We start from the raw sequence: 70529 nt of genomic DNA, 5'->3' as shown, positions 1-70529 counted from the left end.
TGCAAGAAATCCACGTACATCGTCATTGACCTTTCGTTGACCTTAACAAGTATTTTAGAATGAGAAGTTTGTGTTACAGTGCTTTACTCACGACTACAACTGAAGGCAACAATTTCCCACGCTTCGAACATCCTCCTCCCTTTATGTAAATATTCAACTTCCATGGGCACCATAGCCTCACCTCATAAATGGAATTTTCCAGAAGGTCCCAGTTCCTCCAGCTGTTCTAAAAAGTTTAATGCAATGGTGCCCTTTACGACTACAACAAATATCTTTTCAGCCCAGTAATACGGTTTAGTTAAACAAACCTTGTTTAATGAGCGTACTAGTGAGGCAACAGAATGCAATTAGTAAGACTAGCAAACGAAAAAGAGGGGGGGGGGAAGATAACTTGGAACCTGTCGCATTGTTTTGTAATCCACCGCGCGGTAGCGCAGCTTTTTTCAAACTATTTGTTTCAGCCCCGCTCTTCTTCCTCGTGTCTGCTTCCCCTCCTCCCTGTGCAATCTTACTTCTGCCCAGTAGCGCTTCTCTTCGCGCCGCCAGTGTTTTTTTTTTTTTTTCTTCTTCTCTTTTCTTTTTTGTTGTCCTTCAATTTGCGCGAGTAGCAATGTCAGGCGTTGAGGACGGCAGCAAAATGGCCAACAATCAGACCAATACTCAGGATCAGGAGGAGAAGAAGCCGCTCGACGGTGCGGGGCAGCATATCAACCTCAAAGTTAAAGGACAGGTCGGTTTCGGTTGGTAGTGACGAGAAAGATGGTATTCAAAACGTGTGTAAAGTTTTTGTGTGAGAGGACTGGGGTTAGTGGTTGAGCTTTGGTGACGCCGAGTTTAATTTGGGAGTGGTTTGGGCATTTTCGTCGATAAGGTGTTAGGGTTTGTTGCATTCTTTTCTCTGTAAAGACGTAGGGTTTTAATGAATTTGCATGGATTTTCATGGAGACGCGTTTGCTTGTACTTCATGGAGGTAGCGGTAGGATCTGAAATGTTGCTTTATTTTATTTTTTTCCCCTGGTGTTTCTTTGACGTTTTAGTTCTCGGCAGTGCGTCTTTCTATGTGGTTTTCCGAGGACAATGCTCGTAAATGTGCAGCCATGCTATTTGTTATGACTGTAGATCTTTCTCTCCTCTTTGGTTTTAGTTCTTGGGAAAGCGTTTTAAAAGAAGTGAATGAATAGAAAGGGTTACACCCTAGAGGGTCGGTTTCCAGTAGTTTAAATGCAACCGGACTCAATACTCGGGGTTTTAGTAAGGGCTGTGTTGCCCACTTGATTTTAAGTATCTGGCCTTGTTTGTTGTTAGAATACCGCTGTACTTTGGGTATCTCTTTAGTCGAAAAAGTTTCTGCTCAGTTTACGCAGGTTGTGTTCCGTTCATATTTTTCGTCGTGGTGTGTCGACGTAAGCACGAGATGACGATTGGCAGCATTCTAATTTATAGATCAACACCGTATTAATTTGGCAGCGTTGGTTGTCATGATGTAGGATGGAGGAGAGGTGTTCTTCCGGATTAAGAGCACTGCAACGCTTCGGAAGCTGATGAACGCGTACTGTGATCGCCAATCTGTGGATCCCTCATCTATTGCGTTTCTTTTCGATGGCAGACGCCTTCGAGCTGATCAGACCCCTGCGGAGGTATGCATTTCAAGTTACTGTATATTTATCTTGTTCTCAGTAGTAGAATTTTAGCATCCCGTGGCTTTGTTTTTCTGTCGAGATGGACGGTTCACTTGATTCAACTTTCTCGATTTACTCACTTACCTGTCTAATTTTGTTTCCAAATGTTTTGTGTTTTAACATAAGAATTTTCCACGTTGATGTGACAGCTTGAAATGGAAGATGGAGATGAGATCGATGCCATGCTTCATCAAACTGGTGGAAATGCTTGCTGACTTGAATGCCGATGCAGGAGTTCGAACATCGTGTACAATATAGGGGAGTGATTTTTCATCAATTCATAAATGTTTTTCCAACGTAAAGCACAGCTGTCACTCCTAATGGTCTTGTCTCACGAATTACCTCATGGGTGTTGTTTACCGATCAGTTTTACTCCTGCTACTGGAGTGAAAAAACGTTGGTTCGTCGAAACGTAGAACCGTCTTGTCATTGTTTGGAGTATGTTGAGCGATAGATGCGGGGCAGAGATCTTCTTCACTGGCCATCTGGTTAGTTTGTGCGAGTTTCGCTCATTAGTAAATCCGCAACACTGCACTCTACATGTTAGCTCTAGCAGGTGTGCTAGACTTCGTTTACCTTGATCTAGAACAAAACTTTGATGGTAATTCTATATGTTCTCGCTTGTCTTGCATTAGCGTTCATGTTGTCTACATTCCAGATGTTCCTGTCTCGTGGTGGATGATCTTGTTGAGGCTGTTGTCGATAATAAATAACGTCGCCATGCTTCCAGTTATCTTAATTAGACTTTTATATGAAGCCCTGCAGTGGGCCGTATATTTCAACGTGACATTGTAGTGGGTATGTTCATGCAGAGTGTGTGCAGAGTAAGAAGTATGGAATGATGAGACATAGGGCAGAGTATGTTGAAAGTTATCTGAGAATGCCACTATCTCATCAAAGCGGTCACTGTCCAAATCTTCTCCTGTCGTCGCGTCATTTGCCTGTACTCTTGCTGTCACTTTTCTCAGTGCTCCATATTTTGGTTCGTCTAGTGTCCCGTTCATTACCCTCCATCTTATCACAAATGTCTGCTAGTGAGACGAGGATATTCTTGTATAACCATCAAGGTCTTGCTTGGAACTTTGATGGTTTAGAAGACTCATCACCAAAAAGGAACCCACCATGTCATGCGAACCCTGTTCCACACTATCCTTCATGTCTTGTAAGATTCATGTGCCGTACTTTGTCCCAAGGCCATGTATGATATGTTTTGCCTCATGTAGCATGGCAGTAATATATCTGCATGCTGGTAGAGTTCATAATCTCTTGAAGTTGAGCTTCTATCTAGTCATTATTTACTTCCATTCAAGACCACGTGTTTTTTTAAATTGAATTTACATCCAGAATTAACACTCTTTTTCTTGCAGAAATATGGTATTGAAAGGAATCAACTTCAAATTAGAAATAATTGGACTTAATACTTAATATCAATTCTATTAGAGTGCAAAGCAATAGTGCACATTTTAATTAATGATGAATTAGGATTGGCTTACTAAATAAACTCTCGATGTTAATTTGAGACAATATACATATATTTATAATTTATTCTTTTTGAGATGTAGCAAGAAGAGTGTATAATTTTGTTAACCAAAGAAATTGTTGCTCTTGATCCTTTACACTGAATTCTACAGAATCAAAGTTTAAATTAATTTATTGCAACCAGTAAACAGAATAATGTATAAGATTTTTACCATTTATAGCATATAAAAAATATAAATTTGATTGTGTAAAAAAATATTGAATATGTCATAATTATCTTGTTAAAAGGTTCTTGTAAGATTCTTTTTTATTTTTGTATTGAAAGTTATCAAATGGCACTAATTTATTATACAAGCTTTATGTTTTTAGTATTACTTCTAATATATTACTCTACATCTACAATAATTTTACAATATTTTTAAAAATATCCATTTCTTTAATCTTAAAATATAAATAAAAAAAATTACACATCTAAATATTTTTCAATAATTTTAAAAGATAGCTATAAAATCCTTACATAAGCAAAGTTACCTTATGAACTTACAAATATGTAGAAACTATCCACAAATGCGTCCCAATACCAATCATATAATTGTTTAACTTCTTACACATGATCATAGTGATTCACAAGAGTAAAACAATAGAGCTATTTATTTTGAAATACTTTTTACAAAAGTTGCAATCTTTGAATTTCTTTTATTTTGCTCCTTCTTTTTGATCCAAGAATACTTAAAAAGTTTACAAATATTCTATATATATATATATATATATATATAGGATATTCCTAATACCAACTCACGTTTTGCTACCACCACAATTTGCCATTCACCATATGTCATTATAGGTTTTGCTATTTCCACCACAATCTTATACTTATTATATTTTAAATTATTTTTTTATTATAATTAAATATATCTTTTATATAATTTGAAAAGAAAAAAAAATAGTGTCAATTTTTGTTATTGCCACCACAACTTTTTACTTGGTTTTTAAGTTTTTTCTTTTTTCTTTTTTTTTTTCTTTTCTTCTTCTTCCAATCAAAAATCATGTTCAATCAAATGGTTTAAAAGATATTGAATAAAGAAAATTTTATTAGTTCAAAAGGTATTGAACAAAGGTAGCATGTAGTGAATAGGGGATTATAATAGCAGTAGAAAAAAATTGTGGTGGTATTAGCACTACCAAATAAATGAATTAAAAAAAATATATCTATATCTATATATATATATATATATATATATTAGAAATATCAATAATTTTTAAAATTAAACTTATATATATATATATATATATAGAAACTTGTTAAAGTTATACTCCAATTTTGTTAAAGCTACACCTCCTTGTTCATGTTATGATTAATTCAGACTTTTGTTACACTATCACATGCAATGTACTCATGACTAATGAACTAGATCATTATCCTCACGAGTGCAGAAGACAACCTTGTCCAGACTGCCCAAGACTCTCCTCTGCGCAAGACTCTCCTCATGAGTGTAGAGGGTAGTTCCATCTTTTACTTCTATATCCGACCTCATTCCTTTTAAAGTTGGTTGGTTCAGCTACCATGATGCTATTTGCATCATACATATCTAATGGGTCAAAGATGGGCCTTAAATCCAAATTCCATTTTGATGCTTGAGAATGTCAAAAACCTCTTAATTGCTCACTTCTTATCTACAATGATGCCCTTAGATTTGTAAATACTTTGCAAATGGCTCTATCACAATTAGAGCTTCCTTTGAAAAGCATTGTCCTTTCTTAAAATTTAAAGTATTTTATTTTGATGAAAAGAATTTATTTGTATAAATATAGGTAGTATTTTTTTCCAACTTCTTCACAATTGGCCATACTTATGGACTAGGCATCACGAGGACTTTCATTCCAAACAACCCAACAAATACAATTAATTACTTAGATGGCATTTGTGTAGGGACCAAAACATATATAAAATAAGCTTAGTTTGAGAAATATTTTCTTGAACTTAAATAAAGAGTTTGTTGATTGTGAAAAAAATAAATTAAATCTCACCCAATTCAGATCCTCTAAACTTTTTGTAAGTTCAAATGGCTTTTCTATGGAATTTTTACATGGTTTATGCTAGCAATGTTGTATTGTCATTGTATGGCTGAATTAATATATCAAATTCATTGTCATGTTGCATATTTTGTAGATTTTTTAGAGGCTAAATGTTTTTGTTTTGTTTTGTCTTATTTTTTTGATATTTGTAAAAAATAATAATTTGCAAGAGAATTATGTAAATGCCTAATAAAGCAATCAAAGTCTAAAAGGAAGGAATTTGAGATTGTACTCTTATTTGGTTGGCACTAGTCTTAATGCATTGCAGGCCATGGATATAATTACAATGGAAGATAATTGACTACCATGGTGCTATAATACTATAGCTGACCATAGAGTTTTATTGCTAATTTTTCTATATTTCTTCCTAGTTTGTCTTTTATAAATAAGTAACCATGTCCTACTATGCATAACAATAGTTTTTAAGCTTAATTAGAAAAATGATTGCATGAACTGCTATACTTCTTTAAACAAAAAAAAAAAAAAAAAATACATAGTTATTTGTACTTACTGTCTAGTGCTAGATCTCCAACTTTGGCAAGCATCAAGACATTGCTACACCTCATGTGATACAATTCCTCTATAAGAACTTATGATTAAGTTATTTCAATCTTTTTTCAACCTCTTAATAGAGATACCATGTGCTTGTTTACATGCACTTGATTTGAATGTATAACAACTTTTTAAAGGCTTTGAAAAGTTAGGGTTATTTTTTATTAACTTTGGAATTTAAGAAATTCAAAGAGTTGATACTTTGGATAATTATGTAAAATTTATACATGATCTATGGATGAAATTTTGTGATTAAGTGGTTATTATTATGCATAATTTTTATTACAAATTATGGGCTTGATTTAATAGTTTGTTCAAAGTTTATTGAAGCTCAAACATATTGAGATCTTGGAAATTGGAATTTAGAGGATTAGTGAGGATTTCTAAGATAACTATCAATTTGTTACTTGGATTAAATAAAATTTTGAGCACAAATAATAAATTTGACTTTTAATTATTGTAAAAAGTTTGAAATCTATTGAATAATAAAATTTAAAGATTTTGGCTATAGAATATTAGCATCAAGGTTAAAAAAAGAGGCTAACCAAACTCAAGCGGATTTTAGGAATTATTTTCTATTTAATAAGTTTTATCTTCTTCAAATATTTTATGTTTGTTTTTTTACTTAATTATAAAAAAATATGCAAATTTTGAGTTGAAATCAATAATTCAATCATTAGTTTTAGAATTTGATTAGAATTTAATTAGAATTTGGTTAGAATTTTATTAAGATTTTATTAGGGCTTAATCTAGAATTTGATTAGAATTCATTAGGATTTCATTAGATTTTGATTTAAGATTTGATTAGGATTCATTAAGGTTTTACTAATATTTGACTTAAATTTGCTTAAGATTTATTAGAGTTTAATAATGGTTTGATCAAGGATTTGATTAGGATTCTTTAGGATTTTATTATACTTCTTATAGGATTTAGAATTTGATTATAATTTAATTAGGTTTAATCAAGGTTTAATTAAGGTTTATTTATAATTTACTTAAATTTTTATTTTTAGTATTTCATTAAAATTATTATTATTTCTAAAAAATATTAGTTTTATATTTTTTTAGGATTTTTTTTAAAATTATTTTTGAAATTAATTTATCACTTCTTTATGTTTCTTTTGCAACTTCTTTTAATTTTTTTTAGATTGACTAAAATTTGGTTAAAGTTATTAAAGTTTTTTTAGAATTTATTTAAATTTTTATTAGTTTTAATAGGATTTTGTTGTTATATTTCTACTTATCTTCTACAACCATGTGCTTAATGCATTTTTAAGCAAGAATACACATAACACAACAATGGAATCCCTCTTATATTAATAAAGAATGATGATCCACATCATCTATATTAAGCCATATTCATAAGATTGAATTAATCATTATATGAATTCTTATATATATATATATATATATATATATATATGAGAATGTTCAATAGACCTATGATTTTATGAAATCAATCCATCTTTAATGAAGAATATGGTAATCATGATGAATGTGGTTGCTTTTCATTGGTTGCAAATTCAAAAGTGGAAAAATGAATCTAGAGATTTTTTTTATTTTTATTATGGTTAAATGTTAAAGATATAAATTTCAAAGAAAAAAAATCTCAATACACTCTTAAGTCACTCAAAAAGACTAGAAAATCAGTGAACAATGATAAAGAAAGATGTAGCAATGTTCTACAAAACTTCCACCACATGTTGACTTTGTAAGACATACATCTTAACTTGCAAGGCAAGTTTTCAATATGAGCGCCACATAGTTAGTTTGTTTTACAAGCTATCAACATGTGTGATATGTGATTTACTTGTTGACCAAGTTTCTAGCCTATTAATCAACTACAAACATATTTAAAATCAAAACCATGTCTATGAAGTTTCTAGGAAGCTTTTCTAGAAGATATTTTGAAATTAATCTACTTTTACTTACTTCTACCTAATCATATAGATAATTATTGGAATAAATATGAATATCAATGATATTATTCTTCTTTTTAGAAAAAAGTTCTATAAGAGAATCCATCATCTTTCTTGGAACTTGTTATTTTTCATCTTAGTTTTTATGGATGTTATCAACGAAAAGTTTCAACCCTCTTTGCAGCATTTGCAAGATTATTTTTTTGCTCCCATATGCATTTACTAATATCATATTTGTACCAATAAACAAAATATTCTAACCTATTTTAGTGTTGCCTTGAATCTAAGACTTTTTTCACATCAAAATTTTGATTATTTTTCACTTCTATAAAAGAAGGTGGTATTTGTCTTCTTCTCGAGATATTTACTATCTTATATGGCTCAAGAAGAGACATATAGAATATGGAATGAATCTTTGCAGACTCCAATAGATGTAATCAATAACCAACATGATTGATTTTTTCACAAGTAGGAAAAGGTCCAAGCCTACAATAGTTTAATTTATCACAAAGGCGAGGAGTCTTGATATTGTAATAAAATAACTATATCTTATCATCCATATTAAATTGTGGTTGTTCCTTGCAATATGCATCTATATTGGTCTTTCGTCATTCTTAAGCTTCTTTTAATTATACCTTCATTGTTATATGTAGTTTTAACAAATAATTTGTCAAATCTTTTTTCATAAAATTATTAATTTTTTAAAAGTTAAAATTATTTAATTATAGATGATAATTATAATTAAAAAAGATATTTTTTGAATAAAAAAATATATAAAATTATTATATACAAACTTTATCAATGGCAAAAAAATTATCCAATCATCTTAATAATAGTTGATGGTATATCTCAAATACTTCTCTTGAACTTAATTCACTCGTTTCATTTGCCCTTCAATTTGAAGATAAAAGGCCAAAGGAAATTTTATATCCACCTTTAAAATCTTGAAAATGATTTTTTTAAAACTTGATACAAATTATATCCCTCTATTTGATATAATATCCTTTGACAATCTATGATAGCAATAGATGTTGGCAAAGAAAAGCTTAGCTATTTCTTTAATTAAAATAGATTTTGTATATGATACAAAATGTGTAATTTTGGTGAAGAAATTTATATTGAAGAAAAGAAGTCTAAAAGCTACAAACACTTAGCATCATGAAGATTTGCACACAAAGAGAAGTGTGGAGTAAGATGTCTCTTACTTCCAACACCCTTTACTTATAGGTAGAGTTTACATCCAAAGTACATGGACTTTATATAGTGACATCTTCATCCTTCCAACTAAACCTAAATTCATCTTATCTTAGTTGCCGCATTAAAATCCTAGCGACCACTATAGTAACTTCTTTTAATTCTTTGCTACCTTTTGACTATTAGTAATTTATTATGATTAATCTTCATGTGGTGATAACTAAGTAGGAGCTTGCTGATCTTCAACACTTTTACTTTGTTAATTTTCAAAAGGCTTTCAATCCTAATTTCTTTATCAACTCGTAATGTTTATCCTTTACTAATGCCTTTGTAAGCACATCAGCAACTATGTCATTTGTAGTACAATACTTCATATCTATTATTCCATCTTTAATCTTCTCTCATATGAAATGATGTTGAATATCAATGTGCTTGGTCCTTCAATGGTATTTTGGATTCTTGAAAAATATAGGACATCCTTGATTATCATACATAATTAGAGTTGCTTTTAATTGTACTAGTCCAATGTCTTCTAAGAGTTACCTTACCTAACATGCCTCCATTGCACAATGACTTGCAACCATGTACCATACCTCCATCATTGATCTTGCAATCATAGGTTATCTTGTGTAATTCCATGAAATAGCTCCCAGTCCAATGAAGAAGACATATCCCATTGTGGATCTTCTATCATTTGTATCTCTTTTTAATACTAAATACCTATTTATAACTAATATTAGATCATTTTACTGGAAGAGGTGTCAACTCCCATGTACCATTGTCTATAAGAGATTGGTACTTTTCTTCTATAGCCTTCTCCTTTTTGATTGCATCTTGGGATTTTAATGCATCATTAAAGATAATGCATCAACAAGAAGAGTAATATTTGCATGTTCTTCACTTACTTAAGGAAAGATGTGATCCTTCCACCATTCACCATGTTGCCTTCTTTCTCTCAAAGAAAAATTATAGGAGCCTTTATCTTTTCATCAATTATTGGCTTTTCATCTTCATCATCTTTATTATCTTTATTTTCTTGTTTCTTTGCTGAATTCAAAGATGTATCTACAAATATACTATTATTTCTATTTGAACACATCTCTAAGTGCTCACAAGCACTCTTGTGCTATAAAAATTCAACATCACAATTATTGATGACATTTTTGGTTTTCAAGCATATTAGCTTATATGCCTTAGTAAATTCACAATAATCAAGAAACACATACTTTGTACCTTTTGCATCAAGTTTGGGCCTCATACAATCTAATATTTTTACATATGCAATACAACCAAAGGTCCTCATATAAGAAATGCAAGATTATCTCCCATTCCAAGGTTCTTGTCATGTCATTGATGCAAGAGTATTTGTTAGACAACTATTTCTTGTATACATTGCATTCACCATAGCTTATGCCCAAAACTCATAACCAAGGTTTTGAGCATGAAGCATACTCTTTGTTAGCTCTACAATGGTTCAATTTGCCTTTTCAGCAACACTATTTTGTTTTAGAATATATGGAGTTGTGGTTTGTCTAGCAATTCTTTCATTCTTCAAATAAACATTAAATTTCTTAGACATATACTCACCTCCATTGTTTGTACGCATCATCTTAATCTTGCATTCACTTTGTTTCTCAACAAATACTTTAAACTCTTCAAACTTCCAAAAGTATTCACCCTTTACTTTAAGAATATAGATCCAAATCTTTCTAGAATAATTATCAATGAAAGTGACAAAATACCTTGATCCTCTAATACTTATATTCTTCATAGGTCCACATACATTAGAATGGATAATCTTCAGCAACTTAGTAGCACATATTGCTATATTAGTTGGAAATAAGGTCCTTTGTTGTTTGCCTTATATGTATCCTTCACATATATGTTGTTTTGTATTTTGGCTTGTATTGTCAAGATCTAAGCTACTTACCATAGACTTGATCTCTTTCATATTCTTCACATTCAAATGGCTAAAGTAATGATGCCATATATTCAATTTGTCTTGATTTGATATAAACTCAGCAAATGCAGCTACCTCTACTCCATTCACCTTCTTACAAATGAGATCATATAAGTTTTCATCTCTAAAGCCTTTGAAGACCTTGTCTCTACTCAATGTTCTTACAAAACATCCATTCATGTCAAATTAAACTTTAAAACCTTCCATTAAAAGTTTACTCATCGAAAGTAGGTTTTGCTTCATCTTAGGCACATGAAGGACGTTTTTGAATCTGATCCTATTAATTTGTCCATTCACAACCACTTCCACCATAATAGAATCAATTCTAATAGCTTCACATGTGCCACTATCTGCCAACACAACATTTTATGCTAGAATAGCTTCATAAGTATCAAATAAACACTTATAAGGTGTCATATACTTAGAATAATCTAAATCCACAATCTATCTTGACATGGCAGCCATAGAGGTCCTATTTGTTGCCATGAATGCATAATCATGTCCTCCAAACTCATCTTGCACACTATTTTTATTTTCCTTCTCCATTTTTTTGCCTTTGTAGCAATTTCGAGCAAAATGGCCTACTTTGTCACAAATGAAGCAAGATTTGATATTACCTTATTGATTTGAATAGTTGCTCTTGCCTTGATGTGAGTAGAATATTGAATCTTCACTTTGGGACTCCTTTTCTTTCTTCTTAGTTACTTCATAGGTAAGTCTTGCTCTCACTTAGTCCATTGAAAGCTCTTTTAGCTTAATAGACTTCAATGCCACAATAAGGTAGTTGTAGGATTTAAGAAGGCTCATCAGCAAGATCATGACAATATCACTTTCTTCTAAAGACTTGTCAACAATTGCTAGTTGGTTTATAAGAGCCTTTATCTTATTGACATGAGCCATGACGTCTTCATCTTCTTCCATCTTGCAAGTGAAGAACTTAATTTTTGTATAGATGATATTGGATAATTTCTTACTCTCATAGATATTACAAAGAGTCTTCCATGCTTCCACTAGTCTTTTATAAGAGATGATGTAGAAGAAGTTGGCTTCATCGACATTGGTTGCAATCAATCCAAAAGCCTTCTTTTCACGACGTTTGAACTCTTTATTCTCCTTCATATCAGCATCTATGCTTGGAGTCTCTTCACTTTCATCTATAATATTCCAAAGATCCAAAGATATCAACAAAAGCTCCATTTTTATCTTCCAATAATAGAAATTTTTACCTCTAAACTTCTCAATTACTTTCAATCCTTCACCCTTACTTGAAGCCATGTCTAAGGGAGAAATGTATCAAAAAAGATTAAAAGAAGAAGTCCTAATGCTCTTAAAACAAAAAAGAAAGTATTGTTGCCTTAGAATCACAAAATCCTTCTTTGTGAACAAATTAGTCTTCTTACTTTCAAAAACACTTTCAACTTCACTTCTAAGAATTTTCACAAGTCTAATGACCTATCTAAATATCTCAAATCTGATTTGTCACTCAAATATCACACTTATGCTTACAAAATACTTCTATACACCATGAGAGGTTTCTTAAGCATAATTAGTATCTTTACGACATGAAACTAGAAAGTTAGACCACAAAGGATCTATCTCAATAAAAGTAAAATATAAGTATTCTATAAAAAAATTTTAAGGTGAAAAACCAAATATCAACACCAAAAATGCTCTTGACCACAAGTAGGAGTAAATTAAGATCTAGATCTAGATCTGAATCTGAAAGTTAGGTACTTCTAAATCCTAACATCAGCAGCAACAACTTGATCTACTCCACACATCAACAATCACTTCAAAGAACTTCAAAAAATTCAAGAAAATGTGTGTGGACCCATAACCTATTGAAGAAAAGAAGTCTAAAAGCTACAAACACTTAGCATCAGCAAGATTTATGCACGAAGAGAAGTATGAAGTAAGATGTCTCTTATTTCCAATTCTTTTTATTTATAGATAGAATTTACATCCAAAGTATATGGACTTCATCTAGAGACATCTTCATCCTTCCAACTAAACCTACATTCATCTTATCTTAGCCACCACCTTAAAACCCTAGCCACTACTATAGTAACTTCTTTTAATTCTTTATTGCCTTTCGACTATCAGCAACTTATTATGATTAATCTTCATGTGGTGGTAATTAAGTAAGAGCTTGGTGATCTTCAACAATCTACAATCACAAATATAGATCTTCAACAATATATAATCACTAATATTGAACTTAGAAGATCTATAATCAAATCTATAGAAATAAACGACCATGGTTGTTCTATTATAGACAATGATTTGAAAAGTTTATAGGATTGATGACAAGGAGTTTTTGAACTTGAAAAAATATCATATGATTATAAAAAAACTTTCATAATCTTTCACATTTGCAGCCACTAAAAATCTTTAGATATAAGCTTTAGAGTCTTATTGTACCTAAAATGTCTTGTTGCTAAAAAGTCGTGACGTGCTTAAAAAATATATAAATATGTTTTTTTTTAGAATATATATGTGACCTTTGGAATAGAAGAGATTATTTTTAAACTTAAATTTAAAAGTAACATGATACTTAAAGGAAATATTCTTCATATCATAAATAAAAAAATCAAAGAACATATTCAATTGAATTTGCTTGACAAAGATTGAATCAACAATTAATGTTGATTTTATTGCTTAAAGATAAAATTAGTCAAGCTTCAAGACAATCATTTTTTATTGATCAAAGTTACATCTCCTTCTTTTGAAACAAGATACAAATGTCTAGAAATTTTTTTTGTCAAACCTTGTTATTTTGTAGGTAAAGATGTCATCTTAAAATCAAATCTTCATAATGACATTTTTTAACAAGCTTGACAATATTTCAATATCTATGCTAACATGAAGTACTTCAAATTCTTGTGATATATATGTAGTAACTAGATTGGAAGGGCCTTTTAAATAATGATGTCATTCTTCAAAAGAATTCATAATTACAAGTAATTTTTTATTATAGATTTTATAGTTGATATTTACTACTAAAATTTTTTTAAAATAAAAAGCTATTAGATGGAATTTGTTATCTACTCTTATTTCTGAAAATATTATATCCAAAACAAAGTCTAATGCATTTGTTTCCATGAAAAATTCCTTAAAGAAGTTGGCATGATATAAGATTGATGCAAAAATAAATTATTTTTTATAAATATCAAATGATACTTTGACTTCTTTATTCCACTTAAGTTTGTCTTTACGAGTCAAATGTATAAGTGGAGCTACAACTTAAAAAAAGTTCTTGATGAAGATTTAGTAGTAATTAACAAAGTCCAAAAAGCATTGCATATCTCTTATTGTTCTTAGAATCTTCCAATCTATGATAGACTTGATCTTCTTTGGATCCATCATAAGTCCTTTATTATAAATAATGTATCCTAAAAAATCAACTTCAATAATATGGAATATACACTCTTTCGTCTTAACATATAATCTTGCATCTATAAGTTTTTGTGACACATAAAAAATATGAAGTTTTTATTTTTTATATTTTTAGAATAGATTAGAATATCATCTAAATAACAAATAACAAAATCATCAAGAAACTCACAAAAAACGTCATTCATGAGATATTGAAAAGCAGGTCGTGCATTTGTGAGTCCATACTTAGTTCAAAAAGCAGTCTTTTATTCATCTCCTTCTTTAATGCGGACTAAGTTGTATGCTCTTTGTTGAATCATTTATGTATAGATCTTTGTTTGATTGAATTAGTCTAAAAATCTTAAAATCAAAGATAAGAGATACTTATTCTTGATGGTGATCTTATTAAGTCTTCAATAGTCTATGTACATCTACAAAGATCCATTTTTTTTCTTCACAAATAAGTTAGGAGTTTATATTAGAGATTTTGAATGACTATGAAGTTTTTAGCCAAATTCTTGTCAATGTATTCTTTTAATGCACCCAATTCATTTTACAATCAATTATAGATTGGTCTAAATGGTAGTTGAGCTCTTTTTTGGAAATCAATTGAACAATCATAAGATTGATGTTGTAGAAGAATATCTACATTTTTTTTTCAAAAACATCCTAGAAATCTTAATACTGACTACAAATACTACTTAATATCTTTCTACCATCAGAAATGGATGTAGCATATATAACAAACAATAATCCTTCTTTTGTGGCATGTATAAAAGTTCTTACACATATCAATAAAAATTTGGAAGTACTAAACTTATGTATTTCTACTCAATAAATAGAATTTTGGATTAAACTATGAAAAATATTATCCATTTGAAGATTATATTTTTTTAACCACAATAATCTTAAAATAATCAAATTAAAGACAGATTTTATAATATTAAATATTACTATGTTATTCTAATCTTTAATTGCTACATCTAAAAGAACAATCTTTTGGATAATACCTCCAAAAGATAACAAACAATCATCTATCATTTCTATATGTATGGGTTTAATTTTCTTGACTAACAGTATTTTTTATTTTTTGACAAAATCTTCATTTATAAAATAAGTTGAGGCTCCTGAAACAAATAATGCAAAGACTTTATGATTTTTAGATCTTAAACATACATCTACTATAAAGCAAGATGAGGGATTTGAAGAAAAAATAAGACCTTTACTAGGTGTTATACATGATTCGAACCGCATGGTCCTTATTGTAGTTGAAAAAAATTTGTTTTCCAACACATTATCTTCTTTGGCAACCATGCTCTTCATTTTGTGATTATATTGCTTCTTTGAATAATATTGAACAATATACTAAGCTTCTCTATAATATAAGCATAAATCCTTTTAATGGTGTTGAGTCTTTTTTTTTCTTAGTAAGAGGTTTTAAATATACAATATTAATTTTTATTGATTTTGGCCTTAATAAATAGATTTTTGAAAGCTTAGGAGCTGCTATCATTACTTGATTTATTCTTCTTTAGATAAATAGTCGATTATTATATGTAATGGCTTGAATGATAAATTGTTCTAAAGAATCTGCTTTTAGCATTGTTAATAATAAATTTTTGACATCATCCTTCAATCCATATCAAAATTAATTATTAAGGGCTTTAACATTTCAATCCACATCACAAGCAAGATTTTAGAATTTAGTAATATATATGGTAGTTGATCGTGATTCTTGTCATAAAGATAAGAGCTTAGTCTATGTTAATCTTTTTCAATCATTTTTTTCAAATGTGGTTATAAATACTTATAAGAATAAATTCAAATCACAAAAGAATTGTGAATCATTTTCCATTAAAAGTGCAAAACAAGAGAGAGCACTTTTAGAAAAAAGTGCACTATTGAATGCAATTTGAATAAATCCATTGAAATATTGAAAAAGATGTAATCTTAAATAGAGCTTAACTTATTGAAAAAATTCTCAAAACTTTCATCTTGTTCCATCAAACTTCTCGGGCATATCAATCCTTGCTTCTTTTGTGCTTTTAGAAGCAAGATTTTCTAAATTTAATTGTAAGGCTGATCTACTTTCTTTCGTCAATTGTACAAGTATTTAGCATAGAATCTAAATTTTTTCCATAGGCATTATCTTAATACACTTATATGTCACTCAAAAATACAAAAAAAAATCATTCAAAGATAATTATATATTAAATTAGAATGGCAATTTTTAAAGACAAGAAGATTAGAAAGTCTTAAAACAAGACTAATAACTAGAGAAGCATTGATAAGAGTAAAGAAGGATTCATTCTTGCCTCCATATATACTATCTAACTAAGAGCTATGTAGCAATATTCTACAAAACCTCCAACACATGTTGACTTTGCAAGACACGTATCTTAACTTGCAAGGCAAGTTTTCAATATGCACGCCACATAGTTAGCTTCTTCTACAAGCTACTAATACCTGTAACATGTGGTTAACTTGTTGACTAAGTTTCTAACCTATCAATCAACTATAAACATGTATAAAGTCAAAACTACATCTATGAAGCTTCTAGGAAGCTTTTCTAGAAGATATTATGAAATTAATCTATTTTTATCTACTTCTACCTATTCATATAGGTATGTATGTTAGTGATATTAAAATATATGGATAAATTTAGTAAAAACTTAAGTCTATTATATATATTAAGTAGATGATAGATTATTATAGTATTAATAATATATATATATATATATATATATATCTTATTAAATTTTTATCTTAAAAAATCTATAAACATTCATAAATATTCAAAAAAAAACTTTTAGCATCATTAAAATCATAAAAATTCAAGTTAAAAGTTTAAATGTCTTTTTGAAGATAATTGCTTTACTATCTAAATATTGCAATTGATTTTTTTTTTGTTTTCTTAGTAATATAATTTTTTTTGAAAAGACATATAGAAGACTTTTCTTCAATCAAATATGATTGATGATTTTATTAATTACTTCAATAGCAAACATGTTTAAAATTAAATGATGATTATTCAATATATCTATATATATATATATATATATATATATATAAAAGATTATTCAATATATATATTTAATACTACAATCTATATATTAATATTTTTTGTATTTTGAAAGTGCTAAATATTATATATTAAAATTATAATAAAAAATTATTAAAAATTTGATATTCTATTTTTAAATTTCTAAATTTTTTTTTGACATGACTTCTCAAATTTTTGTGAAGTAACCTCTTGATGTGGATCACTAAAAAATATCCCCCAAACTAAGAAATTGAAGACAAAGAAGAAAAGAAAAAAAAATGAAATTCATTGTAGTTTAAAGCAAATCAAAGCAAGCTTTTTTTTTCAAGCTCATAAAATAGGAAACTTTTTCCATGTGGAGGGAACTTTTTTCAAGCTCATTTCCCCTCAACAGCACCCTACGCACAAACCCCGAGGTCTGCTACCAGAGCTGCTGGCCTCCACCCGATCGAGAACCAATTGAACGGCGAAGATGCACCATACAACAGCCAATAGGAATCCACTCCCTCCCACCGCCCCCAAGGACGATGCAGTGGGAGGAGGGCAGCAGCAGCGAGTGGCGGTGAAGGAGGGCCCAATGGCGGAGCTGGTTTGATGATCCATCGCCACCAGTGGGGGTCTGTTTGTTAGTTTCTCATGAGAAGACTGACTCTGAGCCGCAATCCCGACGAGCGCCACAGTTGTGGGTCAGTGTCGTTCTAGTGTCCAAGTGAGTGAGTGAGTGAGTGAGGAGGAGGAGGGTGGGATTGATCTCGACGTGAACCGCAGGTTGTTGTCGTCGTCATCGTCGAAGGATCAGGTAGTTGCATTGCCAGGCAAGAGAGAGCGATAGTTAGCCATGGCTATGGCCACCGCTGTGCCGTGGACAGGTAGAGTAGTAGTGGTAGTTCCCAGTGGGTTGATTCCTTGTGGGAATCGTGGTGACTCTTCGATCGGTCCGAGATTGGGAGCCATTCCAGAGACCGGCGCTTCCTGTGCTCTGCCTGCGCTCCGGCTGCAGTGTTGTCGCTGGAGCAGTGACCTGGTGGCCGCGATGAGCAGCTCGCAGAACGGGAGTTTTTCTTTCAGGAGGATTCGGGGGGCGATGGTTGTGGCTAAGGCCGTGATAGGACAGGCGGAGGAGGAGGAGCAGCAGGCAGCTGGTGTTGATGTGAAGGTTTTTCTGGAGGATTTGAAATCAGTTGGACGGGTGAGAAGTTTTCTAGCCAATGGTTGTGATGCTGTCGAAGAGGTTAAGGAGCTGGCAATGTTGTCGATGTGATGTTGTTATTGTCGTTTTTCACGGTGTTGGCAAGAGGCGCTTATGCGGTTTAATTGATATTGTCTTGTGCTGCGCACCGGAGAGATTCTTGTGAAATGTTCTCGCGAATGCTTTGACCGTTTTACAGCGGTATTCATTGAGCTCTGTGTCCGCAAAAAATTAACTGATTGACTCTTCGGTTGTTCAAGTTTGTTCCCTCAGGGTACATTCTTCACGCAGCCGTCTCCTGAGTGACTTTATAGTAATGGCACAGTTGTTGAACACACCCATTCTTAGTCATGTGGGAGGTAGGTTTGAAGTTGGGAAATTTGTTTGATAATGCAAGTTGGGGAAACAATGGTGCGTTCATTGCAGTCAATTTGCCGTCGGATCGATTTTTAGCGGTAGACAGGTGCAGGAATGCTAGGTCGTGAAATGCAGAGAGTAAAAGCAAAGCAGCTCTGCATAAGTTGGGAGATTAGTAAGAATCTCACGGTTGTCTTGCTCACTTTCCGCTGCGTTGCATTGGATTGCTTGGTTCGGAGTTGGATTGTGCACATTCGGATTCGGATTGTGGAAGAATTACGCAAGTGGCGAGTGATCATACTGTGTTGTTCGTCTTTACTAGCTTTCGCTTGTGTTAGTATTCGATTCGGAATGTACATTGTCCGAAATGTACTTCAGGGATGTACCGCTAATGTGATAGAGAAATACGGGATTTTCCTCGCAAGATTGAGCCTGGATTTGGCACGATGGGCTAATCTGTCCGTGTTCGTATTCTGTTCGATGTAGTGGCGAGGAACTCGCATTCATCTGCAGTGGGATTGTTGTGAGCTTCACCAATTTTTCGGTCGTGTCTGGGTTTGAGATGGCTGAAAAAGTTTCTTTTTGCAATCTACTGTTCTGGCAGTCGTTGCTTCGTGATGCCAGTTGACGCTCCTAGATTCGAATATGATCAATTGATCCTGCTATCTGAAACGCACACCACTTTTGCATCTGTTGATTTAATTTTCTTTATCTTTAGTGCACTCCAGAATGTCCCAGTTAGGGAAACTGAAGCGAGAGCAAATGCACTTGCTGCCTGGATGTATGCAGCAGTGGGAGGGGCACTGCCATACAATACTGTGTTGGTGGTTACTACAGGTTTAAAATATGTCCTGAATAAACTCAGCCTCTACAGAATTGATGGAAGTGCTTCGGGCTTAGGTGTCAATTGTCCTATTTGGGCCTATTACGCGCAGTGATCAAGGTAACACCTCTGCGAAGAGAATGTGAAGTATGATTGAACTTTCCTGTAATCCTCAAACGTCTTACAACATATGTGTGCGCTTGTACCCACAGGTTCGGTTGATCGTGAACACCGGAGTGGCCGTGTTGGAATCCGTCACCAATCTAGAGAAGCTCTTCTATCACACACTTCCTGGGCGTGGAGAGTATGCTAATCTGATGCTGAGGGAAGACAACGTGGATTTTCATCTGCTGATCGACCAAGTTGTCTCTGCCAAGCTAGAGACTGGGAAGTCGTCCCGAGGGGACATCCCAACGTACATGATACGATTTATTGACACAAACGAGGCTGTTGCAGCAAGCTTGCTTGTAATGTGGAAACCCGGCACGAATGGCGACTATGATGATGGTCAGGTAGATGGGTATCAAAATTTGTTGAAGAAGTATGGTTCTGAGATCACGTTTACTCCAAATCAATCGCAATAGGATGCACCCCAGAATTGGAAAGATATGACCTGGGTATCTGCACCCATGTGCACACAATATGGGTATGGACATGAGTCATTCCTACAAGCAAAACACCGTTTTTACTTACAGCTGGCATCAGATGTTTGCTATCTGATCAACTCAATCGACTTGTATATTGCGCCGAGGGCGTGTTTAAAGTGCCCAAATCGTGCTATTGGAACCTGGTCGCCGCAGATTCTCTTCTTCATCGCCGTCAGTCTTGTGTCTACAACTGATGCTGCCGTCTATTCGAAGAACGATAATCATGACTGGTTAGTTATTAAATTGCTATTAAAAATATCTTATCATTGTTGAAAGATCTCTGACTGTGAGTTGTGATTTAAATATGGAAGGTATCACTTCAACTCATGGCCTTCGGTACAAGTGTTCAACATAACTTCACTTCGTACTTGCCAATTAACGCCGAATGTCAGAAGACATTGCAAATTTGGTGTATTTTACTGATCCAATTCTTCATTCTTGTGCTTAAGATTCAAGTAACAATGTTGTCATTATCCTTTGTTAATGCGTATTAATGAAGTAACTAAGAGAAGCTTTTCAACTAATGTTAATGTTAAAGCTTCTCTTAGTTACTTCATTAATTAATCCTTTGTTAATGCGTATATATTGTGATTCAGGCTGGTTGACATTCTATTATTAAAAGGCCATGAAAAAATAAAAATAAAAAAAATCAATTAATGAAGTAACTAAGAGAAGCTTTTCAACTACATGGTATATCTTAAAACACCTAAAGATCCTATTTATATTTACAAATTTTTTTTCATTTTTTATAAAAAAATATAAGCAATTTAAACTATTTCTATTTTCATCTATTTAATTCTACTTACTTAAGGGGTCTTTGTACTTAGAAGATAATATGAGAGACCACAATTTTTAAATGTTTTTTTTAGAAGTCTCAAGATTTCAACCAATCAAAAGATATAAATGTTGTATTTTTTTTTTATCTTGTTTCATCAATATAAAGACTTCTTTAAGTAGTCTGGATAATCAAAACAGTAGAATAATTAGTTAGTTTGAAACTTAGAAGATAATGTGAGAAGTCACAACTTTTAAATCCTTTGATTGATTGAAGTTGAAAAATTCTAGAATACAATACTATTTATTCCATATAGAAAAAAAGTGAGGTTACTATTACTTGATTGGTTGAAATTGAAAAACAATATAATACTTCTCATAACTGTTAAAATTAAGATATAAAATGACATATTTAAACTTTTAATAGAATAATTATTTCATCCATTTCATATCTCCTTTTTACTTTATACTATATCTAAAGAATGATTTTCTGCATCAAGAGAGGAACATTGATAAAACTTTTGAACCAAGACCTTTAGATATAGTATATAGACCATAATTACCTATAATTTTAATTTTTATACATCACATTATGATAGTCATATTTAATATTTTTTTATTTTAAAAGAAAGAGATGAGAAATAAATAGAAAAAATAGAGATAAATATGACCTTTATTAAACATATATATATGTATATATACATACATATATATATATATATATATATACATATAATTCATATTCAAAGTTTAATAGCAAAGATAAAAGTATAAATTTATTTTTAAAACAAAAGTATATTTTTTATTGGTTATATACATTATTAAGTTAGACTTTAGAATGTATAAGTAGTTAATATAATATATTAATAAATAAATAAATAAATAAAGCATTGCTCTTAAAAAAGACCAATTAGAAATCTTGATTTATAATTTTTATATCTAAATTTAAAAATTAACTAGTCAACTTATTCCAAGAAAGCAAAGTTTAACTAATAATTTTTATTTTTAATGTGATTTATTTTTTGAGTTTTTTAAAAAATTAGTTCATTAATTAATTAATTTTTGGCATTTTATTTAGTTGTATACAAAGATCAAAAAATCATGAATAATTTTTTATTTTCTACTTGATAAAATAAATATACAGAATACTTTGAAATAATTTTCAAATGTAATTTACGTGGATAGAGTATCAGCCCTATTAATAGCAAGCTGAACAAGCCTTGCATAATAACTATATGGTAGAATTGTTTATTAGTTTTCTTTGAAGATTTGAAAACATTTTGGCTTTCTCAATCTAAAAGTGTAAAGGACTCTTGGGTATACAACCCTTTTTTATTGAGTAGACCCTTCTCCATGCCAAAGTTAATAAGTTTGGATTCTGAATAATGATTCATGTTATACTTATTACTTTAATACCAAAATTTGATATATCCTTATCCATTTGTATTTTTGTTATCTCAACCTTCAATTCTTTTGTCCTTACAAACCTTTGGGTATTATTTTTTTTAAATAATACAACAGAAAAACAAAAAATGTTTATTATTGTTGTTACTTCTTAATATAAATAGAAAATAAATAAAATCTTATTTACAACAAAACTAATTATTTTTTTGAACAAAGGAGGTCCACGCACTAAAAGCAATCCACCCAACAGTTCCCAAAGTTTAACATCTCTATAACCATAATGAGTAGTTAAATACACTTGTGATACCAAAAAAGATCCAATGGATATTTTATTAATGCATACAACTACTTCTACTGTAGAAGATAATAGTTTAGACATGTTAATGAATACTAAACTAAATTATATACCTTTGATGATTTCAAATAGAAAAAAGTCATAAAACATTGTCAAATGCTTTGATTAATTCTAATATGAAGATAAATGTTAACTAGTAGAAGTACTACATATACTAAATATAGGGTTTATAATAAAATTTAGGGTATAGGAACAAAAAGATACAAAACCAAAAAAAAAGAAAAAAGGATGGTTAATAAAATTGTTACCATGTAATCTAAAACTTCAGAAAGAACATATTTATGAGATTATTTTTGACAAGTCAAGGCGCCCATAGGTGGTTTTTCCTGTAACTGATTACCAAATCTTTGCAGAGTAATTCAAAGTTTTTAACCTACATCGAGGGTTAGTCGCAACGAATGTGGACATAGTGACCTCTAAATGCTACATTTCCACTTCATATCAAGCCTATCCACATACGCAGTACTCATCGCCTAAAACTTTAACTGTCACAAAATTAGACTGGGAATCCTCAAGATTGCGGATGTTAACTTGAGATGAACATACCCAACCGGGTAAAGTTTAGGTAAGAGAAAATAGAGTACAGTGAGGCAACTAGGTGAAAAAAATCACCGGAGCAAAACTCGTGATAAGGTATTCATGTTAACTACCTGCCGAGAGTGAACAGATCACTCTTAAATCTACGCAACAGACAAGAACTTGAAACGACTTCACTAAATCTACTTAGAACTCGAAGGTAACTAGAAAAAGGCACAATACTTTAACTTCTTAACATGCGCGATTACCAGAACTGTGGTCGCGGCGGAAGGGATCATCAATCCTGAACAGAGGAAAGCTGAACCGTGAAACTGCGTTCAACACTTCGTCTCATTATCTGGTGACAAGTAACATAAGCCACTGATAAGATTATATATTATCAGCCAAAGGCCCATGACTCACCACAACTTGATTCTCAGCAATTGTGTCTCAAGAATTTTCCGGAGCCCTTGCTACGATGCTCCAAGCCGTCTTAAACCAGTCTTCAGCTTGATGGTAAAATTGAAGCCCTTTTCACCTGGAGTAGAGAAAAGGTTGCCCAATAATCCTATGCTATACTTGTAATCCTAATAAAAACCTCTCACCACTTTTCGTGTTCCCACAACTATCTCAATGGACTGCATCCCTCTGGGTTTATTCTATCTTTACAAAAGGGAGCCTCACATTAACTGAACGGGGGACAAAGACGTAAGAGAAGACTATCCAAAACTAAATTTTCACGAGTGATCTTAATTCTCAGCCTTAAACCTCAAACAAGATGAGGTCCTGGCGTGCAGCCAATGGCCACTTGCCTAAATAAAAAGAAAAGATTATCGTCCATATTTTCATAAAAAAAAACTGTAAAGCTTAGTCCATTCCCGCAGTTCCTATAAACAGATAAAAAGATCACAGTTAAATTCAGTAGACACAAGAACTTCGTAGCTTGGTAATAGTAGTCCCAGTCAATAATCCTCATCTTTAGCAGAAAAATAAATCGGTTACCGTAATTACAAATCAAACATTACCTTAATCCCTGACTGATAATTCTATTAGCGCAGGCAACAAACAGAAGCAAAATGGTGAATTAGTTTAGTAAAGGATCCTGAACAAGTTTTTAGCGAAGGATTGAGAACAAATTTAATGCAGATTGTTCCATTAGAATGTGGGGGATCCTCTCAAGGTTTATCAGTCACATTCTATATTCTCATTGTGAACATATTTTTCAGCAGAAAATAATGACAATTGAACAATACAAGCCCTCGTCACCTGTGAGTTCTGAATCGTGTGCGAGTCTCACACCTATTCACAATAAGACAAAAATTGGAATGTTATTCAGATACAGAAATTCATTAGAATTTCTGTATGTCACTAGTTGGATGAATCGCGTTACCTCTAAATCAACCGCAAAATGTGAAACCTTGGGAGCATGCTGATGTCACTATGAAAACACCACCTCCTGAAGGATCATCCAAACTTAACGTCGAACGGCTGTTGTTTCTCTTCCACTATACAAAAATCAGAATATCCACCTGCGCTTGGGCTGCGGCATGGTGACTTTGCATTTCTTGAAGTTTCGTGCCGGCGTTTGATTTCTCTGTAAAACCCAATGCATCTTAAAATGTCAATAATTATATTAAATGGCTGTTCTACATGCATCACTATGTCGCAGAACGTTAAGATAATGATAGGACTATACAAACTTATCCTCTGGCGACATCTATTGCATGATACGAACTACATTTAAAGTCAAATTATTGCAAGTTCTATTAACGCAGCCTCCGGACATGTTGTGGTATTCATCCATAAACCCCAAACATTGCACACTACTGGGAACATTCTTTGAAGATTGAAAATAAATAATCACATTTTCGTGGTCGTGCTCAGATAGGGTAATAAGCAGCAATACAGAACAGTCTCAGAAGTTCGTCCTTAGCTACAAACCTGAGAGAATGTAGAATGTGTGGCATTCTCTTTCTTTTCTTTCTTCTCGTGCTCTAGAGCCTTAAGGTCTCTTCTCACTTTAAGTTCTCTCCCATAGTTGATAATACAATTCCCATCCGCTGAAAAGCAAGCCAATCCCTGTCGATCACCACCATCTGCTGCACCATAAAACAGTTAGTAAAATTCATATAAACTAGAACACTTCAAATAAACGGACATCGATTATTTACAAGGACATAGAAATGGCTGATCAAGCAGAATAAGAGTCTCTAGGCACTACAATAAATACAGACCTGATATACGCATACAAAAATCTCAGGTCGAATTAATCATGCGTTCACAATCGTATGTACAAACTGCGCAACTACAACATAAATTCAAGGATTTAAGAAGGAACATCCTCCATGCGTCAGAACTACTTGCCTGCTCGGGACGTGAGCAAATAGGGATTTCCTGTGGAACTCTTGACAACCAATGCCTTTAATTGACCTTGAGAATCCTCCAAATATGAAGACAAACTGCAAACATGTGCTTCCAGCTCTGTTTTCCCCTCGTGATGTAACTGCAGCTTCTGACAGGTGTCCAGCTCCAGCATTGTCTCTGGATCCTCAACTAACACTCCCACCGAGGGATGCTGAGAATTTTCGACGCAAACATCACCATCAACATCGAGCGAATCCCTCTCACTTCTTGATTTCACCAATTTCTGCTTCAGAAAACTCAGCTCTTCAGCAAATCTCTTCGTCTTCTCTCTCACATTCAATATCAAATCGTCCAGCTCCTGACACAGTCTTGTCAAAATATCTACCTTCTGGTTACTTATTCCCTGTTTTCGTTCCAATTTTTCCTTTTCTTCACCAACACTTCTCAGTAGCTTAGCAAGCTCCTGACAAACAGCCATAATAAACTCTACCCAGCCCAAAATGGCCTGTTGAAGCTCCTCCATTGGGTCCATATTTGCAACAGTCAAGTCTGAAACATCCATCTGTTCAGAACATAACTCTTGCCGATCCAGATCAGGCTCAAGATCCTTCACAAGGTCGTCATTACGCCTGGGTAGCCCAAAAGCTAAACTTTGTCGATCAAGACCAGGTTGCAGATCTTTCACATGGTCATAATTACGCGTGGATAAGCATCCTAACTGCATTGACATTTCCAGCTGCCTGGTCAGGTTTGAGTTCTCATCCACCAAATTAACCATCTGCAAAGTCCAGGACCGCAAATAAGGAATAAGTATTTAGAATAAGTGAATTTCAGAAACAAACCTCAGATGCTACTTGAATACAATCAAGTACGATAAAAGGCTTCAAAACGGAATAATTTTAATAATACGACAAATCTCTAGAAATCCAGCCACTGTAACTTCTCTTGAATAGAACAAGACATCCATACATGTCTTGCACGTTCTAGTCTTCGAATTTTAATAGACGAATCCAATGAATTGAAGCGACTCTTTGACTCCATATCTACTCTTTATTTATTAAGAGAATTATAAATACACAACCAATTTACGAAGTTTCAGTAACTTGAAACTGTGGTTCTGATTGGAGTATATGTATCTATTAGACGTTACTCAGAACTGGTGACCTGTTTAGTGAATTTACGAAGTGATCAACACACTAACATGCATCTTATAATGAGTCAACATGCTAAAGTCAATACTACTACACAAGAATGCATGCGTACAAGATGCCTTTGAAGCACGTGAAAGCATATAACCCTCGAGAAGACAAACATAATTCATCCAAAAAACAGACTTGGCTGCTTTATCCTCAAAAATGTATCAAAAAACAGAATAAGCCGTTCAAATTTCTCGCGGGATAATTCTAGGAAGAATGTCTTATGAATTATGACTATACCGATGAAACCTAACCCCTTATACAACTATGACAGTGGCGAAGACTAGTACATACATTACTAGTAATGAAAATAGAATTCTCGTGAGTCTTCTGTCATTAACCAGCGAAGCAACCATTCCAAATTACTGAGAAATGACCACTCCTTGCCACTATTGACAAATCCCAAGACTGATACAAAAAACATGCTCTAGTTTATAGTTATGACATTAAGAAAGTATCTTCATACAATCTCTTGCATATGCTTGATGCTTGTTTGCAATGATATGTTGAGAATGCGCACCTGTTCCTTAAATGTCTCTAACTGCTTAGCAAGCTCCAGTGCTTCCTCGTTGTACTTTTTTGCATCATAATCAGCTTCCTGGAATCTTTTCGCGTAGTCCTGCAGTTGCTCCCCCAAGCCCTGCATTTCACTCAGAAGGTGACCCTTTTCTGTAACAACGTCACCATTCTGCTCTTGTAACAGAATTATCTGGTTAGCCAATTCGTCTTTGTCTCTCCCAATATCATGTACACAGACTTCCAGAGAGGCTATTTGTGCATGAAGATGCCCAGCAGCGAGTTTCGATTCTTCAAGGGATATGAGCAATTGAGAATTTTCCTCTTCCAAACAGCGTAACTTCGCAGCGCAATCCTGTTCAAAGATTTGTTTCTCAAGTTCCAATCTCTGAACCTGCTCTTTCAAATTCTGACGCTCTTCCTGTATAATTAGCTCAAGGTTTCTCATGGTGACACTAAGTTTCAAATTCTCAGATTCCCAATTCTTCAAAATTAAGGCATCTTCAACCTTCTCATCTCCCAGTGACTGCCCTGAAAGATGTGAACCATGATCCTTGGACGTCTCTCCAAAACTCTTCTCATCAAAGCTATGCACTAGCGAATCCCGAAATTCTATCTTGTCTTTTCGTCTTTGTACTTCTTCAAGGTTACTGGCAGCATCTGCCAACTGCATCTCTGCTTGATTGCTCTCCATCTTCTCCTCCAGTAAAACAACTTTTCTGCTGTGTTCTAGATTCTCCGCTGGTAGTTTCTGAACAAGTAGATTAAAGGAATCAAGTGAATTCACTAATTCATCCTTGTCCTCTTTCAGAACTTGAAGCTGGAGGAGCGAGTCCTTCTGTGCGGTAGACAGGCTTTCTACTATTTCTTCGAGTCTCCGCACCTCTGCTTGCCGTCGGTCCACCTCATCCTCAAATACCTTGATTGTGCCCTCATACTCTACAATTTTTAATTGCAAATCTTGAACAGAAAATTTGAAAACTTCAAGAGATTTCACCGATTTAGCCTTCTCGTCTTTCAAGGAATGCAGCTGGAGGAGTGAATCCTGATGAGCAGTAGACAGAGACCTCACCTGTTCTTCGAGTGTCTGTCTATCAGCTTGACTTCGCGCCACCTCTTCTTCAAGCAACTTAACTCTATCCGATATTTCAACATTTTTTGCTTGCAGCTCTTGAACAAACAATTTGGAGACATTGAGAGACTCCACCAATTCAGCCTTGCCTTCTTCAAAAGCCTTAAGCTTAAGTAGTTGTTCCTGATGCACAGTCGACAAACTCTCCATCTTCTCTTCAGTTTCCCAAACCTGTGCTTGCAGTCTTTTCGACTCCTCTTCGACAGAAGAAAATTTACTTGAGAGCTCTACATTATCAGCTTGGAGCTTCTGAACAGATAAAGTGGATGCATCAAGGGCCTTGATCAGTTCATCTCTCTCCTCTACCAACTCTTGGAGCTGAAGGAGTGCATTCTGATGTGCAGTAGACAAGCTCTCCATTTGCTCTTCAAGTCTCTCTGCCTCCACTTGCCTTCTTTCCATCTCGGTCTCCAGAAATTTGGTATTGCTGATATGCTCTAAGTTCTCTGCTTGCAACTTCCCAAGAACAGAATTCGAGCTATCAATCGACTTCCTAAAATCAATTGCCTCTTTCTCCGCCAACTCAATCCGAGCGAATAGCTTTTTCTGCTCAAAGAGAAGCTTATCTTTTTCTTCTTCCAAGCTAGACAAATGACCACTCATCAACTGGATTTCGTCATGCCGTTTCATCAACTCCTCTTCCAGTCCACGAATTGTCTCACTCAATTCGGAGTTTCTCACCTGCAGCTCTTGCACCGCATTTCGTGATTCCTCAAATGAACGTTGGAATTGAACTTTCTCATCACTCGTAGACACAAGCTGAGAATCTAACTCTTTGCGCTGATACTCATTCGTATCTTTTTCTACTTCCAAAATTTGAAGCTGCTCCATCAAATTGCTATTTAAATCAGTCAATTCCTGAATTGTCTGTAATGACTGAGATTCCATGGTCTCCAAAACCTGCAACTGAGAGAGTAACTTTTCTTGTGATTCTTTCATGCTCGAACTACTATCCTCCAGACCAAGGACACGGTCCTTCAACAGATCAACCTCCATCTGTTTTTGCGATAACTCTACTTCAACCTTTACAAGAAGGTCCACATTCTCAGCGTTCTTCAAATGTAAGTGACTTAACTCAGCACTCTTATCTTCCAACGCTCTCTCAATGTCAGATTTTTCCTTCTCTAAGGATTCAATCCGCATAAGATTAACATCGTGAACAGAAATCATCCTTGTGGAACCCTCCCTGAGAGTATTAATCTCCTCATTCAAACTTTGGACCAAGAGATTGGATTCCTCCTGGATGCTCATAACATGGCGTTTCTCTTCCTCAAGGGACTCCAACTGCCGGGTAAAGTCATCATGTTCTATCAACGACTTCGCTTTTTCTCTCTCCAAGATATTGATCGCATCATGCAGCTTTTGAGTATCTTCTAGCATCTTTTCCTTCTCTTCTTGCAACTGAGAGTTTTGCAGTTCCAAACCCTTGAGCAGCTGAGTTGTCTCATCTAAATTTTTTGCTAGCTGTTTCTTCTCAGCTGCTGGCCCTTGAAGCCATTGGTTGAGTTCCTCTATTTCGTAAGCCATTTTGTTTTTGTCGTACTCCAGAGTATTTACACGATGTAACAGAGTTTTTTTCTCCTCAAATAAAAGTTCGTTCTCGGTCAGCATTCTGACCTTGTCCTGCTCCAGCATAGCTATTGCGGCTGCCAAGCGACCGTTCTCATCTTGTAGTTCCTGTAAGCAAAAGTAAAATAAAGGAAATAGTGAAGCGATTAGGTGCAGTACATCATATTCGAATTTTTACCATAGCTTATTGCATTGTAGTCGAACTGGGAAATTTATTGAGCACGGATGAAATGAAATCAATGATGTTGAGGACCAGATATACTACGCCTGCAAGAGAAAGGATTCAAGACCACCTAATTCAATCAAGGAACTTGCAACGAAATACCTGTTCCTTGCGCAACTCATTGAGTCGTTTAGACAATTCCCCAACTTTAGTTATTGCTTCGGAATTTTTCACTTCAACTTCTTGTAGCTGCCGACGAAGCTCCAGAACTAATCCATCATATTTCAGTTTCTCATTGCTCCTCTGGTCCTTGACTTCACTGAGTTCTGTGGCTAGATTGGCCTCGCTATCTCGAACTGCTTGGATCTGATCCCAAGCAGCCTGCAACTCTGCTGCTAGTTCCAGACGTTCTCCTTCTTGCCTTTCTTTCACTTCCTCAAGCTTGTCAATTTCACTCTTCAACCGAGTCGTTTCTTCTCGTAATTCTTGAATGAGTTGATTAAAATTTTCTACTTTATCCATCAGATTCTTTATCTCTTCTCCTGACATTTGCAAGCGTTGCTCCAGATCTTCACCCTTGCTGATAGATTCGGCCTTCTCAGCTTCTAAACCTCGGACTTGCGTTTCCCAAGCAATCTCCTTCAAGTCTATCACTTGCTCTGCTTCCTCTTTCAGTTTCACAAGTTTAGCAACCTCTTCTGCAAGTTCACGCTTCTCCTCTTGCAAAGTATTGATGTTGTGGGAGGTTTCCTGTCTTAACGCCTCAAGGGCTTGGGAAGTTTCTACAGACTTGGAGCTTAGTTCATCTTTTTCCTTGTCCAATGCTAACAACTGTTCTTCAAAACTCCTTATCTTTTGTTCGAAGATAGCTTCCTCAACATCTCTTCTTTCACTAAGTTCTCGCAAGTCAGAGGTGAGCAGTGCTTCACGCTCATGAGCTGCCCGCAGCTGCTCCCAGACTGTCTGAATACCAGCCACTAACTCCATTCTCTCTGCTTCTATTGCCAGTTTATCCTGTTCAAGCTTGTTGTAACCCTCAATAAGCCGTGACTGCTGTTCCCAAAGATTCTGCACCGATTGGCTAGCTTCATTGGACTCATCTATGAGATGTTTGTTGTCCTCTTCTAGCTCTCGTACTCGGGTGTTAAGACTATCAACTAATGTCGCTGATGTCGATTTCTCCACCTCCAAGCTCTGAACATGCTCCTTACAGATTCTGAGCTCAGCCTCTAATTCCCCATTCCTTCGTTCCTTCTCTTGAACAAGTCGTTCAAGATCACTGCTAAGGCTTTGCTTGTCAGCTTTTAACTCCTCCACGAGTTGATCTAGCTTGCTTGCTTTTATCACAACGTGCGTATTTTCTTCGCGGAGGCCCTGTAGCTGTAGTTGCAGATCGAGAAGCTGATCCCGTGTGATCTGGAGTTCAAAAGCCAAACCCGAAATTTTTCTCTCTGCGATTCGCTTCTGCTCATCATATTCACTCGACAACGAAGCATTCCTGTATTCAAGCTGGCGTATCGCAGCGTTTGATATCTCAATAGTGGACAATAAATCATGTTGCTTGACCTCTAAAGCGCAGACGTGTTCTTGACAAGTCTCCAGCAAACCAACAAGCTTCTCTTCCCTTTTCTGTCTATCTTCTAAAACAACCGCTACTTGACTCGTCAGTTTAATATTTTCCTCATTAACATTGTTTAGGGCGGACTCTGAATCTCTAGACTTCACTGAAACACTGCCGTGCTCTACCTCAAGCTCACGGAGCTGTTTCTCAAGATATTCTAATTGACTAGATAACCTACAAACCTCATCCTCGTCCTCGTGCTTGAAAGCTGATATCTCGGATTCTAACTGAGCATGACTTTCATTGACTATTTGAAACTGTGCCTTCGGTGCCTCAACCTCTGCTACTGGCTTAAGCCCCTCGACTTCATCCTCGCGAATTGACAACTCTACCTCACTACCTTCCACCTCCAGACGCGTGTCCTCTAGCGGCAAAACGTCCACCAATTGGCAGGATTCATTGGATGCACCCCTCAGAAGTTGGTTCTCCTCCTCCAGCCTTCGAAGCTCCTGCTTCAAGTCCTCAATTACAAAATTGAACTGCATGCTGGATTCCTCATTGGATGTCTCAGCATCATTGTGCGCTTCTCCTGAATCGCCCATCATTTGTTCCTTCGGTCGTTGCACGTAACCCTCTGAAGAAGCTACATCATCCTGTACCTGAATTCATCATTGAGCATGTTCAGAGCTATATTTACACTATCACTCCTTGACTAACTTTTCCTGTTACAAACTCCCCGCCTACAAAGACGATAGCGGCAATAATCTCCAGGTTAACCTCAAGAAGTCCAGGATACCAGTGGTTACCGACTAAACTGGGTAGACCAATGAACAGGATGATATCGACAAATATGTCACTCTTGGCATCAGATTTAAAAGACAACCGCATCACAAGTCTGAAGCCCAGCTGATCGTGATATTATATGATTCACATCCTTCTCATCAACATTTCAATTGCGTGGGTATTAATGATCGCAAGACCAAGTCATTTCCTGGACAGACAGGGTTCGGGACACCAAACGATACAAATACGAAACCGAACTCGAGACATATCTCACATTCACGTGATGCCATAAACTCGGACAACTTCCTGTTTCGGTCATTTATTTCTAGCGCAACATGTTCATGTTAGGATCAATAAAATAAGCACTCCTGGACGCAAGGTATCACGCCCATCAATCCAGGATTTCACTAAAACCCTAAACCTTAGTGTGATCTGCAACGCTCACCACAAACCACGAAAATAGACCACTCATAAGGCTGCGACTCTCTAATCCGAAAAAAAAATATGAGCGACGCACAGTGATCCACTTCGTAATTCCACTCCCGTACCGACCCGTAGCCCAGCATCAGTGATTCACAAAACATCATCATCAGCAATCAAGCTGGAAGCAGATCTCACCTCGGATGACTCCATGTAGGCTCACGAAATGAAACTCCCATTCCCGTACAACCATATACCAAACCTTAACGGCCGCGAATTCCTGGTCCTCCACCAGATCCAAACCAACCACATACACCAGACACGAAAAAAAACACCAAACTACGGGCGGACTCCATGCATCACATCCCAAACCTATGCGCAGCAGTCCGAACCTTGAAGTTTTGTTTTTCTTTTAAAAGGAAAACTGCCGCGCGCCTGCTTCAAAAAAATTCCAACTTCTACAATCCTTTAAAAATCCCCTCCAGACTGCCCTAGCGTCACATCGCCACTACCTCACCAAAAAAACAAAACCTACGATCCAAGACTACACAAACATAATGCGTTTTCAAGTGAGTCTGCATCTCCAACACATTAAGAGAAAAAAATAAGGAATTGTTTTTTAATTAAAAATTAAAAATCCTCGCCACCTGCACTACTCAACCTAGGCCGGCTATTCGGAAGACAATTTCTTCGAATGTTCCGGGAGAGGAGGAGGGGTCCAGATCCAACAGCCGGCGAGAGGCCCAGTGCTCATCGAAGTACGTGCAGGCAGGGGTGGGGGCCGGAGCACCAGTGGGCCTTGCAGACCGCCGGATGGAACAGCTCACCACTGCTCAAACACTCGCCGGGTCACTGCAAATCTAGCCCTCCCAAATTTAAGTTGTTTACTCCAACACCGCCCCCCGCTTCATTTCCGCGAACCCTTCCCCGTCGCGCTCTGAAAGTGAACGTGCACAACTCTGTCGGGTTGAGGGCCCGATTAATGCCCGCCGGCATCCCCGCCCACCCGACGAAACCTCCCCCTACATAACCTGACCCCGCCTTGCCCGGTATTTCTTCTTCTTCTTCCGAACCTATCTATTCCCGAGCCTGAGCCTGAGCCTGAGCCCATCCCCACCCCCTCCCGGTTAGTCCGCTGTTTGTTGACAAAGCCTGCCCATTTCTGGGTCTCCGAGACTTCTTCGTGTCGTGGCTCCCGTTGCTTCCGTTTTCTACCCGTTGCCAGAGCTGACGAGTTCTGCCGGCCAACCAGCCCACCCTGATCACAGGGATCACAACGCGTGGAGCAATAGTGTGAGCGAGTGAGTCTATCTATGTACCTGGCTCCAGATAGGCTATATATAATTTTTCCATTTTAATCTATATGTCTCTTGGTTTGTGACTTATTTTTGCACATCCACAATTTGTGTTTGTGCTGCTTTTAGCTTTTCCTGATTAATGGGTTGTGTGGGGGGCTGTCACTACTGACATGCTACTCACCCCATTTGCATTGTCCCAAATCCATTTGCTGCTTATTTTAAACTCTGTTTTGTGCATGTGTTGTCTTGATGTTTCCAAGGCTGGCATGGAGAGTGAGCTGGATGGGTGTTTTCTAGTATGGAAGTGACTGACTGACAAGTAAGAGTGGGTTTCAATGGAAGACAATTTCTGGCCTTGGTGGCAGTTGCCTGTCCTTTAGCTTGCCATTGCATGCTTAAAGGGGGATTGAGTCTTATTTTTTTGTCATTATGGCATTGACAATTTTGGAGGTGTATGTGATATGGCAACCCCAAGAATCATGCTCTTTTAACAAACTCTGTCAGTCTCTTCAGATAGCTTTCTTTGACATAGTTGAGGCCATCCTCCTTGGGACCTGTTGTGCATGCAGTGTGGTGCAGGCTGAGAGTCCACAATTGGCATCACATCTTTATCTCTTTATGCCCATATTGGTACTCTAAAAACATGCAAGAAAAACATCAGCTTCTTTTGTCAATAAGCCAGCCTCAAAATTATTGATTTTGTACACCAAAGAAGAAAAAAGAAAAATGGTCACTCATTCAGTGCTGCCTTTTGCAGTTTGAATTCTTCCACATGTTCCACATTAAGCTTCTCACCTAGACACCATTTAAAATGTGAGCTAATGGAGGTTTGATTACACATCAAGACCATATTTTTAAAACTGTGACTGCTGGGTAGTATTATGTATATATATATATATATATATATATGTGTGTGTGTGTGTGTGTGTGTATGTATACACATACATACATACACAAACATATTTCATATATATATATATATATATATATATATCTTTCTTTCTCAATGTGTGTGTATATATGAATAAATCAAAACATACTCATATCTCTTAATTGAGTGCTTCATGGTCAAAGAATTATAGTGTCATTTATGTTTATTTAAAAAGGATTGAGGGGGAAGGGGGATGTAGGAGATTCAGATTGTGGTGTAACATTTTTTTTTAAAAAAATATATATATTTTTTTTTTCACATGAAATAGCACCATTTTTAAAATTTGGATACTAAAAAAGATCTTCTTGGTAACCATCACAAAAGCAATCTTGGTGTAGAAACTTGAACTGTTGTTCATTTCTATACAAATATATATACACACAGAAACATATTTCATCATCAGAACAATAGTTGTAATATATTATTACCATGCTAATGCAGTGTTCCTTTGCACTTTGTTGAAGAGTAACACCAGAAAGCATATTAGAAGTCCTACCAACTTGGTTTACATTCATCATGGAGCATGGGTGCTAGGTGTTGTCCTACCTTCTGTGTTAGAATATTCACCTTACCAAGATGAAAACTAACCAACAGTCTTGGATCACCTGTAAGAAAACCAAAGAAAAATGTGTCTGCAGTGGAGTATACCACCAGCCATGACATGCAGAAGGGACTTTGAAGCAGTGAACAAGGGCAGAGACTAAGAGAGATGCTTCTAGGGAAGAGTTGTGGGGTCCCTGTTTTTGGTGTGGTTTTCATGGAAGTCATGAGACCATGACCTAACAGTCCACAACATAGCAGGCTTAATGGCCTCAGTCACTGGCATCACTAAGCAGTTTCTACAAACTTGCAGCAGCCACTGACAGCAACTTACCAATTCCCCATATCTCCTACAAATTCTGAATGGTGAGTTGCACCACATTGACTTTTTCCATAGCATCATGTTTTGTAGACAAAAAGGAAGAACATGTTTTAATACTTGTTTTCCCAGTCTCTTGTTCAAACTCACACTGACATCACTTTGCAGTTTCTCTGACATGCAGCAGCCAATGACAGAAACCTCCCAATTCTTCATCAATCTCCTCCAAATTCTGAATGGTGGGTTGCACCACATTGGCTTTTTTCACTGCATCATGCTTTGTTGACGAAAAGGAAGACACGTTTCAACACTCGTTGTTTTCTTTTCCAAACTCACACTGTTCCCGTAGTAAACACTTATGATGTGATTTTGATCCTCACTGGGTCTACGACTGTCTTCTGATTCGAATAATATTTCGTAGTTTTGCTCAAAAGTTTACTAAAGAGTCAAGGTGTGCTTTGAGCCACTACTTCTTATAAGTGAACAAAATCGAACAAACATACGAACACAATCTCACGAATAAAACCAAAACAATAATAATAATAATAATAATAATAATAAGAAGAAGAAGAAGAAGAAACAAGTTTGTAGCTGTATTTAAATCGGGGTCGGTGTTTTTGTTTGTAAAGAATTTGCAGTCAATCTGCCTCCTCAAGTTATTAACTCTATATCAATTTGAAGGTCTCATAAAAGTTGAATCACAAGGCCCTACACCAAGTTGTAAAATCTCAACACTGTCAACACAACTGACTAAAATATATTAAAGCATTGATGCTATGAGAATGAGAGATCTAGGCGACTGTCCAGATGTCCATTTCAAAAGGGAACCATTTGAGAGAACCAGTTTGAATTAATATTGTATACAGTGTATTTGTAAGCAGTTCCTGTCTACTGCCAAAGTGGTGAGGAGTGCTGAACTACCTAAAAGAAACCATTTAGTCGTCGTAAGTACAAAAACTTGGTAGAAAAAAACTTTTTCAGCTACATGACGACCCAATAAATGGTTTTCTCTGCCAGGTTTGATTTGATTTCTACCGTTCTCATCTCCAGAAATGCTTGTACGGTTATATTATACATCGTCCTTCCAATTCCATGCAGGCTGTAGCAGCGACCAACACAATTCTATAATTCTGCTCCAATACTTGGGGTCCAATTCTGAAGCTTCAACCTTAGTACGATAAGGGTCACTCAGTACACTTGAAATCAAGCTCTCACGTCATTTTTAAAAGGGTGTGTATACACTCAGAAGCATTCGAAAAAAATGCCATATGTCACTTTTAAGAGATATAGCCCAGTACAGATTACAGCGAAACTGGTATATTCTTTGGTATTTTGAATTGTCTCAGCTTCCTCCTTTCCTATACCTTGACGTACCTAGTTCCTCTCTTCTTGCTTCTCGGCCTTCAAATCAATCGCCGCGCTGGACGAGAGGAGAGCAAATAAAAAACACATCCCATAAGCACAAGTTAGTTTAAGCAAATTCAAGACTTTCTTGTAAGCATCTTTGAATATCCACAAAGAAGTAGCATGATAATGTATTATTGTTCAGAAATTAATAAAACTAACACACAAAACCAACAAAAAACACTTGAACATTACCTCGATTCACAAGAAGTTACCAAGACGTATGGTCATGACTAACAATGACATGTTTAGAGAGATTGACACTGATATTAAGTGATGGTCAGGGCAAATACTCACCTGTTGATACAATAACGTTTGCCAGTAGGCCTCGGCCCATCGTCGAAGACATGACCCAGATGAGCATCGCACACAGCACACACAACCTCAGTGCGGGGCATGAAGGGTATCGACCAATCCATGTGTGACTTCACATTGTCACCTATGGTGTCATAGTAAGATGGCCATCCGGTACCACTGTCGAACTTGGTCTTTGAGCTGCAAAAACATTCAACGCCACTTCGGTAAAACAATGTAGGGCCAGATTAAGCTATCAACTACTCGTGCATTTCAAATCGTTCAAGAACATTGAATAAGGAAAGGAGGAAGTTGGAATGCTACGATGAGTAGAATGAGCCCCCACCTGAACAATGGTGTCTTACAACAAACGCATAGGTATGTTCCTGCTGTTTTGGTGTTCCAGTACTCTCTGCACCATCAACACTAATTATGTTACAGCAGGTTGTACGAACAAATCGAAGCACGAAATCATCCGTGATCCTAGCCCATCAAACTCTGAAAAATTGAGATCATTTAACCAATGGCATGCATTTATCATGGTGTGAAATGACGAGTACCCAGTGAAAGGTCTTTCGGTGCCTTTCTTGCGTGCGACGTAGAATTGCTGTTGAGACAGACGCTTCTTCCATTCCTCATCACTGAATGTTTTATAGTCAGTCTGCTCACTGACATCTGCATCATTCCTCAAAAATCAGCCATACAGTCCTCACAAGTGGAACAAAACTCTAGGCATCAAATCTACTGTACATAGATGGCCATGGCAGATATCTGAGGAAACGATTACTACGAGAAAAATTATCGAGCTTTTGGATACAATCCCGAGTTCATATTGAGAGGAAATTCGCACTAAGCCATGTAAACATTTCACCTCAACAGGCACGCACAAAGCTCCGAGTGGCCTTTCTAAACCTTTAAAATACACGCAAACGACATTCACGCGACCGTTTTCTTTTTTCTTTTTTCTTTTTTCCCCTTTCCTTTCCTTTACTTGTCTTTTCATTTCCAGTCATAGATCGCAGCAAAACGGTGTGTTCAATTGCAAACCAGAATTTTGAATTGCCCAGTTCTTCAATCCCTAGTAGAGGACTTTCAACCCTCGCAGCGTGAGCTAAGGAACACTATACGAAGAATTTGCTAGAGCCATGTCTAACGGCAATGCAACACCATCTACTACTCATCCACCAGAGCAGAAAAGGAGCTCTAATTGTCCACATACCTCCTGAAGCTTTCGGAACTGCTGCAGGTCGCACATCCGACCGCGCGGACATACCCGCTCCCATCTTCTGCACCTGAGCTCCCAAAAACACGCTTCTCCCTGGCCCTGCTGACTCTCTCTTCGCGCCCTCTCCAACAAAGCTCTGCAATCCAGCCCCGACGACACTGCTCCTACACACCAACACACTCTCGGCAACCATTTTCTACCTCAGCCACAGCACCGCTTCCCACCTCTCTCTATCCTCCAACACTCACCTTCGCGCGAAACCCACCTCCAAAACCCAACAACAATCAACGAGCTCCGACGAAATGCACCACCGACGGGGCGAATTGCAGAGAAATTGCCACAAGCACAACTCCCACTTCCACACGACAATTGGTCGTTTCCAGAAAGTTCAGGAAGGATCTAAGAGATTGACACCACGACGGTAGTGTGTAATCCAGACCTGGCAATGGATCGATGGCTGGCTGGCTGGCTGGCTTGTTGTGGTGGTGGTGGAGGTGACAACGATCAATTCACGAAGCCTTGCTTGCATGGCCACAACTTTTGGGCTTGCACTTGGATGACCGCTTTCCAGCTTTCCCCGAGCTTCTGCAAAGCTTCGTGCACCATCTCGAGAAAGAAAAACAGCGAGAGCATGAAAGAAAGAATGAAAGAAATCAACGCCTATTCTCTCTCACACTCACTCCATGCCGACTATGGTCCTCTCCCGTCCTCCTGCTTCACCTCGTCGTCCCTTCGCCATAGCCACAATTTCACAGCATGCGAGCCAGAAGCACCCGCGGAGCCAGAAAAACTTGCACGGCCTCGTATTCTTCTATTCTTCTCAGTATTAGTTGTTTTATAGAAATGTAATTTTTTATTATTATTGTTTATGTATTCAAATATAGGATGTAAATATGTTATATGTCAGATTGTTATAATTCTTGTGCATTTTAATTAATAAAAACAAGAGATCGATTCAAAATTAACTAATATCAATGTGTTTAAAGTAGGTTAATGTATTTAAAACAATTGATTATGAATTTTTGATTTAGATGAATGTTACCAAATCTTGTAGGTACAATTTGAATGTTTTGTCTAATCGTTTCTTAAAGAAAAACGTGCTAGATTCTCTGGAAAGTGCTAATTTATTATTTTGTTAGAAAAGAATCTAAATTAATCAATTAATTAACTAAGTAAAATAAATAAAATGAGATTTATTTTAAAATACCTATTAGTTTTCGATGTTTCATAAGACTTATACTGTTAGGTTAATAATATATAAAATTGTAACCAAATACATTTCAATCAATAAATACTATAAATTTATAAATAAAAACATAGCATTCTTAATTTATATTTTATATATAATGATAATGTAAAATTTGATTATTTTTGTGTTTTTGTGAAGAAGATTATATTTTCATGTAATTCTTTGATATGTTAATATTTTGTGTGTATGTATATATATATATATATATATATGGCTTAAAAATTCATTTATAATTGAATAGTTAATCTTAGGTTGTAAAGGAATGCCAAATATATTATTAAATAAGCTGTACATTGCATAAATCACTATCCATAGTAAGATTTCATGTTAGATTTTTTAGATGCTACTTATAATATAGAAGATTTTGAAATTAAGAACACACATCAATGTAGTTCTATTTTTCTTAGAGTTGGTATATATTATTCAAGAGTTATTAATTTCACTAGTGAGAAAGAAATAAATATCAAATTAATAGGTTTTGTGCCTTAGAAGTTTGCAATACCATGTGTAAGGTGTGGAAGTAAAGCTACATACATATGACGGTATTAAAAAAAGTTTTTTTTTTTTTTTTTTTTTTTTTTTTTTCCTATTTAAAAAGAATAGGACATTATAGACTATGTTTTTTTTAACATGGTCATTTCTACATCTTTATTTCAACTCTATAGATGTTGTAATGTTCATTATGGAAGAAATCTTCAATCATAAAAATCAAATTTTGAGTACTTAATGCATTTTTAATTCTCCTTTTACAAATTGGTGCTGCAAATACTAATAAAAGAGCTTGGATATAGTATGTCATTGCAAAACATGATTTATTGTAAAAATCAATCATTCATATATGTAACTAGCAATTTATAATTCTAAAGTTATTTTAAAAATTAATAATATAAAATATTACTATATTCAAAAGAAAAAAATGCTAATAAAATTATACTAAATAATTCTTTAATAAAAGAATTTAAAATTTAACTTTATTAAAAAATCAGCCTTTATGAATAATTTTATTACTATTAATAAATTTAAGGATATTCAGTTTATATTAAATATTAAAAAAATCCAATAATATACTTGATATAATAAATATATTGATACTACTAAATATAGACATGTAGATAAAATAGTTGCAATTGCTTCTATCTTCTTGCTTATTTAGAGAGATATAAGGTTACTATCAACTACTTTAATGTCCATGTTTTATTATTTTTAATATTATTCTTGTTATTTGACTTCTATTTCTTAGAATCATATATTCTAATTGATTGTACTATTAAGTGTAATATAGATTATATTAAATGTTAGAGCTTGCTATAGCAAAATCCTCTCAAATATTGCAATAGTGATGTCAAAACACTTGAAAATGAAATGTGTTTATTTTCATGATGAACAATTGTGCTAAGTCATGTTTTCTTGACTCAAATAAGATGTTTGCTTTAAAGTTGCTCTCTTTCCAATCCCTTTCCTCTTCTTCTTGTAGTACCTTATAACATTCACACACACAAATTTCAATTCTATAAATCTATATTGTGGATTATTTTGTTTTTCTAAATTTCATCTTTTATGCATCAAGTTAGGATATGTGGGATTATCTTATTGGTTGTCTTAGACACACACTTTTGATTTATCTTTGTTTCATTTAGAAAGGCAAGCTCAAAGTACCCTCAATCCATCTTACATAGGTCTTTTGCTGCAGTGGCGGATAGACTACTCTCCAATTGCTATCTCTTTCCATCTTTATTTAACTTGTTTCCTTGCCTTGCCAAACCTCTCTTTTGGACTTTATGATAAATGTTGGCTTGACATTAGAATTTCTTCACAACTCCAAAGGAAATAAGCATACACTCCTTCTCTTTAGAATAAATCATACAAGGTACTCAAATGTAACTTTGGTACTACAACAAGAGTGTCACAACAAGAGTGTCACTTCAAATTTTGACTTCAAAATAAAAATTGGAAATGTTTTGAAGTATTAAGTTGAATTCTTTGTGATAAGATCAATAGTTCTTTGGGATGTTATTACTACTGCAATTAACTAAAGATACTTTATTGGCACTACTTTTTACTTTATCAAAACTTCATATCTCTTATATTCCTCATTATGGCATTTTTTGGAAGTACACCAAAATTTCTATGCCTGGTAAAATCATCAAGAACTTACAATGATAATGTTTCTTACTTCATTGAAACTTTATACCTCCGATATCTTTTATTTTAGTATTTTTTAAAAGTAAAGTAATGGTTTTATCTTCCACCCAAATGCCTTGTCTATTTGGACATAGATTTTGTCTTTTTTTTAGTATCACTTAAGTTAAAGACTAAGAAACAAAAGTAAAATCCTTCTTTGATATTTATTTCAAATTTTCAAATTTTAGAATAAGAGTTGGAGATTAAGGTAAAAATTGTAAGTGAGAGTGTTGTTATAGGCAATGTTCTAATATCAAACTTAGGTGATAGTAAGGGCTATTAATATGTTTGTGTTATTGTTTATTACTTGTGATATAGTTTTGAAATGAAGTTTATTTGCTTAGATTTGTCACCTTTTTCATGTTTTGGCTTCTAAGATAAGTCAATGTATTGAAGAGTTTTGGAGTTGTGTCAATTCCTTGATCAGATAACTATTTACAAAAAGTATTCATTGTTTTTTATCATAAGTTTTAAAATAATTTATTTTTAGTCAAAGGGATCTATAAATAAATAAAGTTTAAAAACTATACTAATTTTTAATAATATTTTTATTTATTTAAAAAATAGCCAAAAATTACAATAAAAAATATATTAATAAGAAGAACATAGAATTTTTAAACTGTGGTATTTTGAAAATAGCTCAACATTGTTGCAGAAGACATCTGAAACTATTAAGGGACATTGCATATAATGTATCATCTTCACCTGAATGAAAAAAATTAAATTCCATTTTTAAAAATAAACAAAAAAATCAAGAAATATATGTATAATATATATATATATATATATATACACACACATACACACAATTTTGAAGCTTATTGATGTACATTGCCAACATGTTGTATTAAAAAGAAGTTTTACAGGTATATTTTAGATTACATTTAGCAATACATATTTCCATTAGAGAATAAATAAAAAAATAAAAAATAAAAGCTATTTTTTTAAGAAAAGAGAAAAGTATGTTTTCCAAAAATAAAAATATAATGGTATGAACATCTATATGATTATCATCTTCCTATAATTGATACAAGAGAACTAAAAACGTTCATATAAGTGTTTGCAAAACACATATCCATGGTGTAAGAGTGTGGATTTAAATCATTTATAAATACTAACAACTTGTGCACCAATTCAAGCTGGAGTTACTTCGAACCAATTAATTTGCAAAGCCCCATAACAATTTAAATGTACATTATATATATATATATATATATATATATATATATATATTTTTATGGCATTTACCAATTTATTAACCAAAATTACAAAAATTAAGTTATTATATTACAATATTTTTTTATAAATTATACATTACAATATTTGTTGTAATATTATAAAGTACAAATATTAGTTATAATTTTATAGAGTACAAATATTAGTTGATGTTGGAAGCTAGAATAAACAAATAAACAGACGGTCCTCGATTCGAGGGTGCCGACGTGGAGGAGTAGGTGGCTGCTTACGTGGTTCACCCATAAAATTGGCGGGAGAAGATTGGATGAGCTAGACATGGATGAATGAGACTGTTGCTGAGGGCTGGTGGACGAGAAACAGACATGGTGTGATCCACGGTGGTAGGGTACCGAACCTCGGGATTGGGGCCGTCTCTGCAAAAGCCAACGGAGTGAGTGAAGGGCGGAGTGTATCCTCGCGAATTGCAGCGATGGCGAAGTTTGTGCTTGTTCTCAATTCGGGGAGTTCCTCGCTCAAGTGAGTATTTCGGCATAATCGGCCATTGTTTTTCTTTGCTTTGCTTAAGATTTAGTTTGATCATATTGCGCTGGATTTGGTGCGAATTCGATTACGTTTAGTGCGTCCTGCTGTTTGGCGTGGGGTTAAGGCCTGGCGACTGTTTTTTCAAACCATCCTTGTCGAAGGTGTTCGATTATTTTCGAAGAATTATTCTATATTTAGATACCCTTTAATTGCACATCGAGGCGATGTTCATGCAAGCTTTGATGCTCTAATCGTCGTAGTTCCTGAAATTAAAGATATCCGTGACTGTGCTATTTTGAAGAAGTTTGATAAAGTATGTATTGACTCTGCTTGAAGGGTCGATTTAAGTAATGCTCCTGTTCGACGAAGCATGCTGAATTTGAGAGTTCTAGGATTTTAAATTTTCGCCAGTACTATCGCATATATGGTGTTGTCTTAGTTGTGGTCGGGACCACATCATCGTCTGTCGTGCTTAAAGTGGATAATGATGCAGCTTTCTTGTGAAGCAAGGTTTAGTCAATAAATCTATCTTGGAGGTTTCAACCTAATGTTTTGAAGTGCAGTGCCATGTTTCCTCTCCTTCGCTATATTCTGAAGATAGAGCAATCGTGACATGCTTACAAGCTGCTTACATAATCCCAGGGAAGTATCCTTCGCAAGGGAGAAGTATAAGCCTCGCGATTCTAATAATTTGGAAAATTTTCGGATTTTTGTGGATCTGATAAAATTGTTAAAAATTCTCATTTGGTACTATGTTGACGATGGCATTTGCATTTAGATACATTTTATTCACTTGATGTATTATTGGTACGGGAACATGTCCAAAGTGGTGAGCAACTTTTTCTTCTGCTTGCCAATCTTCAATTGTAGGATTATAAAAACTTACGGTATTGTTTTCCGAAATAGATGTTTGTATGTGTCTCTGTTTAATTTTTTTATTTTTAAAGCTCATGTAAGTTACAGGATCTCAATCATTCTTTTCCACCTCGTTTCCGGGGCCTTTCACCTCTTCATCTGAACTTTTCCTTTGAAGAAAAGTCTTTTTAATTTGTTATGTGATAAATAGTTACTTAAGATGCTCGTCAACATTTGTAGGTATGCCCTCTACGATCTCGCAAAAGCAGCCACATGCATTTCTGTAGGTATCGTCGGTGGCATTGGCACCGAAAGAAGCTTTATCTCTCACAAGAATGTTCAAACGTCTCAGGATGTGACACTACAAGTAAGCAGGCTCTCCACTTTGTATATTTCAATTCTTTCAGCTTTATATAAGTTGTTTCGTGGTAACAACGGCCACTTTTAGGGTTTTTACATTAATTTTTTTTACTTAAATTGATTGAAAACTGCCAGGCTTTAGTTGATCACGTATACAAGAAGAGTTCACGAGTATCTTACTTTCTGTTTGTGCTGCAGTTACTCGGAAGCCTTCTAATAATTGTCCCGAATGGTACGATGTGCAGGGTCTAGATATCGGACACCACAAACAAGGCCTTCAAAAGGTGCTGGACCTTCTTCGCTTAGGAGAGGGTAGTTCTCATAATGTCATGGCTGTTGGCCACCGGGTAGTGCACGGAGGAGAGGCTTTAACACGGCCTACACTTGTCACTGAAAGTGTGAAACAAGCCATCGAAAAAGCTGCCCCGCTTGCTCCTCTTCATAATCCTCCTAACCTTGAGGTATGCGTGCAAATTCTCACTTAATTATTTCAGAATCTTAACAGCAGGTGATTGCTTTGAAGTTCACTCATTTGGGTTTCTCTAGGTTATCAAATGGCTTTACTTTCAGTGGCATATCTACAAGACCAAAAGTTTTATGTCTCCTTTTTCTTTTTTTTGTAATCCCTTACCATGGGGTTTGAATCTCGATTGTGAACTCGTTGTTCATGCAGGGAATTCTAGTTTCAGAAGAGATATTTGAATGCCCTCAGGTAGCTGTCTTCGACACAGCTTTCCACTCAACAATGCCACCTGCCGCTTACCATTATGCTATTCCATACAATCTTTATGAAGAGCTAGGCATTCGGAGGTATGGATTCCATGGAACAAGCTATCAATATCTTCTTGGACAAGTCTCTAACATCCTTGGGAAGTCTCAAGCAGATGTGAATATGATTGCTCTGCATCTTGGAGCAGGAGCAAGTATGGCTGCAATCAGGAATGGCAAGTGCATTGATACATCAATGGGTGTCACTCCATTGCAGGGGTTGGTTATGGCGACACGATCAGGTGACATTGATCCAGCTATTATTCAGATATTAGCATCTGAAAAGGGCATGGATGTCGATGAGGTTACCAACATGTTGAACAAGAAGAGTGGATTGTTCGGTTTATGCGGGGAGAAAGACCTGAGGTCTGTGTGGGATGCTGCTGAAGCTGGAAATGCAAGGCACAAATTAGCTCTTGAAGTTTACGTGCATCGCATTCGCTCATACCTAGGATCTTATTTTTTCCAGCTGGAAGGACAGGTTGATGCCTTGGTATTCAGTGCAGGAGTAGGGGAGGCATCAGGCAGGACTCGTGCTCTTATCTGTGAAGGCTTAGAGAAGTTCGGTATCGAAATCGACTCCAGTCAAAATGGGGAAGGGAAATTAAAAGAGGCCAAGGCAATACATAAGAAGGGTTCAAAAGTGCAGATCCTGGTTATACCTACAAACGAGGAGCTCTCTATCGCTCAGCAAACACTGCAAGTTGTGGAGGCACAGCAACAGCACATGAAACGTTGAGGTGGATTGATCGGATCTATTGTGTTTTGTTCAGAAGTTGTGTAGAAATATGGTATTCCGGATCCCTTCTGAATGCCACTGAACACCGATTTCTTATCAGATCTAGTGACATGCTGGAGAATATACTTGGAACTGCTTCACGTGGTATTCTAGCAGCATCCTAGGATTAGGAAACACTGGGTCGTGATTCTGAGTTGATAAGTTTTCTAATTCCTCTTGTAAATAAACAATCTATCTCCTCAGATCTTCGACGGTCTAGATAGCCAACAAAGGCTGCAAATTGGTATCTTCGGTCTTCAAGTGCCTCCCTTTCACCTACAGGCGAAGTGGTTTGTTCACCACATGTGGTGGAGCATTTTGAATCCCCTCCAACCCTTTCAAAGATTACAACATTCTGTAGCTTAGTGCTGCAGAGACCCGTAAGCTACTAAGCTTTTAGTCCAATGCTTTTCTATTCCAATGGTATTTTAGCATATTTCGGCCAAATATATTCTGGGACATCAGAACATTGAAATGGATTGAGATAAAGATCATACTAAATTGCATACGATCCAATTTTTTCCTAGCAGATTGGACCTCCATATATGTTTTTCTTTGATTTTTTATTTTTTTTCAAATACTTAGGATTGAAAAGCATCTCATGTGCGTGACATACCTTTGATACCCATGACATGTCTCCAATAGATAGATAGAGGGTATATTTTTTTTATAAATATCATTAATTTATATCTTGTTTTCTTAGAATAAGAAGTGTATGTCTACACATAAGGGAGTTTATGTCTAAAGACACTTTCAAGAATGCAATCTCAAAGCTATTTCTTGGATTTATTAATACTACAAGAAGCATGTCCTTTTTTTAATATTATAGGTGTGATTTTTATTTATATGTCCTTAAATAATGACTTGGTCAATTTAGGAGATTTCTTCTTTTAAAGGTTTCAATTTATATTTGCATTCATGCAACCTTAAACCACTTTTGTACAAACCTTTATAAGCAAACTTTTAAGTATCCATGTACATTGAGTAGTTTCGAATCAACAAGGAATAATACATGTTCAGATGAAATTTGAGGTATATATGATCAACAAATCCAAGTAATAGATATGTGCTTAAAAAGAATTTATTTGATACGTATAATTTAAATATTACTTTGACAGTTTATAAATAAGCAAAATGTTTTAGAGTAGAAGACATAAAAATCTTGGTTTTTTCAGTGGTTTAAGTTTAATAACATACATTTATACAACTTAAATATAAAAATATTTAAGAAAAATTTGATAATACATCATTAAATATTATATAACTGATTCCTATTTTTTAAGTTAATAATTTCAAAAGATAAAAAATATATGAAAATTACTTTATAAGTATTAGCTCTTTCGTTAAATTTATTTTTCATGTTTTTATAGTTAAATGTATAAATATTTTATTAATACTCACATAAAATTATATGTTAATAACATTACTGTTTAATATGGTTTCATCTATTTTGTGTTTTGAAATCAATCATAAAACCGCAAAAAAAATTAAATAAAATTTATGATAATTTTATAAAATTTAAATTAAAAAAAATAAAGCTAACAATGTATTGCATTAATGAAATTAAAAAGTAATTCATAATGTGACAAAACTTGTGACAGTAAAATTGAAGCTAAAAAAATCATAGACAATTTCAAGATGTTTTGGGTGGGAAAAAAAAAACAAACAAAAAAAAAAAAAAACAAAACAAAAAACAAAAACAAAAATCTTTATATTATATTATACAAAATCAAACAACTTTTTTTTTGCATGAGTATTTATTTAATATTTTAATATTTTAATATATTTTAATTTAATATTAATTGAATATAATTAAAGAATACTTTATTGTGATTTTAAAATAAAATATAAAATATAAAAATAAAATAATATATCCTATATCCTTCTAATTTATTTATTTATTTATTTCTTTCTTTCTTTAAGCAATTAAATTTATTTTTTTATATATTTTTATTAGAATAATTTTTACTATCAATAAACTAACAATAAATATATTTGAATGGTTAAAAAGTTGTATGTATGTATATGTATATATATATATATATATATGGTTCAAGCTACAAGCACATTCCAAATTGCTATACACATGCCCATCATGTCTATATACACACCTAAGGCCTTTGATTGATTGCTCTAGACTCCCTCTTCCTTGTCCCAACATAAGTTGAGGACCTCTCCATCCTATTCTTTGTCTTAACAATGGAACTACGAAGTTGGAGAAGAAATCCAAGACTTGCACAAAGACAAAGAAGAGGAAGAGTAGGAGATTGGGTCCCCCATCAAGCCATGGGTGTGTGTTTAAACATAATGGGTGTGCATGTAGCAATTTTAGATGTGCTTGTAGCTTGAGCATATCTAACTATCTAAGTTTGTTTGTTTTCTTAAAACATTATTTTAAAGAATTCTTTGTTGTTGTCACCAAAGCATTACTATGGCAGAACTACAAGAAATAATATTTTAATTAACTACTCTAAATTTGTTTAATTTTCATATTGTATAATGTACATATGTGTGTGTTTGTGTATGTATAATTAATTAATATATTTTATATATTTGTCTGATTTGATACCAAAAAATGTGTCCTTTTATTTCTATAGTCTTTCTAACTAGTATATAATTATCTAAAAATATATTTTTATAATATTTACTAATTATATATATATATGTATGTTTCTATATATAAAGATATCAAGTATTTAGAAGAAATATAAAAATGGCTATAAATATTTATAAACATAAAAATTAATTTTTACTAATGTTTGTTTAAAAATAAAATCTATTTGTAAAAAAGTAGTAATATATATATTTTTTCATTTATATTCCTTTACTTATCTATGTTGATTGAGTCATATATTTACCTATCCTTTTTGGGTAATAATGACAACAAAGTTTTAAAATATATAATTTTCAAACTACTTTTTTTAAGTATTTTATTTTTTATTAAGTCATATTTTAAGTAGTACTGATTTTTACAATATAAAGACACATGTAAATACTTAAATATCTAGGAATTACAATTTTCAATATTCTTATATATAGAAACCATCTTGTACTAGACAAAAAATAGTTTGTAAGGGTAAAGGTGGTAAAATCAAATAAGATAAGAATGTTATAAAATGAAACATATTTAATTAACAAAACATAATCAGAAGTTTGTTGATGAAAAGCCAAAAATTAAATCTTAGTGATACAAAATACATCACTTTAAAATATCAACAAATATACAGTTATAAATCAATTCACAAATCTTTTTTATTGTGGAATTTTCACATATTTTTTTTCTTATTATTCAAAAAGTCATTATTCAACAAAAGTTCAAAATTACAAAAACAAAACAAGGAGAAACTTTATTGAAAATGTTAAAGGGAATATTTGTATAGATTTAGAACAAAATCAATTGAAAGAAAAAGAATACGAGACTGGCGTAATCAACTAATGAATGCAGAGGACAAACCCCTTTGTGTCAAAGAAATATTTAATAAATAAAGTAAATAAAAGACTGATGTGATCAATGTGGAATGACCATTATCCCTGGTGTTTCTTTTTTATTTCAACATAATAATGATCCTATTTCATTTACAATCAAGATTTTGATGAATGTGTACATCACATCACTTTTTAGCCTAAAAATTATAACTTCAGGCAAAACGTTCCAATTCATAGTGTTCTTTCTTTTCTTCTTATGAAGAATTAACAAACTTTTTCCAAGGATGAATATTGCAGAAGCTGACACAATGGCTTGACACCCAGTTTGGTTAATACGAGATGCGGAGAGCTGCACCAAGCCTTGTTTCTACTAAAAAAAAAAGATCAAACTGACAAACAAACACCTGAATTAACTCCAGAAAATTGGATTTTAGTGGTGAAACTGTCGCCCTGCAAGTTGAGATTATAGTTGATAGAACAGTCTACCACAAGCTTCTGACCCTGCAGACTACTTTGAACGTCTGTCTGTTACAGAAGTATAATAAAAGCATGACGGTACAAAGGAGATTCAAATCCATTTTGTCAGTGACTAAACCAGAAACGGCGCTTTGCTATCTTTGGAGGTCACTTGTGTAACCTCAAGTGTAGCTGTGGAGCTCTTTGTAGGTAACAACCCCAATTCAAGGGCTGTGATTGAGTGTGCAGGAAGTAGGATTTGCATGTTCGGTGCTGCGTTCTCGGCTTGGCTCACTTGGGGCACCACCTTTTCACCAGAAAGACGAGCTCTGATGTTAGTGAAGAAAGCAATCAATCAACAGGTTTATTCATCAATATGGAGGCGTAAAAGAGTTCTTTTCTTCTTTTTCTTTCTTCTTCTGGTGTTTCGGCAATATGGAAAAGGCAGATGGAATGTTTCCAGCGTGTCTAAAAAAACTGAGAAGGATGATGCAAGACTGTCGCCCTGTGGCACTCGGTGGAAGATGAGAGACTGAGGTTGTGAGAATTGAACCTTTTTTGGATTTGTGAACGAGTTCTCGTCCATCACTGCTCCTGATGTCATGACCGTGATATGCGAATCCGCAGCCACGACGTTATTGGCTGATATCCCAGACACGGCAATGCTCAGGTTCAAAGCACTGCTTCCGAAGTTCACGGCCTGTATTTTGCAGGTATCGCCAGCTTAGTGCTCGCCTCATGACACGCTTAATTAAACCACAAGAATAGTATACATGCATCTACTCAAAGCAAGGTATTGGCTACCTTGACAATCATATACTCCATTCCAGTAGAGGCATTGTATGTGCGGACAGCCGATGTTGCAAGATTTGCAAGGGCCGAGGCTGAGTCAGCCTCCATGGTGGAGGATATGAGGTAGGCGCCGTTGGATTTCTTGAAAAATTGTTGAACCCAGTAGCTGGGTGTCCCATACTGTTGCCAGGAGTTGAAGACAATTGCATCGGGGTTCCATCTGGTCACCACACAGACCAGCTAGTTTTCTCAGCTTACATTCCTCTTCATTTCAATTCATACGTGTTCCACGAGGGATATGATGACCTTCACCTTCTGTATTGGAATTGCCTACCTGAGATTGCTAGATCATGGTCACTAACGCACTCCGAAGCTGGAAGAAATCAATTCGTAAAGCATGGAAATAGGTTTTGAGAACCACACCTTCTGTCGTTGTCATTAACAAAGAGGGGTGCGTAGCTTGCCATATGCACCACATCACTGCAGCCCCCGCTCAAAATATCATGTGCCAATCAGTCTACCTCCAGTGCACGACTTGACTGCCCGGAAATAGAATATCACTCATATAGAATCTAGTGCCATAATTTATTTTGCATGTCTATCGCTTCAGCGTACAATAGCTTTGAGTAAAAATAGAAACTAGAAATCGGATCGGAGCAAATTACTTGATAACAAACAACATTCTCATGCTACTTAGAAAGACGTTGCTTGAAGAGGCAATCTCAAAATGAATGTTGGGAGTTAGTGAAGAGAGTTCGAACCTGTTGAGCTCTAAGCCAATAAGAAATGCGCCTTCGGCTAACGAAGCCAGCAGACTGCCTTTTCCGGAGTCAGATCCCGTTACTGCATACTCGCTTACAAATGCCTATCAAGATACATGAAGACAACAGAATGCGTTATGTTTTGTCGAATCTCGTTTTCATTGATTTGGTGGCCGTCAAACAAGTTTTTAGTAATACAACACTCAAAATCACAATGACTTGTTCTATCTAAATCCACACTAATTCTGATGTTAGAAAATTTAACAAGCAAAATTTTACTTACCTTAGGTCCGCTCCTAGAAGTCTTATCAAACTGGTGACGCATTGAAAAAAGGTTGTTGGCATTTGTGTAGATCTAGTAATTGTATAGATAACGATGAAGCCCATCAGAGGTATGCATAATTCAGCATATTAGGATGAATCACAGTGATGGTTACCCTCAATTCATTCAATGAACAGAGGTAGATATCTGAAAAGAAAAAAGTCTCAAATTTTTCTAAGGGCTTACATGGTAGTCATATAAATCGGCTGGATGGTCGAGCGCCGCACCCGAGCCATCGCAATTAGAAATCACCTGTATATCTGGGTACAGAAGCTTGATAGCTTTGTAGAATTCCATGTAGTTTTCTGTGTGACCAGAGCGAGAAACAGATGTTTAGAAGTTACTTCTTTTCGAAAGTCACTGAGTAACGAAAAAGAATGACAGTAAAATTTCTTACCTTTGTAATACGGCTTATAACAGTCTTCATTACCAATTGCCACATGATGGAGAGGGAAAGGATCGGGGTGTCCCATTGAGGCTCGCATTGCACCATATTTTGAGGAAACAGGCCCTCTTGCAAATTCAATTCCTTCCAGTACATCCTGATCAAAGTAGACAACACTTTAATGCAAACCTGCATATTCTTTTGATGCTGTTTAAGTCAAGTCATCGAAGAGCAGTCTCGAGGGTGACATTGATGAAGCGATTTGTCGCTATAAAAAGCAATGCAGCTGAAGTACTCAAACAACTTATTCTTTTCTGTGCAACACTGATATGATATACATTCTAGCGGTGCCGAGATGAATTATGTACCTGAACCCATGGTCCAATAACATCAGTTGAGACCGATTGTTCGTGGCTGATACCTGCAAATGCCGCACCATGTGAATAAGAAGGTATCAGAAACATGTTCATGTAGAATGAAAGAAGTTCGATAATGATAGTTTCACCGTACATGTATTGTATCATCAATCATTACGTTTTGAGCATGCCGAATTGTAATATGAACATCACAAACAAACGGAGAAATTGCCACATACCGTTGTTAAAGACCCATATCGGTGCTGCTCCCAAATCCTCGGCCAGCTGCAAATCGGACAATCCCACCGAAGACAATTCACAGACGGAAAGGAAACCCACAAGTTCTATTCGATAGACTTTGGGTGCATTAAAACTTTTTACACAGACTTCAAATCCTACGATAATTCTAAGAAATTGTCATCACTCATCTCCTGCTGTCAATGGTTTACTACAGCAGACCTGGAGGCCCTCGAAGTAGCCAAAGCCATCATCAGACCAGTAGTACCACACGTCTCCGTAATGTCCCGGACGATTTTCATAAGGACCCACCGAATCCCGCCAACGGAATGCGTTTACCAACCGTGCACCCTCAACATAGCAACCACCTGCACAATGAGAGAAGAGTTAATGTTCACTGATAAGCACTAACCACATTTCCCAGACTGAGACCAATTTTTTGGTGACTTACCAGGGAAACGAAGGAACCCGGGTTTCAAGTCGGAGATCATTGTGGCAAGCTCCTTCCGAAATCCATGTCCCTGCACACCCAATCAAGAATATTTCAAGGAGTCAGGAAACAGATGGATTTGATATATTGGTTTTTTAAATCATCTGGCTCGTCATTAGTGGAGAAAAGGATAGTACAACTCAAAGTTTGGATGTGACGAGCCCTTTTCTCGCCTTGAAAGTATCTGTGGGCATGCCAGAAACTTGGTCCACCCAGAAAACGCTTCTTGTGCCACTCGTTAAAGACAACCGAGCGTTGTGGTCCGTAGACGTAGCCATTAAAACAACCGAGTATTTCCTCCATTCTCCAGCATTCAGACTGAATTATAGAAGTTCGACGTGATAAAAATCAGTGAAAAAGCTATCACACGGATGGATCAGCACAAAATGTCGGAGCATAGCTAGTCAATTGGCGCAAGTTGTGCCTTGAGAATAATCCCGAGTTGGACCCGGATTTCCAGGTCTCTTTGATCCACACACACACGGAAACATACAACAAACATATATGATATCTTTGATATGTCAGAAAAAAAGGAAAAGAAAAAGAAAAAAGTAATCAACAATGTAGTTGTTCACCTGACATGCTCTTGTGCCAAAACGGTTCCGTTTGCAGATGTGAAGGCCACAGAAAGATTGAAAGAACTTGTCGTCTTCAACCAGTACTCAACTCGGTATTTGGAGCCAGACAATATATTCTGCACACCTCAAAGCACCAACTGAGCTGAACACTTGAAAGGTTTAAAAAACGCGCATAACATCAACCATTTGTATCATGCTTTCTAGACTAGAATTCGAAGACAAGTGAGAATCACTGTAAAATCTAACCATGCCCCAGAATCCAGGGTTAGCAACCCCAACGCCTCCCTTGGGACACTGCAGGCTAGCGTCGTTGTTGTCACAGAGGACTTCAATTTTGAGTGCCACTGGATTTCGGGCGTGTGGTGACGAGCATTCGGTTCCAATCGTGATTTGTGCTGCGGTGCCAATCTTGTACCAGGGTTCGATGATTGATGGTACATTCAAACCTCCCGCCTCGAAACCTGAGGATGTGACTAGAGCAGTCATTCAGGGTTTTGATTGTGTATTAAATCAACAGAAACTCAAGCCGTACCTATGGAAAGAGGGTATTAATATTGATTATAAGACAGATGAGACCTCGATTCTGAACAAGCTCTGCCCAAAGGCCACCATCTCCCGCATGATTGATCTCCTGTAAAGCAAATGTAAATATTCAACGAGGCTTATTAGCCCTAAATACAAGCATGATATGTGAGCCTCATCAATTGAATTTATGCATGAGGTAATTCAATTTCAGAAATGATTTCAGGAAAAAAATGTTTTGAGAACTGATTTGGAGGTGTGATCATCGAATGTTCGTCGTACTTCAAAGAATAGTCCAAAAAGAGTAGATGGAATCTGTCTGCCAGGATTTGTTGCATTCACTTTGAGCGTCACGGTGGATTGAGCAAGTGCAGGCACCACTAGGTGAGTCGTAAACGCCACCACCAAGATGCATAGCAAGCTGTTCGCCATGAACTCCACAAAAGAGATCATACTCAACAAAACGCTAAAACCATGAAACTAGGATAGAAACCAACAATAAAAAGCTCATCACAACTCGTATACGCTGTAAACCTTACGAACGCTGGAGGTTCAAATTACGTAAACTCTAAACGACACACAACGAGCTTACAACTGATTGTAACATTTGGATGATTTACCGAGACATGGCTGTAACTGTGTGAAGCGCATGCCGATCTCCTGCACTCATGGTCAATGGATTTGAAAAAATTGCACAGGGATAAGCTCGTTGCAACAGGTTGAGGCAGGCTGTGATTTAAGATGGAGGTCAGTACTTCTTCAAAGCATCTTCATATCCCACTTCACTTCTTACCTCATTAATAAGAGTTAGAATTGAGCAAGAAAGAGAGGTCATTAATGAGTTGATTCATAGCCAATTGAGCCTGCCTACATCAGACAACTTTCAGTTTCCACAGCAGCCAAAGTTCAACAATAAAGTGCACGAGAAAAGAGATTGAAAACCGCAGGAGTGAGAGGCAATGCAGGACTCTTATAATATCTGTTCACGATTCATGTCGTAATCAGCATTCAGATGAGGACAAGGGTACTGAAGTTGCTCGGCTTAAAGATTAAGCCACTGATTTGGTTTGTGTTTCTGATCAGAAAACTGTGGTGCATCAGAAGAAAATCCGATACCGGGTCCGACACTCTTCTTCGAACTGAATGAGGTAACAAACTTTTGGAAGAGCTTAACCAGAAGGACAATATTCCTTTCAGCAATTTGAGGACGGTACTGAGATCGTGGGAAAATTATCTACTGGAATGTGCACCAAGTCACAACCATGCAACTCAAGAATGACCAGAGTAGTAAGGCTGAAGGAAATTCAAGATTAAAAATTCGAGAAATCTTGGGGTTGAAGTCTGCGATCTTTTCTTCGACGACAGCCAGATCAGATTTCAAAAACTGATCCAAGTGTTTACAATGTGCGGTTCTGCCATGTCCCTGTCACAAGGACACAAATCAATCAACAAAAATCTCATCACAAAGTATCTGAATGCTTTTGAGTGACGGTAGTTGGAAAGACTTGATTGCAAACTGGCAGAAAACATTAACAAATTCTACATTTGTGTACGTTTGCAAGCACGCGCAGAAAGCTAAAGAAACTGACAAGAAAGCTGACCATCAGATGCAGCCATTGCATTACACAGGTGATCCTGCTGCCTAATCCTGACCAATTACTGTCGCGGAGGTGCATAATTTTGTCTGATTTTAAGTCGATAAAAAGGAAGTAAGCGATTGAATGCAGATCGAAGAAGTCATTTCCTTCTAAATGTATAATATCAAGTTGGGTCGAGAGCAATCAATTCGCTATCTCATGATTGTTGGAGTTGGGTCGGTGTCCAAATCCGAGACAAGGCACACTGCCAGCTTGAGAAATCTGGCTAGGCGAAAACTATGTGTGAGGCATAAGACTCCCACTCTCGCTATCCCTTTCTATTTTACCTTTTTTTTTTCATAGAGTATGAGAAGTTTCACATTGTTTTCTGAAGCATGGTTTACGTGACCGGCAATGAACAATATAGGTGACGAGCTACATTGCATGAAAAGTAAGTCAAACATGCCCTGAAGGGCAATCTGTGGGTCCAGAAAATGCTGTTCATGATTTTTATGCGGAAAATATATATATATATATATACAGCATTGTGTCACACAGATGCAGAGGTGACATGCTTGTCCTAACATGGATAAAATTAATAAAAATAAAAAATAAAAATAAAAACGCCCCATTTCCATAACTCTTCTCAATCGGAGCACAACTCTCACTATCGGAAACACAGCTCTAGCATGGGCAAGAGCTTCCTTACAATTTCAGAGCATGTGAGAATGTTTGCGTGTCAGCACAAAGCGTAAGAGCTTCATGCTTTAGACGGGGAGGACTGACACTGACTGATGATTCCTAACACAGAATCATGTTCGTTTGGTACTTTGGATACACTCCCCTTGGACACGCAGAACCATTTTGCCGGGTTTCAAAAATATCATGTTAAAAAAGAAGAAGGAACAGGCTCTATCTGGTCATTCTTCAACTAGATGCAACTAGAAACAAACTGTCCGAGGTACACGTGATTTAGTCATCAGGTTTTTAGAGCACACGGCCCTGGTGTGCCCACATGTTCCGTGCAAATCAACTAGTGAAAACTGTGACGCAAGCAACTTCCATCAGACTGCAGCTTGAAGCAAAGATCCATGATGGAGCAGTAGAAGGAAGGCTGTCAGGCTGTAAGACTTTGAAATGAAGCTGGTGAGGCTGGCTGGCAGTCGCAACACGTATTGATCAAGTACTTTCTTCTTCATTTTGCTGCAGCTTACTGCTTCTGTGTTTGTGTGCCGAACACCCTAATTAGGAGTATATATTGTAATGGCTACAACCCTTGCATAACCATGACGAGCTAATGGACCCAACATGGGAGACACCTGAAAACCGCACTAGGATCTATCTACATATGGAGCCTCTGATCTATCTATGAGAAATGGACAAGCATGTTTTGAAATGAATGTATAAACCCTAGAATTTTTCACTGTGAGACGCAACCTTGGTGCAGATTTGACCATTAATGATCTTCGAAGCAGAGTAAGAGGCCATTTCTGCATCGTTGTCCAATCAACCTTCACCTCATTTTACGCAACGATAACCAAACTGAACTCCAGTTCATCTGCAATGGCCTCAGTATACCCTTCAGGCCTGCTCATATTGGATATGCACAGTTTGTGTGGAAGACTGTAAGACTGAGTTAACAGCCAGTTGAATATTAGAAAGCTTCCAAAGAACAGCAAAACCTTCTGCTTAACACTCTTGATTGCTTGGAGACGCCAACAGGCGTTAACTGTGGATCCGAATGACAACCTTTGAAATAGTTGCTGTTAGACTCCAAACGTCCCGTGGTTTAGAAGGGTCTCCTCTCCGACAGCAGAAGGCAGAGTAAAGATCATGCATGGATTGAGTCTCGTTACATTTGGGATAAGAACACGAACGTACAAGTGGACGGTATACACTAGACATGAAGCATTACAAGAGGCGAAGCTTGGATTGTACTATGAAGCGATGTGGAAACACAAGCAGTCGGACGAAACCAACGCCACGAAATCTTCACCCAGCGAGAACTTTGGCAAATTTAAACAAGGTACAAGTCACTCAGTGGTTAGAAATTGCATCATATACAATGCCAGTGTTAGATTCAAAAGTAACCCTAAGCAAAGAACTGCCAGATGAATCGTCAGGCCAACCATTTTTAACGATTCATTTAATCCAATTCAGGGGAGATTCACAAGCTAAGTGGTATTGTTCAGGGAAGTCAGCAGAAAAGAAAGAGGGTGAGGAATCAAACAACTGGTCGTTTGAAAGGAGTTAGATCAACTAGTTTCAGGACAGGAAAGAACAAAAGGAGGAAACAAAAACCCAGCATCAGTCCACGATGTGAAGAACGACGGTGTCGGTCTGTTACTTCTTCCTCGTTCGAAAGTAATTCAAGCAACTCCTGCAGAAAATCACGCAGAAGTTCACGAAAAGAGAGAGATGATGAAAGTTGCGAACCGAGCTGCTCGATGTCGGGATCTTTTCAGGATTCAATACCAGGCAGCAAGCATGTCTCTCCAGACGCTTCTCAGTAAGATTCTTATGCCATGCACCATTTGTCGCATTTCTGTATCATCGAAATAAACGTATTTCATGTAAATCGCTGCAGAGCAAACATATAACACGATGGGCGTGTAAAGGAAAGAACCATCAAGGACAAACAGGAAAAAATATCCAGCACCGTGGCATGGACAGGAGAAAGTTACAAATAAAGCACATTTGCAGAAGCGAAGGCACTTTCACAGCCATTGATACAAGATCTTGTCTGAGAATCTATTTTCCACCGCAAAAGTGTGCAACTCAAACATCCACGCTTCATTTTCACATTAAACCTTTAACAGAGAATCACAGCGTCATGGATTCAACGCTAAATTCTGTTGTTTTGAATGAAAACGCCAGGTTGAATCCCGCATTTGACCAGTGGGAGTTGAACATGACCCATGCTTATCACGAGGGCCTTGAAGCAACAGGATTTGAGCCTCCAGGCGCTCCCCCAGTCTTAGTAAAACCTCAAGAGAAACCTCGGGATAATCGCCACTGCCTGTGAAAACTGTGGTGAAGTATTTAAAGTAAACGATGGAGTCATTTGATCTCAACGGTCACATATTGGAAAGGATGCCAATTTTTAACTGCGTTCAGCGATGAACGGGGAGAACTGGCAGAATAAAATCAGCAGAGCTACATGCTCGAAAAGCACCAATTCAAGATTGTTCCTAAACTGGGAAACACCAAAAGATGACTGGAATCACAAACTTGACGCAGTAAAACTCAAGGTACTGACTGAGTAAAAGCACTAGGGTACTGGTTAATTATGGAAAGTACAGGATCTTAGATGGTTCCACCTATACAAAACACCCCGCTTCCCTGATCTTGGGCAATACGAATGGTCTAAAAATAAAAAATAAGCACAATATGTCATGATTTCACGTGTGCCACACTCTGTTTGAGTGGCAGAGCATGCCTAGTTTGCGTCGCCAGGCTCGAGCGCAGTTCTCCAACGGTTGAAGGTCTAACCATCAATGTCAACACATCTTCGTAACAGAAGCATTTCTAAAAACCTTCTCACTTGTTGGGCCATATTGCTAGAGCATTGGTGTGTGCAATGCAAGCATTAGAATATGCAACTGCAATACATTCAATTCACTGCATGATATTTCACTACGCAGGAAACAAGGGACCAAAGGATTCCAAGCAGCACAAAACCCACTAAAATTAAACTCGAGCAACAAACGCGTGATGCACTTTATAAGGAAGCAATGAACAGTTTGTCAAAAGCTTCCAAATGATAGCGCCTGGGGATTTGACTGAAAAAACAATAGTTAGAAAACCAATAAAGAGCTGAGCTTTCTCCAGATAAGGGGCCGCCTAATTAATGTATGCGGTTGGAAGTCCACACATGTACAGCAAACGTACTCCAAAACAACACAATCCAACCCTGGTCAATATCACCTTTGCAAAAAGCCCTTGAGCAATGAACAGATTCGCAACTAAGGAAACAAGCGAAGTCCTGCGCACGTCTCTGCGGGCTCTTTTGGATCGTTAATCAGCTAAATGTTGTCCAGATCTATACATATTGATGAGCCAAGGTCGGAGAATTTGAAATAACAGCGATCGAAGCCTGGGAAGGCGAACAACCAGGCATCTCACGCGAACTCATCACAAAAAGGTCCTATGATTCCAGATGAAGATCAGTGGGATACTGTCCTTCGCAAATCCAAACACCTCTGCATCTTAAGGTACAAAACAGTCGTTGTAAGTAAATCTACGATAGTAAACTCACATTTGTGCCTGAGCCAAAGCATCTTACCGTCGAAAGAATTGACACCGGATCTGACAGACAGCTCCAAAGCATCTAGACAACCCACCATGAGGAAAGCATCCGTTACATCATGACCATATTATGAAGCTCATGGCTGCACCAGACGCAGAACTACAAGCTGGAGAACTACACTGCACTAAGATGTCCAATCTAAACGGCATTCACTGGGGTCAATACACGATCTTCGTAACCGCTAAACTCATGTTGGTTGGAAGATCAGCCACATGCAAGGAAGCAGACACTTGCTTCCAGTCACCGGTTATTAGTGTAAGAAAACTTCGCAAAATCAAAATTCCACGCATCTGCAAGTATAACCACTCGTCGAAAAAAGGACGACATTGCACTGAGACTAACGCAGCAGTTTGTATAAAGAAAACCGGGTCTCGTGTCTCACTTAAAGCAAGTACTAGCAACCAATGCTCATGTCGAACGATAGCAATAGGCATTATCAGTAGCTCAGCTCGCAAACTAGACACCTCAGTGGACATTCACCAAAAATACCCCATACACGGATTTGCAAGGCCCAACATGTTCACTAACCTAAAACAAAAACAAGTTGTGTAAGGCAAGCGATTTGGCTACAACAGACAAAATTAAGCAGAGCCAGCAATCGACTTATGCAGCAACTTTCTTTGCAGTGACCGCGTTGCAAATAACACCAAACTCAGCACCCTTCAGTGAAGCTCCTCCGACAAGGAATCCATCAATGTCCTCTTGTGTGGCAAGCTCGGCGCTGTTGGCACCGTTCACTGAGCCACCATAGATGATGCGGGTCTTTGAAGACACATCATCAGAAACTTTCTCCTTCAACCACTGACGGATGGCAGCGTGCACCTCTTGAGCTTGCTGAGGGCTGGCCACCTTGCCAGTTCCAATAGCCCAGACGGGCTCGTACGCTACCACAATGTTCGACCAGTCCGATCCAACAGCATCAGCGTAAGCTTGCAACTGCTCGAACACAACATCGGTGGTGCGATTCGCTTCACGATCCTCAAGCTTCTCCCCCACACAGGCGATCACACCTAGGCCTTGGGACAATGCATACGCGCTCTTCTTCCCAATCATGGCATCGGTCTCGCCGATCACATGTCTTCGCTCAGAATGCCCTTGAATCACCCATTTCACGCCAGCATCAGCCAACTGCTCCGCACTAATCTCCCCCGTGAACGCTCCACCCTTTCCAACCCACGAGTTCTGAGCCGCGACCTCAATCCTATTGGACAACGATCCCAGCACCTGGCTTATGTACAGATATGGTGGCGACACGACAACTTCCACACCCTCCTCGAGCATGACACTGTTGAGCTCATCCACAAGCTTCTTAATGCTCTCAGTCGTGCCATTGCACTTCCAGTTGCCCCCGACGAAGAACTTTCCAGTTCCAGCCATGGAGACGACTCCCCTGCTCCCTGTACCCGCACTCTGCACACATCGCAAACACATCACCAAACGCCCCCGACAAAATCCTTACTCTATTTCTCTATCTCGCTCTCACAATCCCTTCACCAACCTCGCAAAACCCAAAGACATAACACAACCCTGCCTTAACCCATCAATTCCACCACACCCTTACCTGCAACCGTTGAGACAAGACTGCCCCGAACGATGACTCGTTGGCGACATCAGCACGGCGCAGTCCAGCGAATTGGGGGCGCGCGAGCGACGAAGAGGGTTTGGCAGCAGCAGCAGCGAGAGACGACGGCGAAGCCCCCGCAACGGAGTGCGCAGCCCTGCACGCAGCCAATGCCATTGCTCCCGAACACAAGCACTCGCGCGCAACGAAGCTCTCGAAATCGCTACGACTCGGAGTGCTCCAGTTCCTGCGTTGCAACGAGATGGATGGGCTCGCTGCACTCGGTGCTGCTGCTGCTGCCGCCGCCGATCCGCGATTAAGCTCTAAAGGAATCGAGCAGAGCCGATGAGCATTCGATGGCTGCAAGTCCCCCCCTTCCTCCTCTCCCGTGTCGCTCCCTCCGTCGACCCTCTTCGGGCGTTCCGCGCCCCCGTTCCCGTGACCCGGTCTTCGGTGCCCGTCCTCGGGGTTCGCGTCATTTCGCTCCGTCTCTAGATGGAGAACACGTGTCTTCTGGACTAATGTTGACCGTCGATGTTTCAATTTATTTTTTCCAAAACGATATTAAAGAAGGACTATTGGATGTGTTTCGACAAGCCTAGATTCCACTCTCTCCATTATCATTGTATAGATAAATATGCATGTGTATACAATTTGTGTATATGTATATATATATATATATATATATATATATAGGCTTTTTTATTTTTTATTTTAGAGTAGGTAGATTAGAATATTTAAAAATAGCTACAAGTCATTTACATATACTAGGAATTGTGGATTGAATAAACAAATCAAATGTATATGCAAGGAATTAGGCCATAGATACTAAAATATATTATGTAATGGTCGACTAGAAACTTTATCATTGAGCTTTTGATGTTAGTTTCCTTTCAATTACAATTAAAAATTATCTTGTACGTTTTCATATGATCATAGCTAGCATGCTTTGAAACTTGGGTCCAAACCTTTTAAAATTGCCATTACCAAAAGCAATACACATAGTTGAAGATTCAATGTAAGGACTATCATGCAAAATCTTTTATCTACCATGGACTTGAAGAAAAAAACATCTACTTCAAAATGTGCAAGAATTATTCTAGAGTGGACTCAAGTGAATAGAGATAATGCTTATACAAGCTTTGTGAAGTACCCACAATAGATGTAACAACTTAAAAAACCAAACCAAAACAAAATAAAACAATAAAGTAACATAAAAGCTTTGTTAAATATCAATCCCTTAACAATTAGATGCTTTGACTTTTAGCTATGAGAGGTCAAATACATTTTTCAAATGTTCTCTTAATATAACAAATATCATCGCCTTAATCTTAAGATATTTTTTATTTAGCTAATGTATTGGCAAATGACTAATTTGTAGTTTGTAATAAGGTAGTCAACAAACAACATTGTTACTTCAAGGATACAAATAAGAATCTCTACCAAAACATATAAACATATTTGGATTTGGTTTTTTCTATTACAAGTCTCAACTTATTTATATTAGACTTAAAATTAGAAACTCAAAAGATACAAAAAAAAACCACTTCTTCAGATGATATTAAAAGCATTAAATTAGATGATATTATGTGTCAAGGACATGAATAGGAAGAAGATGCATAAACTTGGAAAATCTATGTCAAAAGAAAAATAAAAAAATAGAAATAAAATAGTGTGTATATTAAAAAGAAATTAAAATGGTTATTGCGAAATGACAAGGAAATTAGAGACTCTTAAATCTTGACTAAAAGCAAGAAAGGAATTAATAAGAGTGAAGAAGGCTTAACTCTTGCCTCTATATATACTATCTAACTAAGAGCTGCGTGGCGATGTTCTATAAGACCTCTAATATATGTTGACTTTGCAAGATACTTGTCTTAGCTTACAAGATAAGTTTTCTATGTGTGGGCCACATAATTAGCTTGTTCTTCAAGCTACCAACATGTGTGGCACATGGCCAACTTGTTGACCATGTTTCTAATCTAAAAAGTCAATTAAAGATACCTAAAAAATCAAAGTAGCATCTATGAAGCTTCTATAGAAGATATTATGGAATTGATTTACTTTTACCTACTATTATTTAAATCATATAAGTAATTATTTGTTTATATGTGTATGTCCATAGCATTATCCCCTCTTCTAGGGACAAGTTCCACGAAGAGCGATCTTTATATGTTGAACAAATCCAAGATGTGGCAAATTATATTTGCTACATACTCTAATCATTGTTCTCTTTGAAGATAGTTGATAGGTCCTCTCACCCATCAATAGTGTCCCATACCATGGCAAAAAGACCACCCTGTTATTTGGTCACTGTTGAGGCTTTCGTAACTTTCTTCAAATAAAACATTTGGAACACCGTTAAGAATTGTTCCTATCTCTAATAAAATCACTAAACATCAAGAGTCTCTTCCAAGGTCATGACACCAAATATGTTATATCTTGTCATCTATTCGAGGAAGGACATGTTGTTCTTAAAGATCTTCATCTCGATTTTGTCGTCTTAAACGTTGTGACAATTGTAATGTCTCATTTGGTAGGTCCGCAAATGAAAGCTCTTGAGTTGAATGAGTTGGTTGTTGGTTCTCCATCTCCTCAACATCACAAATACGCATAAGCTACAAAAAAAGATAGAAGGTAGAATGCAATCTTCTTTGTACTTTATTTCTTTTATAGCAAAGTCTTACTATTCTTTATCTTGATTTAGATAGATGTTGGCAATGAAAAGCCTCCACTGTCTTTGTTGTATTTACAAGGTTCTTTATTGGCTCCCATGTGCATTCACTAATATCATATCTATGCCGATGGACAAACTATTCCAATTTATTTTGGGGCCATGTTGAGTCTAGAACTTCTTCTATTTCAAACTCTTCATTATTGTCTACTTCTATAGGAAGAAGTAGAGCTTATGTTCTTCTTGTTATGATCATAGTTTTGTATGGTTCAAGAAGAGACATGTGAAAGACATGATGGATCTTTATTGCCTCTGGTAGATATAACTGATAAGCAATTGGATTGATTTGTCTACAAATAAAAAAAGGTCCAAGCCCCCAGTAGTCTAACTTATGACAAAACCAAGTAATCTTGATATTACAATGAAATAACCATATCTTGTCACCTGTATTCAATTATGGTTGTTTCTTTCAATACACATTTACGTTGATCTTTTGCTGTTCTTGAGCTTTCTTTAATTACACCTTCATTGTTATATGTAGTTCTAAGAAAGAATTTGCCAAACCTTCTACCACAAGATTATTAGCTTTTGAAAAGTCAAAAGTATCAAGTCATAGATGGTAATCATAATTGACAAAGAAAGGTATTTGTTGTGTAGAAGAATGTATCATATTATTATAAGCAAATTCTGCCAATGGTAAGAAGGTTTTCCAATTGTCTTATTGATAATTGACGATACTCTTTAAGTATTGCTGTAAAACTTAGTTTATGCACTCTATCTGTCTATCAGTTTGAAGATAAAATATCAAAGAAAGCTTTATATCCACTTTTAAAATCTTAAAAAGATTTTTCCAAAATCTTGATATAAATTGAGTCCTCCTATCTGATATAATATCTTTTAGTAATCCATGATATCGATAGATATTGTCAAAGAAAAGCTTGGCAGTTTCTTCACTTATGATAGATTTTGTACATGGTACAAAATATGCTATTTTGGTAAAATGATCTACTATCACAAATATAGAATCATACGATCGTGAGATTAAAAGATCTATAATAAAATCCATAGAAATAGAATGCCATGATTGTTTTGGAATAAGTAATGGTTGAAGAAGTCTATAAGATTGATGCCGAGGAATTTTTGACCTTGAACAAATGTCACATGATTGAACAAAGTATTCTACAGCCTTCCACATTTGTGGCCACCAAAAATCTTTAGATATTAGTTCCAGAGTCTTGTTGTATCCAAAATATCTTGTTGCTAGAGAGTCATGACGTGCTTGAAAAATACATAAATATACTTCTCTTTTTAGTACATATAGGCATCTCTCGAAATAAAGTAGGTTGTTCTTGAACTCAAACTTAGAAGTATCACGAGACTTAAAAGAAGTACTCTTAATATCATAAACAAGAGGATCAGAGGACATACTTGATTGAATTTGTTTGAAAAAAGTTGAATCAACAAAGAGCTTCTTGAGATCTCATAATTAATCTTGGCTCCTGAAAATTTCTTGGAATAAAAAGCTACTGAGTGAATTTTAGCATTTATTCCTATTTGTAATAATACACCGCCCAAAGTAAAGTCTAATACATTTTTTTCCATAAAGAATGCCTTAGAAAAGTCAATGCGATACAAAATAAGTGTAGAAACAAAGGCTGTCTTTAAAGCTTCAAATACTGCTTCCACTTCTTGATTTTATTGAATTTTTTCTTTATAAGTCAAATGTGTAAGTAAAGCTACAATTTGAAAGAAATCTTTGATGAAGATCCAATAATAATTGGCAAATTCCAAAAAACATTAGACATCTTGCATTATTTTTGGTATCTTCCAATCCATAATTATTTGAACTTTCTTAGGATCTATTATAATTCTATCATTTGAAATGATGTAACCTAAGAAATCAACTTGAATAGTGTGGAATATATACTTTTTTTTTATCTTGGCATAGAGTCGTCCATCTCTTAATTTTTGTAAGACATGATGAACATGAAGTTCATATTCTTCTATATTCTTATAATAGATTAAGATGTTGTATAAATAACAGAAAACAAAATTATCCAAAAATTCTTGACAAACATCATTTATAAGATTTTGAAAAGTTACCAGTGTATTTGTAAGTCCAAAAATACATGACATTATATTCAAAATATCAGTACATGGTTTGAAATGTAGTCTTCTATTCATTTCCTTTTTTAATGCATACTAGATTGTATGCTCTTCATAGATCTATTTTGCATAGATCTTAGCTTGATTGAAGTGATCAAGAAGTCTAGATATTAAAAGTAATAGATATTTATTTTTGATGGTGATCTTGTTGAATCTTTGATAATCAATACTTATTTGTAATGATCTATTTTTTTATATAAATAGAATTGGAGCTTCTATTAGAGATTTGGAATGGTATATGAAGTTCTTGGCTAGATTCTCTTTAATATATTCCTTAAATTTGGCCAACTCATTTTGTGATAAATTATAGATTGGTCCAAATGGTAGTTGTACTCTTTTTTGAAGGTCACTTGAATAGTTATAGGGACAATGTTCTAGAATAGTATTTGCATTTTTTTTTTCAATACATCTTGAAAATCTTGATATTGGCTTGAAAATACCACTTGAAGTCTTTGCACCATTAGAAACAAATGTGGCATAAATGACACAAGGTGATTCTTCTTTTGTAGCATGCAAAAAAATTCTTGTATCCATAAATATAGGTTTAATTATACTATACTTGAGATTTTTTACTTAATTAATTACACTCTTATTTATACTTTTAGAAAAGTCAAGAATATGAGAAATCTAATATACTCAAGGATTGTATTTTTTTAACCACAATAAACCTAAAATAATTGGATTAGAGGGAGATCTAATGATATTAAATACCACAAAGCTATTATGATCATTAGTTATTACTTCTATAGGAAGGATTTTGTGAGTAACATCTCCAAAAGACAACGAGCAAGCATCTATGACTTCTACACAAACAGATTCAGTTTTCCTTACTAAAGATATGTTAAGTCTTTTAATAAATTTTTCATCTAAGAAACATGTTGAGGCTCCTCAATCTAACAAGGTAAAGGCTTTGTAATGTATAGGTCCTAAAATAATGTTCAATATAAAACAAAGAGAGAGTTCTGAGGAGAGAATAAGACCTTCATTAGGTATTGTATAAGGTTTCAATTGCACAATTCTTATTGTAGTTGGACAAACTTGTTTTCTGATATATTGTCTTTTTTAACATTTATACCCCTCATTTTATAATTGCATTGCTTCTTTAAACAATGTTGAGCAGTGTGCTTAGGTTCTCTACAATATAAGCATAATCCTTCCTAACAGCCACAAGTCTTTTCTTGCTAAGTAAGAGATTTAAAATGTACCACATTAATTTGCATATCCTTTACTTCTAAATGTATGTGTTGAAGAGGTGTTGATGTTGCCATTGAATTATAATAATATTGAGGCTCACTTGTCTAACTCTTAGATCAAAATTCAAAAAGTTGATTATCACACTTCACAGCAAAGTCAATTATTTGACTCAATGTTTGAGGATTAGATAAGTTGAGCATCAATTTCTTTACATCATATTATAATCTATAGAAAAATTGGTTAATCAATACAACATCATTCCACTTGATATTAATTACAAGTTATCAAAATTATGAAGTATATAATATTACAAATCGATTATCTTATCGTAAAATATGGATTTTATTGGTTGCAAAATAATTTGCATCATGATCTCCATATATGGATCAAAACTCTACTAAAAAAGTCTTAAAGTTATCCAATATTGAATATTGTCATTCAAAAAAAGATGAAAACCTTGATAATGCTGAATTTGAAAGAAGTATACTAATGAATTTAATTTGTAATCCTGGAATTGGATAGGTTTGGAGTTGAAGTTCAATCACAAGTTGTACTTGATTGATAAATCCTCTAAACTTGGATCTTTTGCCATCAAACTTTTCAAGCAAGTCAACTCTTAGTTCTCTAATATCTAAAGGATATTCCACCATAAGAGAAGGAACATGATTAAATGTAGATGTTGAAGCAGCTCCAATCATGTCTATGTCTTCACTTCCTACCATTATTATTGCTCCTTGTAGTGGTAAACTGAGTTGATGATCGCAAGTATTAACTCTCTTGATTGCTATTGCATTTGTGCCATTGCACTCTTCATTTCAAGAAGCTTTGTCATGATATTTCTTAGAAAATAAATATCTAATATTACTCAAGACAAGCAAAAGAGGATACTTCAAAACAAAAAAGATGTTAAGAACAATATTAGTTTAAAAGAAGGTAATCTGTAACTTCTAATATACCTATATCTTATCAAGAAAAAAGAGTAATTCAGTCTTAATCAAGAGAAGACAAAGCTCTAATATTGTAAGTATACTCTTATCAGTATGTCAAGGACATAAATATGAAGAAGATGCATAAACTTCAAAAATCTGTGTCAAAAGAAAAGTGAAAAAATATAAATAAAATATTATGTATATTAAAAGGAAATTTGAATGGCTATTGCCAAATGACAAGGAAATTAGAGACTCTTAAATCTAGACTAGAAGGAAGAAAAGAATTCACAAGAGTGAAGAGGGCTTAACTCTTACTTTTATATCTACTAACTAACTAAAAGCTACATGGCAATGTTTTATAGGACCTCTAATATGTATTGACTTTGTAGGACATATGTCTTAGCTTATAAGGTAAGTTTTCTATGTGTAGGCCATATAGTTAGCTTGTTCTTCAAGCTACCAATATATATGGTACATGGCCAACTTGTTGACCATATTTCTAACCTAAAAAATCAATTAAAAGACATCTATACAGTCAAAGCAGAGTCTATAAAGCTTCTAGAAGCTTTTATAGAATATATTATATAATTGTCCTACTTTTACCTATTATTATCTAAATCATATAAATAATTATTGGTTTACATGTATATGTCCGTGACATTATGTTATCTCTATAATTTTTGTATTTAAAAAAAATCAAAAATATTATTTTTAATATTATATTTAATATAAAAAGATGTAACACATTTAATTTATGTTATTAGAATAAACTTCTTAAAATTAATACATGTACATTGTATTTTTAATCTAAAATATCTTTATTATTT

The 70529-nt window shown here is 35.6% G+C and overlaps 8 protein-coding genes across 10 annotated transcripts; 4 read left to right on the top strand and 4 right to left on the bottom strand.

Moving 5' to 3' along the window:
* The first annotated feature begins 427 nt into the window (after window positions 1-427).
* On the top strand, window positions 428-2310 carry LOC112283073 (small ubiquitin-related modifier 1). Its single transcript, XM_024521347.3, has 3 exons — window positions 428-730; window positions 1488-1637; window positions 1829-2310. The coding sequence occupies exons 1-3, from the start codon at window positions 611-613 to the stop codon at window positions 1892-1894; spliced, it is 336 nt and encodes a 111-aa protein (XP_024377115.1). The 5' UTR covers window positions 428-610; the 3' UTR covers window positions 1895-2310.
* A 15511-nt stretch (window positions 2311-17821) lies between these two features.
* Window positions 17822-20716, top strand: LOC112283113 (uncharacterized). The gene is made up of 2 exons (XM_024521448.3): window positions 17822-18466; window positions 19859-20716. Exons 1-2 carry the CDS (start codon window positions 18116-18118, stop codon window positions 20228-20230), a joined length of 723 nt encoding a protein of 240 aa, XP_024377216.1. The 5' UTR covers window positions 17822-18115; the 3' UTR covers window positions 20231-20716.
* Window positions 20717-23357: 2641 nt separating this feature from the next.
* On the bottom strand, window positions 23358-33588 carry LOC112284055 (uncharacterized). The gene is made up of 7 exons (XM_024523562.3): window positions 33245-33588; window positions 30445-32502; window positions 27423-30227; window positions 25707-26484; window positions 25284-25438; window positions 24733-24936; window positions 23358-24229 (listed from the first exon to the last, which is right to left on the bottom strand). The coding sequence occupies exons 1-6, from the start codon at window positions 33257-33259 to the stop codon at window positions 24859-24861; spliced, it is 5889 nt and encodes a 1962-aa protein (XP_024379330.1). The 5' UTR covers window positions 33260-33588; the 3' UTR covers window positions 23358-24229; window positions 24733-24858.
* Window positions 33589-36944: 3356 nt separating this feature from the next.
* LOC112283983 (peptide methionine sulfoxide reductase B1, chloroplastic) lies at window positions 36945-39849 on the bottom strand. 2 transcript variants are annotated; one of them, XM_073534801.2, is made up of 6 exons: window positions 39497-39849; window positions 39052-39215; window positions 38393-38507; window positions 38179-38244; window positions 37836-38033; window positions 36945-37554 (listed from the first exon to the last, which is right to left on the bottom strand). In XM_073534801.2, exons 2-6 carry the CDS (start codon window positions 39113-39115, stop codon window positions 37509-37511), a joined length of 489 nt encoding a protein of 162 aa, XP_073390902.1. In that variant the 5' UTR covers window positions 39116-39215; window positions 39497-39849; the 3' UTR covers window positions 36945-37508. The 2 variants fall into 2 exon arrangements, with proteins under 2 accessions (XP_073390902.1, XP_024379185.1); XM_024523417.3 differs by lacking the exon at window positions 39497-39849 and having other exon boundaries at window positions 39052-39350.
* Window positions 39850-44140: 4291 nt separating this feature from the next.
* On the top strand, window positions 44141-47478 carry LOC112283851 (uncharacterized). Its single transcript, XM_024523109.3, has 4 exons — window positions 44141-44200; window positions 45302-45428; window positions 45667-45882; window positions 46095-47478. Exons 1-4 carry the CDS (start codon window positions 44154-44156, stop codon window positions 46926-46928), a joined length of 1224 nt encoding a protein of 407 aa, XP_024378877.1. The 5' UTR covers window positions 44141-44153; the 3' UTR covers window positions 46929-47478.
* Window positions 47479-50821: 3343 nt separating this feature from the next.
* Window positions 50822-56321, bottom strand: LOC112283120 (alpha-L-arabinofuranosidase 1). Of its 2 annotated transcripts, XM_024521469.2 has the most exons (19): window positions 56086-56227; window positions 55913-55952; window positions 55575-55713; window positions 55347-55401; window positions 55017-55231; window positions 54768-54886; window positions 54366-54510; window positions 54154-54223; window positions 53925-54070; window positions 53705-53750; window positions 53478-53530; window positions 53122-53266; window positions 52911-53029; window positions 52686-52757; window positions 52403-52506; window positions 52065-52121; window positions 51654-51861; window positions 51403-51549; window positions 50822-51156 (listed from the first exon to the last, which is right to left on the bottom strand). In XM_024521469.2, the coding sequence occupies exons 2-19, from the start codon at window positions 55918-55920 to the stop codon at window positions 50983-50985; spliced, it is 2022 nt and encodes a 673-aa protein (XP_024377237.1). In that variant the 5' UTR covers window positions 55921-55952; window positions 56086-56227; the 3' UTR covers window positions 50822-50982. The 2 variants fall into 2 exon arrangements, with proteins under 2 accessions (XP_024377237.1, XP_024377236.1); XM_024521468.3 differs by having other exon boundaries at window positions 55913-56321.
* A 2495-nt stretch (window positions 56322-58816) lies between these two features.
* Window positions 58817-59867, top strand: LOC141045484 (uncharacterized). Its single transcript, XM_090251565.1, has 3 exons — window positions 58817-58895; window positions 59139-59378; window positions 59747-59867. Exons 1-3 carry the CDS (start codon window positions 58817-58819, stop codon window positions 59749-59751), a joined length of 324 nt encoding a protein of 107 aa, XP_090107691.1. The 3' UTR covers window positions 59752-59867.
* Window positions 59868-61487: 1620 nt separating this feature from the next.
* On the bottom strand, window positions 61488-63074 carry LOC112283121 (triosephosphate isomerase, cytosolic). Its single transcript, XM_024521470.3, has 2 exons — window positions 62740-63074; window positions 61488-62588 (listed from the first exon to the last, which is right to left on the bottom strand). The coding sequence occupies exons 1-2, from the start codon at window positions 62914-62916 to the stop codon at window positions 61782-61784; spliced, it is 984 nt and encodes a 327-aa protein (XP_024377238.1). The 5' UTR covers window positions 62917-63074; the 3' UTR covers window positions 61488-61781.
* Window positions 63075-70529: the final 7455 nt, after the last annotated feature.

This window comes from Physcomitrium patens, chromosome 6, assembly GCF_059467195.1.
Source record: "Physcomitrium patens ecotype Gransden chromosome 6, ASM5946719v1, whole genome shotgun sequence".
Taxonomy (NCBI): Eukaryota; Viridiplantae; Streptophyta; class Bryopsida; order Funariales; family Funariaceae; genus Physcomitrium; species Physcomitrium patens.
This window is presented reverse-complemented; position numbering and strand designations above follow the sequence as displayed.

Excerpts from the sequence above, each read along its gene's own strand:
- LOC112283073 (XM_024521347.3), top strand. The coding sequence starts at position 611 with ATGTCAGGCGTTGAGGACGGCAGCAAAATGGCCAACAATCAGACCAAT. Across the intron at positions 731-1,487 it reads ACCTCAAAGTTAAAGGACAG|GATGGAGGAGAGGTGTTCTT; the intron begins GTCGGTTTCGGT and ends GTCATGATGTAG. Across the intron at positions 1,638-1,828 it reads CTGATCAGACCCCTGCGGAG|CTTGAAATGGAAGATGGAGA; the intron begins GTATGCATTTCA and ends TTGATGTGACAG.
- LOC112283113 (XM_024521448.3), top strand. The coding sequence starts at position 18,116 with ATGGCTATGGCCACCGCTGTGCCGTGGACAGGTAGAGTAGTAGTGGTA. Across the intron at positions 18,467-19,858 it reads ATTTGAAATCAGTTGGACGG|GTTCGGTTGATCGTGAACAC; the intron begins GTGAGAAGTTTT and ends TTGTACCCACAG.
- LOC112284055 (XM_024523562.3), bottom strand. Across the intron at positions 30,228-30,444 it reads ATGAGTTGCGCAAGGAACAG|GAACTACAAGATGAGAACGG; the intron begins GTATTTCGTTGC and ends TTTTGCTTACAG. Across the intron at positions 26,485-27,422 it reads TAGAGACATTTAAGGAACAG|ATGGTTAATTTGGTGGATGA; the intron begins GTGCGCATTCTC and ends TGGACTTTGCAG.
- LOC112283983 (XM_024523417.3), bottom strand. The coding sequence starts at position 39,250 with ATGGTTGCCGAGAGTGTGTTGGTGTGTAGGAGCAGTGTCGTCGGGGCT. Across the intron at positions 38,034-38,178 it reads TGTAAGACACCATTGTTCAG|CTCAAAGACCAAGTTCGACA; the intron begins GTGGGGGCTCAT and ends ATGTTTTTGCAG. Across the intron at positions 37,555-37,835 it reads AAACGTTATTGTATCAACAG|CGCGGCGATTGATTTGAAGG; the intron begins GTGAGTATTTGC and ends CCTCTCGTCCAG.
- LOC112283851 (XM_024523109.3), top strand. The coding sequence starts at position 44,154 with ATGGCGAAGTTTGTGCTTGTTCTCAATTCGGGGAGTTCCTCGCTCAA. Across the intron at positions 44,201-45,301 it reads TCGGGGAGTTCCTCGCTCAA|GTATGCCCTCTACGATCTCG; the intron begins GTGAGTATTTCG and ends CAACATTTGTAG. Across the intron at positions 45,883-46,094 it reads ATAATCCTCCTAACCTTGAG|GGAATTCTAGTTTCAGAAGA; the intron begins GTATGCGTGCAA and ends TTGTTCATGCAG.
- LOC112283120 (XM_024521468.3), bottom strand. The coding sequence starts at position 55,962 with ATGAGTGCAGGAGATCGGCATGCGCTTCACACAGTTACAGCCATGTCT. Across the intron at positions 54,511-54,767 it reads TTGGCACAAGAGCATGTCAG|TCTGAATGCTGGAGAATGGA; the intron begins GTGAACAACTAC and ends TCTATAATTCAG. Across the intron at positions 52,122-52,402 it reads ATTGGCTTAGAGCTCAACAG|TGATGTGGTGCATATGGCAA; the intron begins GTTCGAACTCTC and ends CGGGGGCTGCAG.
- LOC141045484 (XM_090251565.1), top strand. The coding sequence starts at position 58,817 with ATGTGGAAACACAAGCAGTCGGACGAAACCAACGCCACGAAATCTTCA. Across the intron at positions 58,896-59,138 it reads CTTTGGCAAATTTAAACAAG|GACAGGAAAGAACAAAAGGA; the intron begins GTACAAGTCACT and ends AACTAGTTTCAG.
- LOC112283121 (XM_024521470.3), bottom strand. The coding sequence starts at position 62,916 with ATGGCATTGGCTGCGTGCAGGGCTGCGCACTCCGTTGCGGGGGCTTCG. Across the intron at positions 62,589-62,739 it reads TCTTGTCTCAACGGTTGCAG|AGTGCGGGTACAGGGAGCAG; the intron begins GTAAGGGTGTGG and ends CGATGTGTGCAG.